The 72,089-nt window shown below is 45.8% G+C and overlaps 1 protein-coding gene across 1 annotated transcript; it reads left to right on the forward strand.

Annotated features, from left to right (window-relative positions):
• The first annotated feature begins 825 nt into the window (after positions 1 to 825).
• On the forward strand, positions 826 to 35,766 carry SLC4A3 (solute carrier family 4 member 3). Its single transcript, XM_075318798.1, has 18 exons — positions 826 to 1,027; positions 2,749 to 2,885; positions 3,045 to 3,225; positions 4,439 to 4,574; positions 6,432 to 6,567; positions 8,377 to 8,470; positions 8,689 to 8,873; positions 20,522 to 20,750; positions 20,835 to 21,065; positions 21,180 to 21,328; positions 24,582 to 24,776; positions 25,011 to 25,193; positions 25,286 to 25,375; positions 27,849 to 28,015; positions 28,752 to 29,002; positions 33,313 to 33,482; positions 33,597 to 33,770; positions 35,316 to 35,766. Exons 1-18 carry the CDS (start codon positions 826 to 828, stop codon positions 35,391 to 35,393), a joined length of 2,988 nt encoding a protein of 995 aa, XP_075174913.1. The 3' UTR covers positions 35,394 to 35,766.
• Positions 35,767 to 72,089: the final 36,323 nt, after the last annotated feature.

The raw sequence follows: 72,089 nt of genomic DNA on the forward strand, positions 1-72,089 counted from the left end.
AATCGATAATTACTCCAAGGGAAAGTATTGATTTGTTGTATTTCAGCAACAGTTATGTCTGTTCAATGCTAAAAATATACAGCGTGTGCAGAAAAGATTAATGGTTCTATGAGTCCCGCTGGACCTTGGATATATAGAAAAAATACCGGAATAAATGATGAACCTATCTGGATGTTGGTTGTCCATTGACCTCTACCCAACGTCCTAGAGAAAGAAGGGAACCATCTCATGTGTCACCCTACATTCTAAAAAAAGAACGTGGGGCCGAGACTGTCGTCACTCAGCGTCATGAAAATCCATGAAGATGTCCCGAGGACATGGAGAACTCAATAGAACTGGTGGGTAGCGGCACACACAGAAGATACACCAGATGGACAGGCTGTAGACAAGAACATTGAGAGAAGGTTGAGTTAGGGGGAAATGTATTGGATGGTCTTCAGAAGAAGCAGGTAGACCATAAATAGGCTAGAGCAGGAATGTATTGACCAAAGTTCGTTAAACCCCAAGCAACCATTCCAGTTCCAACAGGTAGGAATAGAGAAGGAATTGGGTAATTTTATTACAAAGGCAATTTTTGGATCCCATAGTCTACTGAACGCAAGAGCTATGTCTTGCACCATCATCTGCCTACAGGTCAGGTGAGGAAGTCCACCAGTGATATGCAGACATTGAGAGAAGGATCCAACCGCTGTCTTGGTATTCACACATTTCCTTTGAGTAGCTGACCCTTTACCAAAAAATCGCACATTATAGAGGACCTGGGCACAGACAATAAGAAGAGTAAGGCTAAGGGACATTATTTCGAGGAAGTAGTCAAGAAGAAGGATGAGGACCATTCAAGAAGGAGACGAGAATGAAGTGAAGGGGGAAACCTCCAATGAACTGGTTAGGAAAGAAAGCTCCTCCCGAAATATGAGGGACTCGGTAGGACGTGAAGACTTTGAAGAGTTTGTTCTGAACTTTGAGGATTATGACCTTTGGGAATCCATCAAAATCCATCTGTCCAATCCAGAAGGAGACAATGTCCGTGAGTAGCAATCACATTCCTCCTGTTTTTATGGCATTTGTTTAATTTAATTGTTCAGACACCCTGTAACATAAACTGGGAAGGGTTTCTTGGATGGAGATGTTTCCATTGCTGGTTGACAATTCTCAAAGGGGTTGTCTAATGTCACATAATGGTGAATTCCTTTAAGAACCTGAGTATCTTTTTAGAACAGTACTCATCCAAGCCTTAGAACAAAGATTCATTAATGAAGGTTAAGTCATAATAGTCCTCTACACAGTGTATGGAAGTTGTAAGTAGTTGTCTGAACCGGCTGACCATCTGATCTGTAGAGGGGCTTACTGACTTTCCCTCAATAGATGATGTCAGGGGAAAGAAGGATCAACCTTTGGAATTTCAATGGTCGATTATTTTGTTTGCCGAGGAGATAAGCAGGCACTAATTGCCTGGCAGTGGCTTAAATAAGTGCTCATGTGGATGTGGAATCTGGAGACATACCTGCTTGATGAATAATCTTTTGGTCAATAGCTCTCTGAGTATGTCACAATGTTACTTTGGGATAGCCAGAGACAGGGGGCTCCTATGCTGTTCCTTATGCCTGGGGACATCGCCTCCGGATTACTCCTAATAGTGTTGATGCTGGAGTTCCATGTCTTTCTATACTCCTAAGAAATACTACTCTAATACCCTTCTCCCCCAGGGAGGGATGGGTCAGGAGTGAGATGATTAACAGATAAGGACAGACAAGGGAAAACCAAAACTGTTTTACAAACACACACACACTAGAAAAACAAGAGCAGGAGGGCAGCAACAAAAAGGCAACAAGGGTAAACTTCATGGCTACACACAGCAACAGGTATCACGCCAGATAGTCTGGATCACCACTCCTCCCCAGACCAATTAAGATAAACTATAGCTGGCACTAATGGAAGTGTCCAGCCAGCATATATAGGAGAAGAGCATATGTGATTGGCTCCCCCATAACATGTGATCAAAGATGACTCACAAGCAGACCAGCAGAGATTAACTCTTGCTAGTCTGCCTATAAACTACCAATCTGGTTGATGCCCAAGTCAGCTTGCTCTGATCACATACCCCAGAAAAGTTATCATGTGGAGTGTTAGAATCAGCAATCTGAACAGAACCCAACGGCAGCATGACAGTCTGCGAAGTTGGTGACAATCTCCGTGTGACAGAGGCTATGGTCAGCTTACGAGAATGTTAACACTCTGGCATGACAAATGCTCCAGAATGTGCAACAAAGGATCATAATCACTTTTCAATGTTGCATTTTTGGAGCAAGTGATGAGAAAACAATTTTTTTTTGTTTTTACAACTTTCCTGGGGTGACCATATTGGAGACAAACGTTTCCCAGGTATTGTATATGAACAGCGCAGCAGGAGACGCTTTATGGCAATGGTAACGAGTAGGAGTCAATTGACAGAGAAATGTCAACAGACCATTACAGTCTCCAGGAAGTGATGGCGTACAACCCCTCTGCAGAAACCACGTAGCGAGACCAACAGAGCGGTATATACAATGCAGATAGCATAAAGAGTAGAAACCCGAATCAAAAATCTGGGAACATATCACCATGACCACGTGGATGTTTTCTGATGGTTCTGACTACACAGCATTGTTATACCCATTGGTCTTGATAATTGGGACTGTTCCCCACCATAACCTTCCACTATTCCTCCACATAGTCCTTAGCTGATGCTTGGTTATCCCATCTGTGTAGTTCTGAATCTTGAGGATCCTCCAGTGGTGCGCAGGCAGATCATAACGAAGAACCGCGCAAGCCGTAGGGAAGCCACTGTCTTCCAACCACAGATGAACTGTGCCAAGAAAAAGCCAGAGAAGAAGGCACCCCACGAGGTATGACCAAAGAGCCCGATGTTTGGAGAATAGCAGTGCTTGGTTACGTCATCACTTTTCTGTTTCCATTATGGTGGGGAGACTGCCATTTCTACACTTGCCAATGGTTCAAGATGCCGCTTGGTCCATTTATATTGATGATTTGTTTGATATCTCCAGGTGTTTGTGGAGCTGAATGAGCTTGTGTGTGAAGGAGCCCATGAAATGCAATGGAAGGAGACCGCCCGATGGATAAAATTTGAGGAGGATGTGGAGCAGGACACATCACGATGGGGGAAACCTCATGTGGCTTCACTGTCCTTTCGTAGCCTGCTGGAGCTCAGGAAGACCATCACTCATGGTGGGTTTTGTGGATCTATCTGCTCTCTGATTTGGGTAGTAAAGTTTTTGGTCCTTGTGGCTGAAATAAAAAAGGCAATGAGGAGGGACTCAGTCTATATTTGATGTTGCCCCCAAACATTGGATACAGGACGACATTGGTGTTCTGTTGGTTATGACCTGTCCCGACCACTGAGGGTCTCCTGGAAGATTCCTCGTCTTCCACATTTTTGGTGCTGGGTTTTTGTAACTGGCACCTTTGGACACCCATGGCTATCAGTGGTATGGGGACATCTGTGTTTGATAAATTTGCTGGTGCACCATTGTGGCAGCATATGTGGCTGGGCATGATAATAGGGTAAATGTCAATATAATGAGATGTCTGTGGATGGCACCTTTTGATGGCTAATAAACTGGTAGGTCTCAGTGGTTTACTCTCTTATGTAGGCAGTTTGGAGCCATTTATAAAAGAACGATGCAATGCCAATAAATGTTTTTAATTCCACATATGAAAAAAAAGACATTTCCAACTCTTCATTGTCCCGGTGGCCTTTACAGCTGCAGACTGACGCTGCACAGATGGGCCGCACAGTAAATGTAACATGGCATCTTTCAGTCCAGAGTAAAAAGTGATATTCAGGGTGTTAAGGCTGCTTTACATGGTACGACCGATTGTGCGATTTCACAATCGATCGTACCCGCCCCCGTCCTTTCTGCGTCACAGGCAAATCGCTGCCCGTGTCGCACAAAGTCAGTAACCCCCGTCACACATACTTACCTCTCGTGCGACCTCGCTGTGGGCGGCGAACGTCCACTTCCTGAAGTGGGAGGGACGTTCGGCGTCACAGCGACGTCACACGGCCGCCGGCCAATAGAAGCGGAGGGGCGGAGATGAGCAGGATGTAAACATCCCGCCCACCTCCTTCCTTCCACATAGAGCCGGCAGCGGCCGCGGGAGGCAGGTGAGCTGCTCATCGTTCCCGGAGCGGCGTGTGCTACCACGGAAACGATGATCAACTAAAATAAACGATATTATGGAACCTAGCGACCAGTACACGACTCACGATTTGTGAGCGATACTGTGTCGCTAGGAGGTGTCACACAGGCCGGCATCGCCAGCGATGCCAGATGTGCGTCACAAAAACCGTGACCCCGACGATCTATCGCACGATAGATTGTCTGGTGTAAAGCAGCCTTAAGTCTTGTCCTGTTTCATGACTGTTTTCGTTTTTCAGGGGCTGTACTCCTGGATTTGGACCAGACCACTTTGCCCGGAATTGCCCAGATGATCGTAGAGACCATGGTTGTTTCTGACCAGATAAGATCTGTCGATCGTGCTAATGTTCTGCAGTCTCTTTTGTTGAAGCACAGGTAACCAAAGTCACTGTAGATATATCATTCTGGACTGTAATAGCTATGTAGATATATATACATATATACGACCAACAGGTCTAATTGGACTGTAGGTTCAGGACAGGGTCTTTGTCACACTAGGTATGGGGAAATATCAACCAAACAGTGAAAAGGGAGGAGAGGGAAGAGGGAAACCATGAGTTTAGGAGAGTGGGAGATGGTGACACCTGAAACAACTTTCCGCTGGCCCCTGGCTCCCATGACGTCCCCAGATAGGTTCCACACCTATGCGCCGAGCTGGATACCCATAAGGATGCCCTTATTGACCCTGAAATGGGACCTAGGTAATGAATGAGAGGGATGAGCTAGTCAACCCCACTAAGTCCTAAAGAACACACAAGGAAAACAAACAGGGTAAAGCAAGCAAACAACTTATCTCAAAGATGACTTAAGGGCACGTCTCACTAAGCGACATCGCCAGCGACATCAATGCTGAGTCACGTTTTTTGTGATGCAACAGCGATCTTGCTAGCGATGTTGCTGTGTGTGTCATCCAGCAACGACCTGGCCCCTGCTGTGAGGTCGTCAGTCGTTGCTGAATGTCCTGGATCATTTTTTGGTTGTTGCTCTCCCGCTGTGAAGCACACATCGCTGTGTTTGACAGTGAGAGAGTAACGATCTGAATGTGCAGGGAGCAGGGAGCCGGCTTCGGCGGATGCTGGTAACCAAGGTACACATCGGGTAACCAAGCAAAGCACTTTGCTTGGTTATCCGATATTTACCTTGGTTACCAGTGTCCGCAGCTTCTAGAAGCCGGCTCCCTGCTCCCTGCTCCCTGCACACGTAGCCAAGGTACACATCGGGTAACTATAAGCAAAGCGCTTTGCTTAGTAACCCGATGTGTACTATGGTTACCAAGCACAGCATCGTTACACGGGTCGCTGGTGGCTGATCTCTGATCGCTATGGAGATCTGCCTGATTGACAGCTCACCAGCGACCATGTAGCGACGCTCCAGCGATCCCTGCCAGGTCAGATCGCTGGTGGGATCGCTGGAGCGTCGCTAAGTGTGACGGTACCTTTAGGGAGAGGAGCAGCAACATACAACAACATTTCTCCGGTTGCCGACTGCCTGCAATCAGCTCCGTATAGAAACTTAGCTCTATCACCAGCAACATACCAAGGGGAAATGCAGGTATATAAAGACTTAGAGGGTGAAAGGTAATGATTAGCAGCTGAAAGCAAAAAATAGATCTCTGCGGGGTCCTAAAGGGGAAAGAGTAAACTCTAAGAGAGAAGACACAAAACTCCATTCACACTACATAAGAAAGGATGGAATATCAAGGAGCAGGTATTGCAGCTAAATGCAGCGACCTTCTGCAGCCGGGCACCACAGGCCTGTCTGTCAACCGTGACACACACGTGACAGTATCTCATTTGATTATTGTCATATATCAAATGGACTTTAAAGCAATGACCCTTCAGAACTTGTCTACAGAATGGTCTAATGGGTATTGTATAAATATTTGTCATGGTAAAAGCTCTATACACGAGACCTTTTATTTCTCCTGATTTGTCTATTCTAGAATATACTTGTATTACACATGAAATAACAATTCTGAGTCAGATTTGTATAGGTCACTGCCTTGTGCTGTCTGTCTGTTATTGCGTCAAGAAATTCATGTCCAAATTGACAACTGGGTGTTACCACTTGGGCATGTGCTCATCACAATCAGTGCTGATTGGACGATGTCAGTGTGTGAGAGGGCACACCCCCATCAGGTACCACCTAGGTTGTCAATATATTCATTTCAATAAGAGTAAGAGAGGAAAGATAACCTGGTCTATTAATATTATAGCATCTTCTCTCTTGTAGACACCCTAATGACGGGAGAGATTCTCACCACACTCGCAGCACATCCACCTCCGGTGCAAGCAACCACGTCACGCCCAACAGCCCGCCCAAAGAAACGACCACCAGTAATTCCCATAATGACCAAGACAACAAGCAGGTGAGCGACCGTGAAGGGCTTGTCTGATACTTTAAGATTCATAGCCAATCCTTAGGGTAGATCAGCAATACCAGATTGGTGGGGGTGCAACACCCGAAATCTCACCGATCAGCTGTTCCCAGTCCTGGCGGAGGCTGGATATGAACGGTTGCGGTGATGCATGACTCCATCAACTGTATAGTGGCCACAGTTGGGTACTGCAGATCCACCCCTATGGGCATAGATGCAGTACCTGGCCACAGCCATTATTCAGTTGACAGAGCTGTGTTTTGGATAGGTAATGCACACAGCGATGTCACATTACAGTTATAAGACACATAGTGATGTCACAGTAGAGACATAATGCACACAGTGATGCCACAGAACACATATAATGAACACAGTGAGATGATAGCACAGAGATAATGCACACAGTGAGATCATGGCAAAGATATGATGCACATAGTGAGATAACAGAGAGAATGCACACAGTGCGATGATAGCACAGAGATAATGCACACAGTGAGATGATAGCACAGAGATAATGCACACAGTGAGATGAAAGCACAGAGATAATGCACATAGTGAGATGATAGCACAGAGATAATGCACACAGTGAGATGATAGCACAGAGATAATGCACACAGTGAGATGATAGCACAGAGATAATGCACACAGTGAGATCATAGCACAGAGATAATGCACACAGTGAGATGATAGCACAGAGATAATGCACACAGTGAGATTATAGCACAGAGATAATGCACACAGTGAGATGATAGCACAGAGATGATGCACACAGTGAGATCATAGCACAGAGATAATGCACACAGTGAGATGATAGCACAGAGATGATGCACACAGTGAGATGATAGCACAGAGATAATGCACACAGTGAGATGATAGCACAGAGATGATGCACACAGTGAGATCATAGCACAGAGATAATGCACACAGTGAGATGATAGCACAGAGATGATGCACACAGTGAGATGATAGCACAGAGATAATGCACACAGTGAGATGATAGCACAGAGATAATGCACACAGTGAGATGATATCACAGAGATAATGCACACAGTGAGATAATAGCACAGAGATGATGCACACAGTGAGATGATAGCACAGAGATAATGCACACAGTGAGATCATAGCACAGAGATAATGCACACAGTGAGATCGTACACAGAGATAATGCACACAGTGAGATAATATCACAGAGATAATGCACACAGTGAGATGATAGCACAGAGATAATGCACACAGTGAGATGATAGCACAGAGATAATGCACACAGTGAGATGATAGCACAGAGAAAATGCACACAGTGAGATGATAGCACAGAGATGATGCACACAGTGAGATGATAGCACAGAGATAATGCACACAGTGAGATGATAGCACAGAGATGATGCACACAGTGAGATGATAGCACAGAGATGATGCACACAGTGAGATCATAGCACAGAGATAATGCACACAGTGAGATGATAGCACAGAGATAATGCACACAGTGAGATGATAGCACAGAGATAATGCACACAGTGAGATGAAAGCACAGAGATAATGCACACAGTGAGATGATAGCACAGAGATAATGCACACAGTGAGATAATAGCACAGAGATAATGCACACAGTGAGATGATAGCACAGAGATAATGCACACAGTGAGATGATAGCACAGAGATAATGCACACAGTGAGATGATAGCACAGAGATAATGCACACAGTGAGATGATAGCACAGAGATAATGCACACAGTGAGATCCCAGCTCCCGTCTCCCTCCAGTGACACTTGCTGCCATTTCTTTTCTGATTCTGTGATGTAGAAAACGCTGAATGGACCTGATGGTCACCGGCTAAAGCACTGGAAGCTCATGGAGAAGATCCCGGAAAATGCAGAGGCCACCGTGGTTCTCGTGGGTCAGTAAATGTCCCCTTTGCCCAGATCATTCATTGTCTCGTAGCTGTCGTACATGTAAAACCTCATACTTTTTTTAAGTCTTTTAGACACTTTTTTCCCTTATTGGACAAGTGGGTGTGGTTTGCTGAAGAATAAGACAACATGCTATAAAGAATTGTTCTCCCAAGAGTTGTACCTCCAGTGTGACACTGACCGCACGTTCTGGCGTTATCCGCAGGTTGCGTGGAGTTCCTAGTCAATCCCGCCATGGCGTTTGTGCGTCTCAGCGAGGCGGTCCTGCTAGAGTCTGTTCTGGAGGTGCCAATTCCGGTCCGGTTCCTGTTTGTTTTGCTCGGTCCCTCTCAGTCTAATATGGATTACCACGAGATTGGCCGCTCGATCTCCACTCTCATGTCAGACAAAGTAAGTACACCCTCACCTCACACTGTGCACGGGTCGGTCACTGCCTTATAGAAAGCTTCAATACAAGAGCTCTGCTTGCTATCAATGAAGAGAGCTCCCCCTAGTGGTGGCTGCAGACAGGATCTTATCATGTATCTCTGTATACAGGGAGCTCCCCCTAGTGGTGGCTGCAGACAGGATCTTATCATGTATCTCTGTATACAGGGAGCTCCCCCTAGTGGTGGCTGCAGACAGGATCTTATCATGTATCTCTGTATACAGGGAGCTCCCCCTAGTGGTGGCTGCAGACAGGATCTTATCATGTATCTCTGTATACAGGGAGCTCCCTCTAGTGGTGGCTGCAGACAGAATCTTATCATGTATCTCTGTATACAGGGAGCTCCCCCTAGTGGTGACTGCAGACAGGATCTTATCATGTATCTCTGTATACAGGGAGCTCCCTCTAGTGGTGGCTGCAGACAGAATCTTATCATGTATCTCTGTATACAGGGAGCTCCCCCTAGTGGTGGCTGCAGACAGGATCTTATCATGTATCTCTGTATACAGGGAGCTCCCCCTAGTGGTGACTGCAGACAGGATCTTATCATGTATCTCTGCATACAGGGAGCTCCCCCTAGCGGTGACTGCAGACAGGATCTTATCCTGTATCTCTGTATACAGGGAGCTCCCCCTAGCGGTGACTGCAGACAGGATCTTATCATGTACCTCTGTATACAGGGAGCTCCCCCTAGTGGTGGCTGCAGACAGGATCTTATCATGTATCTCTGTATACAGGGAGCTCCCCCTAGTGGTGGCTGCAGACAGGATCTTATCATGTACCTCTGTATACAGGGAGCTCCCCCTAGTGGTGGCTGCAGACAGGATCTTATCATGTATCTCTGTATATAGGGAGCTCCCCCTAGTGGTAGCTGCAGACAGAATCTTATCATGTATCTCTGTATACAGGGAGCTCCCCCTAGTGGTGGCTGCAGACAGGATCTTATCATGTATCCCTGTATACAGGGAGCTCCCCCTAGTGGTAGCTGCAGACAGAATCTTATCATGTATCTCTGTATACAGGGAGCTCCCCCTAGTGGTAGCTGCAGACAGAATCTTATCACGTATCTCTGTATATAGGGAGCTCCCCCTAGTGGTGACTGCAGACAGGATCTTATCATGTATCTCTGTATACAGGGAGTTCCCCCTAGTGGTGACTGCAGACAGGATCTTATCATGTATCTCTGTATACAGGGAGCTCCCCCTAGTGGTAGCTGCAGACACAATCTTATCATGTATCTCTGTATACAGGGAGCTCCGCCTAGTTGTGGCTGCAGACAGGATCTTATCATGTATCTGTATACAGGGAGCTCCCCCTAGTGGTGACTGCAGACTGGATCTTATCATGTATCTCTGTATATAGGGAGCTCCCCCTAGTGGTGGCTGTAGACAGGATCTTATCATGTATCTCTGTATACAGGGAGCTCCCCCTAGTGGTGACTGCAGACTGGATCTTATCATGTATCTCTGTATACAGGGAGCTCCCCCTAGTGGTGACTGCAGACAGGATCTTATCATGTATCTCTGTATACAGGGAGCTCCCCCTAGTGGTGGCTGCAGACTGGATCTTATCATGTATCTCTGTATACAGGGAGCTCCCCCTAGTGGTGACTGCAGACAGGATCTTATCATGTATCTCTGTATACAGGGAGCTCCCCCTAGTGGTGGCTGCAGACTGGATCTTATCATGTATCTCTGTATACAGGGAGCTCCCCCTAGTGGTGGCTGCAGACAGGATCTTATCATGTATCTCTGCATACAGGGTGCTCCCCCTAGCGGTGACTGCAGACAGGATCTTATCCTGTATCTCTGTATACAGGGAGCTCTCCCTAGTGGTGGCTGCAAATAGGATCCTATCATGTATCTCTGTATACAGGGAGCTCCCCCTAGCGGTGACTGCAGACAGGATCTTATCATGTACCTCTGTATACAGGGAGCTCCCCCTAGTGGTGGCTGCAGACAGGATCTTATCATGTATCTCTGTATACAGGGAGCTCCCCCTAGTGGTGGCTGCAGACTGGATCTTATCATGTATCTCTGTATACAGGGAGCTCCCCCTAGTGGTGACTGCAGACAGGATCTTATCATGTATCTCTGTATACAGGGAGCTCCCCCTAGTGGTGGCTGCAGACTGGATCTTATCATGTATCTCTGTATACAGGGAGCTCCCCCTAGTGGTGGCTGCAGACAGGATCTTATCATGTATCTCTGCATACAGGGAGCTCCCCCTAGCGGTGACTGCAGACAGGATCTTATCCTGTATCTCTGTATACAGGGAGCTCTCCCTAGTGGTGGCTGCAGATAGGATCCTATCATGTATCTCTGTATACAGGGAGCTCCCCCTAGTGGTGGATGCAGACAGGATCTTATCATGTATCTCTGTATACAGGGAGCTCCCCCTAGCGGTGACTGCAGACAGGATCTTATCATGTACCTCTGTATACAGGGAGCTCCCCCTAGTGGTGGCTGCAGACAGGATCTTATCATGTATCTCTGTATACAGGGAGCTCCCCCTAGTGGTGGCTGCAGACAGGATCTTATCATGTATCTCTGTATACAGGGAGCTCCCCCTAGTGGTGGCTGCAGACAGGATCTTATCATGTATCTCTGTATACAGGGAGCTCCCCCTAGTGGTGGCTGCAGACAGGATCTTATCATGTACCTCTGTATACAGGGAGCTCCCCCTAGTGGTGGCTGCAGACAGGATCTTATCATGTATCTCTGTATACAGGGAGCTCCCCCTAGTGGTAGCTGCAGACAGAATCTTATCATGTATCTCTGTATACAGGGAGCTCCCCCTAGTGGTGGCTGCAGACAGGATCTTATCATGTATCTCTGTATACAGGGAGCTCCCCCTAGTGGTGGCTGCAGACAGGATCTTATCATGTATCTCTGTATACAGGGAGCTCGCCCTAGTGGTAGCTGCAGACAGAATCTTATCATGTATCCCTGTATACAGGGAGCTCCCCCTAGTGGTAGCTGCAGACAGAATCTTATCATGTATCTCTGTATACAGGGAGCTCCCCCTAGTGGTAGCTGCAGACAGAATCTTATCATGTATCTCTGTATACAGGGAACTCCCCCTAGTGGTGACTGCAGACAGGATCTTATCATGTATCTCTGTATACAGGGAGCTCCCCCTAGTGGTAGCTGCAGACACAATCTTATCATGTATCTCTGTATACAGGGAGCTCCCCCTAGTGGTGACTGCAGACAGGATCTTATCATGTATCTCTGTATACAGGGAGCTCCCCCTAGTGGTAGCTGCAGACACAATCTTATCATGTATCTCTGTATACAGGGAGCTCCGCCTAGTGGTGGCTGCAGACAGGATCTTATCATGTATCTCTGTATACAGGGAGCTCCCCCTAGTGGTGGCTGCAGACTGGATCTTATCATGTATCTCTGTATACAGGGAGCTCCCCCTAGTGGTGACTGCAGACAGGATCTTATCATGTATCTCTGTATACAGGGAGCTCCCCCTAGTGGTGGCTGCAGACAGGATCTTATCATGTATCTCTGCATACAGGGAGCTCCCCCTAGTGGTGGCTGCAGACAGGATCTTATCATGTATCTCTGTATACAGGGAGCTCCCCCTAGTGGTGACTGCAGACAGGATCTTATCATGTATCTCTGCATACAGGGAGCTCCCCCTAGCGGTGACTGCAGACAGGATCTTATCCTGTATCTCTGTATACAGGGAGCTCTCCCTAGTGGTGGCTGCAGATAGGATCCTATCATGTATCTCTGTATACAGGGAGCTCCCCCTAGCGGTGACTGCAGACAGGATCTTATCATGTACCTCTGTATACAGGGAGCTCCCCCTAGTGGTGGCTGCAGACAGGATCTTATCATGTATCTCTGTATACAGGGAGCTCCCCCTAGTGGTGGCTGCAGACAGGATCTTATCATGTATCTCTGTATACAGGGAGCTCCCCCTAGTGGTGGCTGCAGACAGGATCTTATCATGTATCTCTGTATACAGGGAGCTCCCCCTAGTGGTGGCTGCAGACAGGATCTTATCATGTATCTCTGTATACAGGGAGCTCCCCCTAGTGATGGCTGCAGACAGGATCTTATCATGTATCTCTGTATACAGGGAGCTCCCCCTAGTGGTGGCTGCAGACAGGATCTTATCATGTATCTCTGTATACAGGGAGCTTCCCCTAGTGGTGGCTGTAGACAGGATCTTATCATGTATCTCTGTATACAGGGAGCTCCCCCTAGTGGTGACTGCAGACAGGCTCTTATCATGTATCTCTGTATACAGGGAGCTTCCCCTAGTGGTGGCTGCAGACAGGATCTTATCATGTATCTCTGTATACAGGGAGCTCCCCCTAGTGGTGGCTGCAGACAGGATCTTATCATGTATCTCTGTATACAGGGAGCTCCCCCTAGTGGTGGCTGTAGACAGGATCTTATCATGTATCTCTGTATACAGGGAGCTCCCCCTAGTGGTGACTGCAGACAGGCTCTTATCATGTATCTCTGTATACAGGGAGCTTCCCCTAGTGGTGGCTGCAGACAGGATCTTATCATGTATCTCTGTATACAGGGAGCTCCCCCTAGTGGTGGCTGCAGACAGGATCTTATCATGTATCTCTGTATACAGGGAGCTCCCCCTAGTGGTGGCTGTAGACAGGATCTTATCATGTATCTCTGTATACAGGGAGCGCCCCCTAGTGATGGCTGCAGACAGGATCTTATCATGTATTTCTGTATACAGGGAGCGCCCCCTAGTGGTGACTGCAGACAGGATCTTATCATGTATCTCTGTATACAGGGAGCTCCCCCTAGTGGTGACTGCAGACAAGATCTTATCATGTATCTCTGTATACAGGGAGCGCCCCCTAGTGATGGCTGCAGACAGGATCTTATCATGTATCTCTGTATACAGGGAGCGCCCCCTAGTGGTGACTGCAGACAGGATCTTATCATGTATCTCTGTATACAGGGAGCTTCCCCTAGTGGTGGCTGCAGACAGGATCTTATCATGTATCTCTGTATACAGGGAGCTCCCCCTAGTGGTGACTGCAGACAGGCTCTTATCATGTATCTCTGTATACAGGGAGCTTTCCCTAGTGGTGGCTGCAGACAGGATCTTATCATGTATCTCTGTATACAGGGAGCTCCCTCTAGTGGTGGCTGCAGACAGGATCTTATCATGTATCTCTGTATACAGGGAGCTCCCCCTAGTGGTGGCTGTAGACAGGATCTTATCATGTATCTCTGTATACAGGGATCTCCCCCTAGTGGTGACTGCAGACAGGCTCTTATCATGTATCTCTGTATACAGGGAGCTCCCCCTAGTGGTGGCTGTAGACAGGATCTTATCATGTATCTCTGTATACGGGGATCTCCCCCTAGTGGTGACTGCAGACAGGCTCTTATCATGTATCTCTGTATACAGGGAGCTCCCCCTAGTGATGGCTGCAGACACAATCTTATCATGTATCTCTGTATACAGGGAGCTCCCCCTAGTGGTGGCTGCAGACAGGATTTTATCATGTATCTCTGTATACAGGGAGCTTCCCCTAGTGGTGGTTGTAGACAGGATGTTATCATATATCTCTGTATACAGGGAGCTCCCCCTAGTGGTGGCTGCAGATCGGATCTTATCATGTATCTCTGTATACAGGGAGCTTCCCCTAGTGGTGGCTGCAGACAGGATCTTATCATGTATCTCTGTATACAGGGAGCTTCCCCTAGTGGTGACTGCAGACAGGATGTTATCATGTATCTCTGTATACAGGGAGCTTCCCCTAGTGGTGACTGCAGACTGGATCTTATCATGTATCTCTGTATACAGGGAGCTCCCCCTAGTGGTGGCTACAGACAGGCTCTTATCATGTATCTCTATATACAGGGAGCTCCCCCTAGTGGTGGCTGCAGACAGGATCTTATCATGTATCTCTGTATACAGGGAGCTCCCTCTAGTGGTGGCTGTAGACAGGATCTTATCATGTATCTCTGTATACAGGGAGCTCCCTCTAGTGGTGGCTGTAGACAGGATGTTATCATGCATCTCTGTATACAGGGAGCTCCCCCTAGTGGTGGCTGCAGACAGGATCTTATCATGTATCTCTGTATACAGGGAGCTCCCCCTAGTGGTGGCTGCAGACAGGATCTTATCATGTATTTCTGTATACAGGGAGCTCCCCCTAGTGGTGGGTGCAGACAGGATCTTATCATGTATCTCTGTATACAGGGAGCTTCCCCTAGTGGTGGCTGTAGACAGGATGTTATCATATATCTCTGTATACAGGGAGCTCCCCCTAGTGGTGGCTGCAGATCGGATCTTATCATGTATCTCTGTATACAGGGAGCTCCCCCTAGTGGTGACTGCAGACAGGATCTTATCATGTATCTCTGTATACAGGGAGCTCCCCCTAGTGGTGGCTGCAGACAGGATCTTATCATGTATCTCTGTATACAGGGAGCTTCCCCTAGTGGTGGCTGCAGACAGGATCTTATCATGTATCTCTGTATACAGGGAGCTTCCCCTAGTGGTGGCTGCAGACAGGATCTTATCATGTATCTCTGTATACAGGGAGCTCCCCCTAGTGGTGGCTGCAGACAGGATCTTATCATGTATCTCTGTATACAGGGAGCTTCCCCTAGTGGTGACTGCAGACTGGATCTTATCATGTATCTCTGTATACAGGGAGCTCCCCCTAGTGGTGGCTACAGACAGGCTCTTATCATGTATCGCTATATACAGGGAGCTCCCCCTAGTGGTGACTGCAGACAGGATCTTATCATGTATCTCTGTATACAGGGAGCTCCCCCTAGTGGTGGCTGCAGACAGGATCTTATCATGTATCTCTGTATACAGGGAGCTCCCCCTAGTGGTGGCTGTAGACAGGATCTTATCATGTATCTCTGTATACAGGGAGCTCCCCCTAGTGGTGGCTGCAGACAGGATCTTATCATGTATCTCTGTATACAGGGAGCTCCCTCTAGTGGTGGCTGTAGACAGGATGTTATCATGTATCTCTGTATACAGGGAGCTCCCCCTAGTGGTGGCTGCAGACAGGATCTTATCATGTATCTCTGTATACAGGGAGCTCCCCCTAGTGGTGGCTGCAGACAGGATCTTATCATGTATCTCTGGATACAGGGAGCTCCTCCTAGTGGTGGCTGCAGACAGGATCTTATCATGTATCTCTGTATACAGGGAGCTCCCCCTAGTGGTGACTGCAGACAGGCTATAGTGGGATAGGTGCAAGCAGCCATAATGATATACTATCTATACAGAATATGGAGCTGCAGTGCATACACTTGATCAGAAGTAGAGGCAGGTTCACTTTAATACTGATGTAATCCTGTGCACAGAATTTATTCACTGCACTTAATACAATACCTGTCCCTGAAGAATCAGACATTTGACTTTTGCTTTATTTCTGTAGCCGCAAAATTACAGTTAAGACCCCCCCCTCCTGATATTACCGCGCACACGACCTGCAAATATGTGAGATCTATCATCATGGAGCCGACGAGGGCGACATTAATTAGATCTTATTAATTATCGGATTGAACAGGAAATTCGTGATCGCGTCCATCTCCTGGCGCGTGGTAAAAGCGTAAATTCCAGAGGCCGTAAAGAAAGTCCTGACACCCTGTGATTATTACTTCCCGCTGGGATTTTTTTTGCTCCATTCAATTGGTTTAATTACAGTGATTTTACAAGTGCGGGATATATATGAGCAGCGGCAATTATAAGGCGATTATTAGGCTCTGCAGACGGACGGAATAATGATGGGCTGTGCATGTGCGGAGCCGGGCTGCAATTTGCTGGTGATATAGAGCCAGGCTCTGTTCTCCGTTCTGTCGGGGTTATTATAATGCATAATTTAATGGCTACACTGTGCCGGCTGCTCATTTTACTAATATTGAGCATTAATAATGCATACATAGCAGGATCTACAATTGCGGAAATTGCTTTACGACATATATTGTGCTAGATTTAGCGGTGATTATATTTGATATATGTAGGGCTAGACTTAAAGGGAATCTGCCAGTAGCATCCACCCTCCTAAGCTGTCTATATGAGCATGTAGGTCATTGAAAGTTGAATAAAATGTTACCCTGATATCTGTGATCCGATGTCTTATCCCAGAGTAATCCATGTTTTTCTTAATATGTAAATGAGCTGTTAAGATCTATGGGCAGGACATAAGATCTCCCTGAGAATCTGCCCTCACAGACTATTATAAATGAATGGGGGCGTAATAATTATAATAATATTGTCACGTCACCACCAGAGTACGCTCCTGCGACTTCTGCTTCGATCACCAGGCGACGCCATATTCCCGCCATGGACGGTGCTGGTGATGGGAGAGGAGTTGGTGCCAGGGGCTCCGGTGGGCGCAGGCTCCACTCATCCACTAAGCTGGGATCTGCAGCACCACTGGCTGACTGTAGGTGGCGTGTGTCTTCCAGCTGATGTTACCTCCATTCAGCTACAGCCAATGGGAAGACACCACACTCTTCTAATTGTCCCTTCTGTCTCATAATCCTTGCCAGAGATGGTTTTGTATTCCTGGTTCCCGCTCTGTTCTGAATAGTGATCCCTGTGTTTTGACCTCTGCTGTTCTCTGACTACCCTCCTGCCTGCTGTTTTTGTACCTCGTTGCCAGAACCGGATTTGACCTTTGCCTCGTTTCCTGACTACGTCCTTGTCTGCCCATTTTGTCACTGTTCTGCATCTCCTGGTTTGACTTTGCCGGACTACTACGCTCGTCTGGGCTGCTGCCTTCCACACGTAGTGATCCCCAGTGCCCTGTGTAATTCCAAATTCCTGTATAGGGGTTAAAGGGTTTCTGGGTTCTCGGGGTCCTGCTTTGTGAGTGGCTTCCCTCTAGTCTGTCCTTTACAGCCCGTCTGAGTCTGTGGTTCCAGCCAGGCATTACAAATATCAAGAGAGCAGACTGTCAGTCATTACATGTCTCACACTGGTAATAAGCTGTAAAGACAGATTCTCAGGGAGATCTTATGTCACACGCATAAACCTTAACAGCTTATCTACATATTAAGAAAAACATGGATTACACTGGAATAAAACATAAGATCGCAGATATCAAGGTATCATTTTATTCAACCTTCTATAACCTGCATGCTCTTCTTGAAGCACTTTCGCTCTTGCTTTTGCTGAGGATTTTGTGGCACCTCAGCTGCCGGTGGCTTTTTTTCTAAAAGTACCTTCACCTATGAAAACCTTGGTAGGTCCACTGGTGTCTTAAATAAGGATGAGTGATCCCGAACTGTAACTTTTCGGGTCTGTACCGGTACTGAATCCTGAACACAGACTTTTTAGTGTATGTCCGGTTCCTGTTCGGGTTCGGCCACCCGGATAAAAAATAACAAATAAACAGTAATCAAAATACAGATTAAAGCAGGAGAATTATACTTACTGAGTCTCCCGCACGGCTGTCACACTGCTTCCGGGTCCACTCATTAACCCTCATGCATATTCACTGCTTCCCCCTCCCACCCTCTGTGACAGCGTCTATGATTGCCAGCGTTTATGATTGGTTGTGGAGTGTAAAAAGAAATAGCTAATTGAAAAAAATGACGTAGGGTCCCCTGTTTATTGATACCCAGAGCAGATAAAGCAGACAGATAAAGCATGCTGCAGCCCCAGCTGTGCGAGTTATCTTGGCTGTGTATCAAAATACGAGGAACCCCATACAACTTTTTAAAATTATTTAAATAAATGATTTTAAAAAATGGCATACAGCCCCCCCCCCAATATTGATACCCAACCAAGTTAGAGCGGACAGCTGAGAGATGGAATTCTCAGGATTGGGAGGTCCATGGTTATTGGCCCCTCCAGCTAAAAAATAGCAGCCTGCAGCCGCCCCAGAATTGTCAGAGGATAAATTGTTTAGAGGGCACCAAACACATAGGAGGGATCAACCAAAAAAACACACCAAAGAGAAGAAATATTCCAGAAAACAAAAGAAAAGTGGTGTGCAAACAAGAACTTTTGGGATCATCAAAATATCAATTGAAATGATTTTTATTCAAAAACTGCATAACACAGAGACATACAAACAGCTGATACATGGATATAAAGACACAAAAAACAAGGGAGAAATTAGATGCAACGATCCACCATTTTACCCGGCTCATTCTGATTTCCATGGTGGGTTCACAATCAGGATAATAGAACAGGTTAATGACAGCTGTGATTTCGCAAAAAATCACAGCTGTCATCAAGCCCGAGGTTAGTAATGTGGAGGGGTCTGTAAGACCCCCCTATTATTAGCCCTCTAAGTCGAACGAAATAAACACAAAGCACAAAGAAAAATCCTTTATTTAATAAAAAACAAAAAAAAACCCCTCTTTCTTGAATTTATTAACCCCCAAAATACCCTGGAGGTCAGATGTATCAAAATTGGGGGGACCGCATGCGTTTTTTTTTAAATTTATTTATTTAAATAATTAATTAAAAAAGCCGCATGGGGTCCTTTGTATTTTGACAAACAGCCAAGATAACGCACTCAGCAGGGCATGCAGCCTGTAGCTGTCTGCTTTTATATGCACTGGGTATCAATATACTGGGGACCCCGCGCCATTTTTTTCCAATTATTTCTTTATTTTATACTCCACAACCAATCACAGAAGCCAGCAGTCTGAGTGCAACCAATCACAGAGGGTGGATGGGGGAAGCAGTGAATATGCATAAAAGCTAATGAGCGGACCCGGAAGTAATGTGATAGCTACGAAGGAGACTTGGTAGGTGTTCTTCTCCTGCTTTGCATCCCCCTAGCCATTACTAGCACCATTTTACAGCACACATGTTCAGGTCCCCATAGACTTATATGGAGTTTGTTGTTCAGGGTCAAGTTTGGCAGCCGAACCTGAATTTTTTTGGGGGTGTCCGTGATGGTCCAGAGAACCCTAATATCCACAAGTTCGCTCATCACTAGTCTTAAGGACATTGTGTGCATATACTCTTATGCCGGCGTCACATGGTACGATATATCGGGCGATATGTTGGCGGTGTCACGTCGTTAGTGACGCACATCCGGCATCGTTAGATATATCGTAGCGTGTGACAGCTACGAGCGACTGTGAACGAGCAAAAATACTCACCTTATCGTTGCTCGTTGACACGTCGTTCATTTTCAAAAACTCGTTCCTCCTTCTGCGTGCCGGTTGTTCATCGTTCCCGAGGCAGCACATGTCGCAGACACCTCGGGAACGAAAACTGCTGCTTACCTGCGTCCCGCCGGCAATGCGGAAGGAAGAAGGTGGGCGGGATGTTCCGGCCGCTCATCTCCGCCCCTCCGCTTCTATTGGCCGGCCGCTGTGTGACGTCGCTGTGACGCCGAACGTCCCTCCCCCTTCAGGAAGAGGATGTTCGCCGTCCACAACGAGGTTTTCCGGGAGGTAAGTATGTGTGACGGGGGTTAATGACTTTGTGCGCCACGGGCAACTAATTGCCTGCGACGCACAAACGACGGGGGCGAGTACGATTGCTCGTGCACGATAGATCGTCTCGTGTGAAGCCCGCATTAGTGCCTGGTTATCAGACAATAAAATACCAAATTCCAGATTAATGGAATTTCACTGTAAATTTGTTTTTTTTGTATTGTTTTTTCCAGGTCTTTCATGAAGCTGCGTACATGGCTGCAGATAGACATGACCTCCTGAACGCCATCAATGATTTTCTGGATTGCAGTATGGTTCTTCCACCATGTGAGATGCAAGGGAAGGATCTTCTCCGCTCCATTGCTACTTTCCAGAAGGATCTACTGAGGAAGAGGAGGGAGAGGGAACAGCGGCGATCAGCCAAGGAGCATGCCGATCCTAAAGTGCCGGGACTATCAGAAGGTAAGACAGTCAAGGACCTTTTGAGGTATTTTTGGGGGGTGAGGGGCATTAAACCTCTGATTTCATGTCCTCTCTCCTACACAGATACCAGTGAGATGAAGCCGGAGGATAACGATGATGATAATGACGATGGCGAGCTAGATCCCCTGGAACGTTCAGGATTTCTTTTTGGGGGTCTGATTCGGGACATACGTCGGCGGTATGTGAAGTACTGGAGCGACATCAAGGATGGGCTCAACAGTCAGTGTTTCGCTGCCGCCTTGTTCATCTACTTTGCCGCTCTGTCTCCAGCTATTACCTTTGGAGGTCTCTTAGGTAAGTTCTGGTCCATTTTTAGTTACTTCTACCTACATTACATACTCCATCCACATCCAAAGCTGCAAGAAAAAAACCAATATTGTTGACTACAAACTTTCTTTCCTTTTTCAGGGGAGAAGACACAAGGACTGATGGGTGTATCAGAGCTCATAGTATCAACCTCGGTGCTCGGGGTACTGTTCTCCTTACTCGCTGCGCAGCCCTTGCTCATCATTGGCTTTTCTGGTCCACTTCTTGTTTTTGAAGAAGCCTTTTTCAAGGTATAAAGAAAACAAATATTTAAAATATATTTAATATATACAGTCATATGAAAAAGTTTGGGCACCCCATTAATGTTAACCTTTTCTCTTGATAACAATTTGGGTTTTTGCTATTTCAGTTTCATATATCTAATAACTGATGGACTGAATAATATTTCTGGATTGAAATGAGGTTTATTGTACTAACAGAAAATGTGCAATCCGCATTTAAACTAAATTTGACCGGTGCAAAAGTATGGGCACCCTTATCAATTTCTTGATTTGAACACTCCTAACTACTTTTTACTGACTTACTAAAGCACTAAATTGGTTTTGTAACCTCATTGAGCTTTGCACTTCATAGACAGGTGTATCCTATCATGAGAAAAGGTATTTAAGGTGGCCACTTGCAAGTTGTTCTCCTATTTGAATCTCCTATGAAGAGTGGCATCATGGGCTCCTCAAAACAACTCTCAAATGATCTGAAAACAAAGATTATTCAACATAGTTGTTCAGGGGAAGGAGACAAAAAGTTGTCTCAGAGATTTAAACTGTCGGTTTCCACTGTGAGGAACATAGTAAGGAAATGGAAGAACACAGGTACAGTTCTTGTTAAGCCCTGAAGTGGCAGGCCAAGAAAAATATCAGAAAGGCAGAGAAGAAGAATGGTGAGAACAGTCAAGGACAATCCACAGACCACCTCCAAAGACCTGCAGCATCATCTTGCTGCAGATGGTGTCAATGTGCATCGGTCAACAATACAGCGCATGTTGCACAAGGAGAAGCTGTATGGGAGAGTGATGGGAAAGAAGCCATTTCTGCAAGCACGCCACAAACAGAGTCGCCTGAGGTATGCAAAAGCACATTTGGAGAAGCCAGTTACATTTTGGAAGAAGGTCCTGTGGACTGATGAAACAAAGATTGAGTTGTTTGGTCATACATAAAGGCGTTATGCATGGAGGCAAGAAAACACGGCATTCCAAGAAAAGCACTTGCTACCCACAGTAAAATTTGGAGGAGGTTCCATCATGCTTTGGGGCTGTGTGGCCAATGGCGGCACCGGGAATCTAGTTAAAGTTGAGGGTCGCATGCATTCAACTCAGTATCAGCAGATTCTTGACAATAATGTGCAAGAATCAGTGACGTAGTTGAAGTTACGCAGGGGATGGATATTTCAGCAAGACAATGATCCAAAACACCGCTCCAAATCTACTCAGGCATTCATGCAGAGGAACAATTACAATGTTCTGGAATGGCCATCCCAGTCCCCAGACCTGAATATCATTGAAAATCTGTGGGATGATGTGAAGCGGCTGTCCATGCTCGGCGGCCATCAAACTTAACTGAACTGGAATTGTTTTGTAAACAGGAATGGTCAAATCTACCTTCATCCAGGATCCAGGAACTCATTAAAAGCTACAGGAGGCGACTAGAGGCTGTGATTTCTGCAAAAGGAGGATCTACAAAATATTAATGTCACTTTTATGTTGAGGTGCCCATACTTTTGCATCGGTCAAATTTTGTTTAAATGCGGATTGCACATTTTCTGTTAGTACAATAAACTTCATTTCAATCCAGAAATATTACTCAGTCCATCAGTTATTAGATATATGAAACTGAAATAGCAAAAACCCAAATTGTTATAAAGAAAAAAGGTTACATTAATAGGGGTGCCCAAACTTTTTCATATGACTGTAAAAGTTTTCAACATCTCTGCTTGCTTAAAATCAATAGTAACATTCACTGTTTCACTTTATATGGATTAAAATCTAACCTGGTCATGTGTGTGAATGGCCATATACGTAGGTGTTATTAGGGGCTTCGAATAAAATGACAGCAACCAGAGTTGTCGAAAACTATGAATAATGGAAACAGAAGACGTATTGAAAAATTATATACGTTTTTCCTACAGAAGGAATAAGCTTTGTTAGCTTAAAGGCATAAATTACGAAACTCCTCACTAACCATAGGATACATGATGAGTTTATGATCACTTGTAGTTTGACTGCTCTTATCCCCACCAATCCCGAGAACAAAGGTCCCAAAGTCATGTGTGTGAATAGATCTGTTCCTTAGATAAGAAATAATTTAAAAAAAAAAAAAAAACAGGCAGCAGTGATGACCCCATGGCGGTACCACTTTCTCCCTGTCTTGTAGACCTTTTTATTAAAATCATATTTCTGAAAAGAATCTAGTGCTTTTCCACATGAAAAAATAAGGTTAATCTAATATATAAACCTGAGTGTGTGTGTGTGTGTGTGTGTGTGTGCGTGTGTGTGTGCGTGTGTGTGTGTGCGTGCGTGTGTGTGTGCGTGTGTGTGCATGTGTGTGCGTGTGTGTGTCCCCGCTAAAGGAATTCACACCGTCGCTTATACAATCATGAAATTTTTTACAGTCGCTTTATTTGATTCAGGCAACATCATAGACAATGATTTGAGGGGAAAATTTAACAACGTGCTTTACAGTTATTCGCCAAAAAACCTGCTTACTTTTAAGGCAATGGAGCTGAGAGCTACAGGTCAGTAATAGGAGCTGTGATTGGTTGCTATAGGTAAAGAAGGACAATCTTAGTATAAGACGCTTATGTGTGAGGTAATATGATATCGGTGGAGAGAGGCAGACGGGGAGAGAGAGAGAGAGAGATGGATAGAGACAGTTACAGAGATGGAGGCAGACAGGGAGATAGACAGAGAGAGAAGGATAGAGAGAGACAGAGAAACAGAGAGACAGATTGAAAGAGACAGAGAGACACTTGATTACTATCCTGGGCAATGCCGGGTACTACAGCTAGATACAAATATGGGTGGATGTTTTATAAAGGTGTGGATTAAAAAAATAAAACTTAGAATGTTTTAAAAAGAAGAAAAACCTCAATCCTCTAAAGTTCCCAATTTATTTATTTTTTTTTATTTAAATTTTTTTAAATCTATTTAGGTCTATAACTCAGTGCTTACTAATGGGGTAATGTATCATTATATAGTTTAGAGCTTTGTTTTTCTTATACAGAGCGTCAAACACCTTCATACATATAGAGAACTATATGATACAATTTTGACTACCTGAAGACACCACTAGGGGGAGCACAGATGCTTACTGTGTACTGTTTATAAAAATGTCAAAAAATGTATGCAATTGGCTCCCTCTGGTGGCTGAAAGTAGATAAAAAAAATTTCTATAAATAATTTAAAGGGGAGTAGCCAATCACTGACTGTATCAAACAAAGCATTATTAAAAACATTAACATTTCTAACATGTTGCCTATTTTTTATTGCAGTTTTGCCAGGTGCAGGACATAGAGTACCTGACCGGCCGGGTGTGGATTGGTTTTTGGTTGATCCTGTTTGTCCTGGTGATGGTGGCAGCTGAAGGGAGTTTTCTGGTCCGTTACATCTCTCCATTCACCCAAGAAATCTTTGCATTTCTTATTTCCCTCATCTTCATCAATGAAACCTTCTACAAGTTATATAAGGTGGGACTTCATATGATCATTTCCTTGATGTAATGTCTTAGGTCAGCTCTTTACGTAATTTTTGAAGGGGTTGTCAAGTTACCAAAAAAAGGATTTTTTGAAAATTGAGGATCTTTTTAGTAAAGGAGCATTTAAAAAAGGGGAACAACCCAAATAGTATATTGGTGAAAATAATAAAAAAAATGTACAAAAATTTTAAATATCCAAAATACTAATATTTATCTCCGTTCCTAGGTCTTTACAGATCACCCCCTTCTCAGAACATACCCATCCGGAGGGTCGGGAGGTCGCACGGCCACGCTGGGTCCTCGCATGCAGCCCAACACGGCCTTACTGTCTCTTATCCTAATGTCAGGAACTTTCCTCATCGCTTTCTTCCTACGGAAGTTCAAGAATAGTCGGTTCTTGGGAGGAAAGGTGGGGAGCAGACGGCACATGATATAGGGCTCAGGGGTTATCTGCCTGTCTCTGTGTTATTGCTATATATCTAATTGTGTCTTTTTTTTCAGGCAAGGAGGGTTATTGGTGATTTCGGGATTCCCATATCTATTCTAGTAATGGTCTTTATTGATTACACCATAACTGATACATACACACAGGTATATTTTCTACGTACAAGAATATAACTACTATAATACTGCCCCTATGTATAAGAATATAACTACTATAATACTGCCCCTATGTATAAGAATATAACTACTATAATACTGCCCCCTATGTACAAGAATATAATTACTATAATACTGCCCCCTATATACAAAAATATAACTGCTATAATACTGCCCCTATGTACAAGAATATAACTACTATAATACTTCCCCCTATAGAAAAGAATATAGCTACTACAATACTGCTCCCTATGTACAAGAATATAACTACTATAATACTGCCCCTATGTACAAGAATATAACTACTATAATACTGCCCCTATGTATAAGAATATAACTACTATAATACTGCCCCCTATGTACAAGAATATAACTACTATAATACTGCCCCTATGTACAAGAATATAACTACTATAATACTGCTCCCTATGTACAAGAATATAACTACTATAATACTGCTGCTATGTACAAGAATATAACTACTATAATACTGCTGCTATGTACAAGAATATAACTACTATAATACTGCTCCTATGTACAAGAATATAACTACTATAATACTGCCCCCTATGTATAAGAATATAACTACTATAATACTGCCCCCTATATACAAGAATATAATTACTATAATACTGCCCCTATGTACAAGAATATAACTACTATAATACTGCCCCTATGTACAAGAATATAACTACTATAATACTGCCCCCTATGTATAAGAATATAACTACTATAATACTGCCCCCTATGTACAAGAATATAATTACTATAATACTGCTCCTATGTACAAGAATATAACTACTATAATACTGCTCCTATATACAAGAATATAACTACTATAATACTGCCCCCTATATACAAAAATATAACTGCTATAATACTGCCCCTATGTACAAGAATATAACTACTATAATACTGCCCCCTATGTATAAGAATATAACTACTATAATACTGCCCCCTATGTACAAGAATATAATTACTATAATACTGCTCCTATGTACAAGAATATAACTACTATAATACTGCTCCTATATACAAGAATATAACTACTATAATACTGCCCCTATATACAAAAATATAACTGCTATAATACTGCCCCTATGTACAAGAATATAACTACTATAATACTGCCCCCTATAGACAAGAATATAGCTACTAAAATACTGCTCTCTATGTACAAGAATATAACTACTATAATACTGCCCCCTATGTACAAGAATATAATTACTATAATACTGCCCCTATGTACAAGAATATAACTACTATAATACTGCCCCGATGTACAAGAATATAACTACTATAATACTGCCCCTATATACAAGAATATAACTACTATAATACTGCCCCCTATGTACAAGAATATAACTACTATAATACTGCCCCTATGTACAAGAATATAACTACTATAATACTGCCCCTATGTACAAGAATAGAACTACTATAATACTGCACCTATGTACAAGAATATAACTACTATAATACTGTTCCTATGTACAAGAATATAACTACTATAATACTGCCCCTATGTACAAGAATATAACTACTATAATACTGCCCCTATGTACAAGAATATAACTACTATAATACTGCCCCTATGTACAAGAATATAACTACTATAATACTGCCCCTATGTACAAGAATATAACTACTATAATACTGCTCCTATGTACAAGAATATAACTACTATAATACTGTTCCTATGTACAAGAATATAACTACTATAATACTGCCCCTATGTACAAGAATATAACTACTATAATACTGCCCCTATGTACAAGAATAGAACTACTATAATACTGCACCTATGTACAAGAATATAACTACTATAATACTGTTCCTATGTACAAGAATATAACTACTATAATACTGCCCCTATGTACAAGAATATAACTACTATAATACTGCCCCTATGTACAAGAATATAACTACTATAATACTGCCCCTATGTACAAGAATATAACTACTATAATACTGCCCCTATGTACAAGAATATAACTACTATAATACTGCCCCTATGTACAAGAATATAACTACTATAATACTGCTCCTATGTACAAGAATATAACTACTATAATACTGCCCCTATGTACAAGAATATATCTACTATAATACTGCCCCCTATGTAAAAGAATAGAACTACCATAATACTGCTCCTATGTACAAGAATATAACTACTATAATACTGCCCCTATGTACAAGAATATAAATACTATAATACTACCCCCTATGTACAAGAATAGAACTACTATAATACTGCTCCTATGTATATGTAGAGCTATTATAATCCTGCTTTAATGTAATTTATTTACTGTATGTAAAATTAAGAGTAGCTTTGTTAGGATTTGGCTGCTGATATTAGAACAATAATAGATCACAGCTAGATCCTCCATACTAAGTAAAATGATGGTACAGACGTGTGGATGTAGCGGAGGACGTCACTTTTCCAATCCCACCTTTTGTCTAGAAACTGAATGTTCCATCCGGACTGTCGGTCACTTCTCCCGGTAAGCGCGGTTGGTTTATCCACCCCATGGGGACATCCAGCCCGTTCCCCCTCTGGATGATGTTCGCCTCGGCTATCCCAGCACTGTTGGTTTTCATCCTTATCTTTATGGAGACTCAGATCACAACGTGAGTATGGCTGATACAATAAGTTTCTTAAGATCTGAACTTGCCAGCATTCTTCTCATTACCTTTTCAGGTTCTTCCAATTTGGGACCACTCCCAGTCCCTATATATATCCTCTACTCCCAGTAGAGGGCGCCGGTTTTACTGAATCCTCAGTCTGAGATTTGGTCTGGAGGTGGAAGGTGTTGTTGGAACCGATTCTGTCTGTTGTGATGCCTGACTGCAGCCAAGAAGTTGGAGTTTATCCTTTGTTGATTCCCCTGTTTGTCTTCCTTCCTTCCCTGTGTGTTGTTTCAGTGCAGCGGTGGGACTAGCCTCCGTCACCTGCCCACTCACTAGCCAGGACTATTGTAGGGTCATCTCAGGGATTCAGGTTTCTGCTTGGCGACAGGTGAGGAACCTGTATAGGGACTGGCTAGGCATGCGGGGTACGGTTGCAGATAAATGGAGGAGGTGTCCATCTTCCCTCTCATTACACTAGGGCCCACTGTTGTTAAAGTGTCCCCAATGTACCCCTTGTTTTTCAAGTTGAAACCCCTGTTTGTCGTGTGTTTTGCCGGCACCTTGGACCATCTCCAACTCCGTGCGTGACACTCATTGATTTCAGTATATGCCATGTAATACCTTTTCTTCCCTGTGGGGGCACTGTGGGCACTTGCTACTTGATATCTGATGTTTTTATTATTTTATTGGTGTTGTTTTAATAGTTTTTTTTTCTTTGTTTTTGGTGTCTTCGCAGTCTTATAGTCAGCAGAAAGGAGAGATGTCTACAGAAGGGCAGTGGGTTCCACCTGGACCTCCTGCTCATTGGCACGCTGGGTGGTGTTTGTGCTCTCTTTGGGCTTCCGTGGCTGACAGCGACCACGGTGCGCACCGTCACTCATGTCAATGCATTAACTCTGATGAGCAAAACGGCGCCAGGAGAGCGGCCGCGGATCGCGGAGGTTAAAGAGCAGAGAATAACGGGCATCCTGATCGCTGCACTCGTAGGTAAAGACCATAGAGCAACGTGTCTGCCTGACTGTCCATATACAGCAAAGATCTATATATCAATCCCCTCTGTCTATATATCTCATATACTGTGTCACAGTACAGGGGTAATACACACAGTGATGACACAGTACAGAGATAATACACACAGTGATGTCACAGTACAGGGGTAATACACACAGCGATGTCACAGTACAGGGATAATGCACACAGTGATGTCACAGTACAGGGATAATACACACAGCGATGTCACAGTACAGGGATAATACACACAGTGATGTCACAGTACAGGGATAATGCACACAGCGATGTCACAGTACAGGGATAATATACACAGGGATGTCACAGTACAGGGATAATGCACACAGTGATGTCACAGTACAGGGATAATACACAAAGTGATGTCACAGTACAGGGATAATGCACACAGTGATGTCACAGTACAGGGATAATACACACAGTGATGTCACAGTACAGGGATAATACACACAGTGATGTCACAGTACAGGGATAATACACACAGTGATGTCACAGTACAGGGATAATGCACACAGCGATGTCACAGTACAGGGATAATACACACAGTGATGTCACAGTACAGGGATAATACACACAGCGATGTCACAGTACAGGGATAATGCACACAGCGATGTCACAGTACAGGGATAATGCACACAGTGATGTCACAGTACAGGGATAATACACACAGTGATGTCACAGTACAGGGATAATACACACAGCGATGTCACAGTACAGAGATAATACACACAGTGATGTCACAGTACAGGGGTAATACACACAGTGATGTCACAGTACAGGGATAATACACACAATGATGTCACAGTATAGGGATAATACACACAGCGATGTCACAGTATAGGGATAATACACACAGTGATGTTACAGTACAGGGGTAATACACACAGCGATGTCACAGTACAGGGGTAATACACACAGTGATGACACAGTACAGAGATAATACACACAGTGATGTCACAGTACAGTTATAATACACACAGTGATGTCACAGTACAGGGATAATGCACACAGTGATGTCACAGTACAGGGATAATACACAGTGATGTCACAGTACAGGGATAATACACCCAGTGATGTCACAGTACAGGGAAAATACACACAGTGATGTCAGAGTACAGGGGTAATACACACAGTGATGTCACAGTACAGGGGTAATACAAAGAGTGATGTCACAGTACAGGGATAATACACACAGTGATGTCACAGTACAGGGGTAATGCACACAGTGATGTCACAGTACAGGGATAATACACACAGTGATGTCACAGTACAGGGGTAATACAAAGAGTGATGTCACAGTACAGGGATAATACACACAGTGATGTCACAGTACAGGGATAATACACACAATGATGTCACAGTACAGGGATAATACACACAGTGATGTCACAGTACAGGGATAATACACACAGTGATGTCACAGTACAGGGATAATACACACAGTGATGTCACAGTACAGGGATAATACACACAGTGATGTCACAGTACAGGGATAATACACACAGTGATGTCACAGTACAGGGATAATACACACAGTGATGTCACAGTACAGGGATAATACACACAATGATGTCACAGTACAGGGATAATACACACAGTGATGTCACAGTACAGGGATAATACACACAGTGATGTCACAGTACAGGGATAATACACACAGTGATGTCAAACTACAGGGATAATACACACAGTGATGTCACAGTACAGGGATAATACACACAGTGATGTCACAGTACAGGGATAATACACACAGGGATGTCACAGTACAGGGATAATACACACAGTGATGTCACAGTACAGGGATAATGCACACAGTGATGTCACAGTACAGAGATAATACACACAGTGATGTCACAGTACAGGGATAATGCACACAGTGATGTCACAGTACATGGGGTAATACACACAGTGATGTCACAGTACAGGGGATAATACACACAGTGATGTCACAGTACAGGGGTAATGCACACAGTGATGTCACAGTACAGGGATAATACACACAGTGATGTCACAGTACAGGGATAATGCACACTGTGATGTCACAGTACAGGGAAAATACACACAGAGATGTCACAGTACAGGGATAATGCACACAGTGATGTCACAGTACATGGGGTAATACACACAGTGATGTCACAGTACAGGGGTAATGCACACAGTGATGTCACAGTACAGGGATAATACACACAGTGATGTCACAGTACAGGGATAATACACAAAGTGATGTCACCGTACAGAGATAATGCACACAGTGATGTCACAGTACATGGGGTAATACACACAGTGATGTCACAGTACAGGGATAATACACACAGTGATGTCACAGTACAGGGATAATGCACACAGTGATGTCACAGTACAGGGATAATACACACAGCAATGTCACAGTACAGGGATAATACACACAGTGATGTCACAGTACAGGGGTAATACACACAGGGATGTCACAGTACAGGGATAATACACACAGCGATGTCACAGGACAGGGATAATACACACAGTGATGTCACAGTACAGGGATAATACACACAGTGATGTCACAGTACAGGGGTAATACACACAGTGATGTCACAGTACAGGGATAATACACACAGTGATGTCACAGTACAGGGATAATACACACAGGGATGTCACAGTACAGGGATAATACACACAGTGATGTCACAGTACAGGGATAATACACACAGTGATGTCACAGTACAGGGATAATACACACAGTGATGTCACAGTACAGGGATAATACACACAGTGATGTCACAGTACAGGGATAATAGACACAGTGATGTCACAGTACAGGGATAATACACACAGTGATGTCACAGTACAGGGGTAATACACACAGTGATGTCACAGTACAGGGATAATACACACAGTGATGTCACAGTACAGGGATAATACACACAGTGATGTCACAGTACAGGGATAATGCACACAGTGATGTCACAGTACAGGGATAATGCACACAGTGATGTCACAGTACAGGGATAATACACACAGGGATGTCACAGTACAGGGATAATACACACAGTGATGTCACAGTACAGGGATAATACATACAGCGATGTCACAGTACAGGGATAATGCACACAGTGATGTCACAGTACAGGGGTAATGCACACAGTGATGTCACAGTACAGGGATAATACACACAGTGATGTCACAGCACAGGGATCATACACACAGTGATGTCACAGTACAGGGATAATACACACAGTGATGTCACAGTACAGGGATAATACACACAGTGATGTCACAGTACAGGGATAATACACACAGTGATGTCACAGCACAGGGATCATACACACAGTGATGTCACAGTACAGGGATAATACACACAGTGATGTCACAGCACAGGGATAATACACACAGTGATGTCACAGTACAGGGATAATACACACAGGGATATCACAGTACAGGGATAATACACACAGTGATGTCACAGTACAGGGATAATACACACAGTGATGTCACAGTACAGGGATAATACACACAGTGATGTCACAGTACAGGGATAATACACACAGTGATGTCACAGTACAGGGGTAATACACACAGTGATGTCACAGTACAGGGATAATACACACAGCGATGTCACAGTACAGGGATAATACACACAGTAATGTCACAGTACAGGGATAATACACACAGTGATGTCACAGTACAGGGATAATACACACAGTGATGTTACAGTACAGGGATAATACACACAGCGATGTCACAGTACAGGGATAATACACACAGCGATGTCACAGTACAGGGATAATACACACAGTGATGTCACACTACAGGGGTAATACACACAGTGATGTCACAGTACAGGGATAATACACACAGTAATATCAAAATACATGAATAATTGTCTTATAGCACAGAGATATTTCACACATGGATATGTTAGGGATAATGCACATGGTGATGTCACAGTAAAGAGATAATTAACAGACTGATAAACCTGAAACTTGCTGCACACAGTGATGCATTGCAGCAGGATCCTCCGCCTCGCTATGCCTCTGCCCTGTATTCTTATGCTTGCTCTCTTGCAGTACTCTATATGACCTCTAGTTGTCACTGTTGTATTGTCTGTATAATGTAACTTGGATTATTGCAGAATTTCAGGAGGGGACGTCCCCATTCTCTGTCAGTGCATTTTGCTTTTTGTACAATTTCTGTGGTTTAATGTATCCGGCCCCAGCCTGTGTCTTTACTCTATCAATGTTACATTCATCTGTACTATGAACTAACTTGTTTTTTTATTTGTATGTCTAATAAAGGCCTGTCCATAGTAATGGGGGAGATGTTACGTCAGATCCCGCTCGCTGTTCTCTTTGGGATTTTCTTGTATATGGGAGTGACATCTCTCACTGGAATACAGCTTTTTGAGAGACTTCTTCTTATCCTCATGCATCCGAAACATCATCCAGAGCACACCTACGTGGTGAAGGTGAGCCGCTCCAGCCAGTGCCGTGAATGCATCTGACGGAACATTCTATGATAAATGGGGGGGAGTTTTCTACATTAGCTTGATTTCTTTAGAATTTACTATATATTTCCTTAGGTGTGCACATGGAGGATGCACCTGTTCACCTGTGTACAGCTCTCCTGCATTGTGCTGCTGTGGGTAGTGAAGTCTTCTCCAGCGTCACTCGCCTTCCCATTCCTCCTCATACTCACTGTCCCACTGAGGCGCTTTGTGCTGCCACGCTTTTTCCATGAGAGAGAATTAAAAGTTGTAAGTAACCGATATGTACAAGAATATAACTGCTATAATACCTCACTGCCCCACCACCGTGCGGAGCTGCCGCCCCACCACCGTGCGGAGCTGCCGCCCCACCACCGTGCGGAGCTGCCGCCCCACCACCGTGCGGAGCTGCCGCCCCACCACCGTGCGGAGCTGCCGCCCCACCTACACCCCACCTACTGTCTCCTCCCCATAATCCTATAGAATGTAAGCCCGCAAGGGCAGGGCCCTCTTCCCTCTGTACTAGTCTGTCTACTGTAACTTGTACATGTATTTTGTATGTAACCCCCTTCTCATGTACAGCACCATGGAATCAATGGTGCTCTATAAATAAATAATAATAATAATAATAATAATATAATACTGCCCCTATGTACAAGAATATAACTGCTATAATACTGCCCCTATGTACAAGAATATAACTGCTATAATACTGCCCCTATGTACAAGAATATAACTGCTATAATACTGCTCCTATGTACAAGAATATAGCTACTATAATACTGCCCCCTATGTACAAGAATATAACTACTATAATACTGCCCCTATGTGCAAGAATATAACTACTATAATACTGCCCCCTATGTACAAGAATATAACTACTATAATACTGCCCCCTATGTACAAGAATATAACTACTATAATACTGCCCCTATGTACAAGAATATAACTACTATAATACTGCTCCTATATACAAGAATATAACTACTATAATACTGCCCCTATGTGCAAGAATATAACTACTATAATACTGCTCCTATATACAAGAATATAACTACTATAATACTGCTCCTATGTACAGGAATATAACTACTATAATACTGCTCCCTATGTACAAGAATACAACTACTATAATACTGCCCCCTATGTACAAGAATATAACTACTACTGTATAATACTGCCCCCTATGTACAAGAATATAGCTACTATAATACTGCCCCCTATGTACAGGAATATAACTACTATAATACTGCTCCTATGTACAAGAATATAACTACTATAATACTGCCCTTATGTACAAGAATATAACTACTATAATACTGCCCCTATGTACAGGAATATAACTACTATAATACTGCCCCCTATGTACAAGAATATAACTACTATAATACTGCCCCTATGTACAAGAATATAACTCCTATAATACCGCTATGTACAAGAATATAACTACTATAATACTGCTCCTATGTACAAGAATATAACTACTATAATACTGCCCCTATGTACAGGAATATAACTACTATAATACTGCCCCCTATGTACAAGAATATAACTACTATAATACTGCCCCTATGTACAAGAATATAACTACTGTTATACTGCCCCTATGTACAAGAATATAACTACTATTATTCTGCCCCTATATACAAGAATATAACTACTATAATACTGCCCCTATGTACAAGAATATAACTACTGTTATACTGCCCCTATGTACAAGAATATAACTACTATTATTCTGCTGTTATGGATAAATTGATCATAGAAATTTGCAGAGTCTGATTATTTCTTATACTTTCCTTGTTTCTTCTTTAGTTGGATTCTGAAGATGTTGCACCAAACTTTGATGAAGACGGGCAGGATGAATACAACGAGCTTCACATGCCTGTCTGAGACTTTCCTTCATGATTTGTTCTTTCTGGTGCCAATTTGCCCTTCATCTCCATTTTGATGATCGCCATTTGTGATCATTTTTGGTTCCCATCCTTTGGTAAAACCCTTTAGAAGTAAGTGACAGGAGCTGGACTTTGCCAAATAAAACTTTTGTGACCGACAGCCTGCCCCAGTCCAGTCCTCGCCTTCTTATAAAAGCTTCTGCTGCAAACGATCAATGGAAACAATTGCCTTAAATTGTTTGATGGCTTCAATAGACTTAAGACGGTTGTCTGTAATGAAGATTTTTTTTCATCCTTTCTCAGGAGCTGACACAGGAACAGCTCCCCCAGTGGCCGGTTGGATAAATGCATTCTTAGATTTCCCGTTGCCTTTTCCAGGATAATATTTTTGCTTAGTAAAAATGTTTAAATAAATATTTTCTTTTGTATTAGTATTTCTTACTTTTATTGTGTGAGTAGTAATTCTAGACTTTTTTAGTAAATCAGCAGTTAGACTTTTGGTCTATTAGAGCCTTCCTGGAGGTTTATTACTATTTGTTTTCTCAATATTACTGGATAGTTTTACAATTCATGGGTAGTAATAAATTAATGGGGTATTCTGTTTACAAGGAGTTATCACTTATTCATAGGGTTGGCGAACATTTCTGGATTGGTGGTGGTCCGACCACTGAGACCCCCAGCAATCGCATATGCATAGCGTGGCAGATCCCATCTCGACCCTTTGTGGCTGTCAGTGAAAGCTGAGCACAGATGTCCCACAGTGTTTGGCTCTAAACTCGCTCAGTGTCATGGCGGCATCTGACGCTGTTCACACTGTAGAGTCTAACACCCCTCACTATGCCTCCTTTGGTGCTTCTAAGTTGCACAGAGAAGCTCAGGCGTTAACCAGTTGTGTGCTCATTAGTGATCGGGATTGCAGTAGTTAATTTCTGCTAGCCTGCTGGTTACCTTTTGAATCACATGGTGTAAGAGACCTATGACAGTCACTCCCCGCCTTTTTAAGATAGAGGAGCCTGTCTTCCTATGCTGACTATAGCATTAGCTACACCGTATGATGTGCTGTTGTATCCCTGTCCTGCTGGTAATTGTAATAATTTGTGTGTGGAGTTGTTGCGGAGTTCGCTCGTCATCTCATTGTTTCCTCCCTCCTCTTATTTTCCTCCTAATCATTTGCTGTCTAATACTTCTGTGTGAGTGTGCTATGTGATCGAGTTTTGGTTTCCCCTGTCTTTCCTTATCTGTGGGTTCTATTACTTCTGTCCCGGCCTTCTCCTGGGGTGAAGGAGAGCGGGTGTTAGATTAAGGCTATGTGCGCACGTTGCGTAAAAACATGCAGTTACGCTGCGCTTTGTAGCGCAGCGTAACTGCATGCGTCCTGCGGCCCCTGCACAGTCTATGGAGATTGTGCAGGGGCCGTGCGCACGTGGCGTCTAAGAGCGCAGCGCTTCGGCTACTGCCGAAGCGCTGCGCAAAAAGAAGTGACATGTCACTTCTTTCCTGCGCTTTGCCGGCAGCTCCTGCTCTGTCTATGGCAGGAGCTGCAGGCAGAGCGCATGGAATCGGCGCTCACTACGGACATTTCTGCAGTGATCTAAAGCGCACATGTGCTCTTCAGATCGCTGCAGAAATTTCTGCAGGGCTTGTACGCAACGTGCGCACATAGCCTAAGGCTATCCATGAGTAGGGCAAGGAAGGCGACCCAGACATCGTCACCATTAGATGTATCTCTGGGATCAGTGACATCAAGGGCCCCGTAGACTGTGGGCCAGTTTAGGAGCCCTGGTCCCCTGTTATCCTGTGATACCAGCACTCCACTATCTCTGGTATTCCCATAAGAAATGATTACCACTTTAAAATACATAGTTATTCCAATACATTATTAAAAAAAATGTATAAACTAGTAAAGGCCCCGATTCATCATTTTTATTTTTGTTTTTTTAACTTAATTTAATTTTCTTAACTTGTGGTTTTTGTTGACTTTTTTTGTGCCAAAGTCAGAAAAATGGCGCATGCAATTCATGACTTTTGCGCAAATCCTCCAAATTGTCTTTTTCTGCATTTAAGTGTTTTTTGCAACTTTTTTTGCAACAAATTATGTAAAAATAAATAAATAAAAAATTACTTTTAATACCGCGGAGGATTGAGGTAGAGTTGCGGCAAATTTTGATACTTAAAAAAAAAATAAAAATAAAATATACTGTGTATATGTATATGTGTTTGTGTGTATATATATATATATATATATATACACACATACTTAAAAATAATAATAAAAAAAAAAAATATATATATATATATATATATATATAAAAATTGCTTTTCATAAGTTGTTTAAATGACCTGAAAACGAAGATGTAGAAAAAAAAACCCAGAAATATAAACCATAAAAGGCAACTTTAAAAAAGGCAAATGGTTTGTTGAATTTGTTGCAAATGAAAAGTCGCTAATTAACAGTTATTAGTGAAAAAAAAACCTGTCAGAAATGCAATAATGAATCAACCCAAAGTCTCATTGCCAACAAAACGTGATACAAAAATAATAAAAGAATACATAACTGTTTTTTATTAAATATAAATATCATAAAACAGAAAAAGTAGATACATTAATAGTTATAACTCATAGTTAACATTCAAAAAGCAAGATATTTAGAGAATCTGTATTAAATGTTATTTTTATTGTAAAATTTATTTAAAAAAAAATGTATCCTCTTGGGGATTATTTTTTTGTCATCTTTTTCTATAAATATAATATTTTAATGATTTAATTTTTTTTTACAAACTTTACCTTTTAACCAGGATCAAAAATTGATTTGATTTTTTTTTGTGAAGTATACAAGATTCTGAAGCGAATGTGATCAGTCTCAGGAGACTCCTCAAGATACGACTGAGAAGCCCTTGACTTGTCTGTTTGTAGACGTGTAACTGTCATCGTCTGTATTTAGTTTTGGTTCAGAGGTGATCACGGATTCTAGCAATGACTTAATTGAAAAAAAACGAAAAACCTTTATTGGTCACCCCGTGTATGTCCCACATGGTGTGTGTATGGTGCTGTGTACATGATGTATATACAGTAAGATTCCACTTGTCTGACATTCAAAAACCCAGAATTTTAAACAATGTGTCATTCTTTCCACCGTAGGTTCATTGGCACAAGTAGACCCTTTGGATTAGTATTCATTTAAATCTGACTTGTCCCTTGCCATAAATACATTTTTTTTTACATAGTGTTAATGCCGCTGTTCTTCTGAATCCGGTGATATTTTTCTTTTGTCCCTGCTCCTCTCTGTTCCTGAGATACGGCCTCCTCTTCCCAAATATATATATCTAATCTTATTAGCCAAGTGGGCGTTGCCTTAAAACCCTTCTCTGTGGGCGTCTCGTTTAGGATCACACCTAGTTGTCTGAAAATACTAGATTTAAACACAGGTAAGAGGAGGCCCTTTCTTAAGGGTGCTTTACACACTGCGACATCGCTAGCGATTGCTAGCGATGCCGAGCGCGATAGCACCCGCCCCCGTCATTGGTGCGATATGTGGTGATCACACGCATTTACCTGTTCAGCGACGTCGCTGTGCCCGCCGAACAATCCCTCCTTCAAGGGGGAGGTGCGTTCAGCGTCACACAGCAGCCGTCCACTAGCAGAGGAGGGGCAGAGATGAGCGGCTGGAACATCCCGCTCACCTCCTTCCTTCCTCATTGCCGGTGGACGCAGGTAAGGAGATGTTCGTCGCTCCTGCGGTGTCACACATAGCGACAACCAGCGGAATGCCCCACCAACGACATTTTGAAAAGGAGCGACGTGTCAACGATCAACGATTTTTGCCATTTTTGCAATCGTTGATCGGCGCTCCTTGGTGTCACACGCTGCGATGTCGCTACCGGCGCCGGATGTGCGTCACTAACGACGTAACCCGACGATATATCGTTAGCGATGTCGCAGCGTGTAAAGCACCCATTAGGATGGAAGAGGTGCAGGAACAAAAGGGAAAACAATACTGGATTCAGGAGAACAGCAGCACTTACACCAGGTAAAAAAAATACAGCGAGTGAAATAAATATTGAACACGTCACTAATTTTCTAAGTAAATATATTTCTAAAGTTTCTATTGACATGAATTTCTCACCAGATGTCGGTAGCAACCCATCCAATACACACAGGCAAAGAAATTAAGCCATAGATGTCCATAAATTTAGTGATATGTAATAATGACAAATGACACAGCAAGATAGTATTGAACACATGAAGAAATAGAGGTGCAAAGAGTCATGGAAAGTCATGACATCAGCTGAAATCTATCAGTAATTAGAAAGCAATCCTACGACTTAGTGAAAAATAATATCAGCTGGTTCAACTGATGGCCTATAAAAAGGTGTCTCATTATCAAAGTTCCACACAAGAAACATCTCATGATGGGTAAAACCAGTGAGCTGTCTCAAGACCTTAGCACCCTTATTGTTGCAAAATATACTGATGGTTACAGAAGCATTTATAAACTACTGAAGGTTCTGGTGAGCTCTATTGGGGCCATAATCCGGAAGTGGAAAAAACATTATTTTACTATAAATTAGCCACGACTAGGTGCTCCCTGCAAGATTCCATACAGAGGAGTCAAAAGAATTATCAGAAGAGTTGGTCAAGAGCCAAGTACCACTTGGGGAGGACTACAGAAAGACCTGGATTTAATAGGTGCAATTGTTTCACAGAAAACAATAAGTAATGTGCTCCACCTCCGGGTCTGTATGCACGGTCCTGTATGCACGCTCCTGTACGCACGCTCCTGTACGCACGTTCCTATACGCACGCTCCTGTACACACACTCCTTTATGCACACTCCTGTATGCACGCTCACTATGCAAAATGATTCTTCTGAACAAAAAGGAGGTTCCAGTGTGTGTACAGTTTAATCAACAACATTTAGACAGGTCTGTGACATATTGAGGAATATAGTCTGGTCAGATGAGATCAAACTGAACTCTTTGGAGGCCATAATATACATGATGTTTGGAGGCCAAACGGCAAATCCACCCCAAAACACCAACAGTGAAGTGTGGAGGTGGGAACATCATGGTGTGAGGCTGATTTTCAGCACTAGCAAACTTCAAATAATTGAAGGAAGGATGAATGGACAAATGTACGGAGAAATTCCTGAGAGAAATCTGCTGCCATCTACCAGGATAATGAAGATGAAACGAGGGCGGACATATAAGCAGATGATGATCCCAAACACACGGCCAAGGAGAAAGAAAATAAATCTGCTAGAATGGCCGAGACGATCACTGGAGCTGAATCCAATAGAAAATGTCTGGCAGGAACTAAAGCTCAAAGTCATAGAAGGAGCCGGGATGTGAGGAGTGTGTGTGGAAGAATGGGCCAAAATCCACCTGAGCAATGCAGGTGACTAGTGTCTCCATACAGGATGTGAGGAGTGTGTGCGGAAGAATGGGCCAAAATCCACCTGAGCAATGCAGACGACTAGTGTCTCCATACAGGATGTGAGTAGTGTGTGCGGAAGAATGGTCCAAAATCCACCTGAGCAATGCAGGCGACTAGTGTCTCCATACAGGATGTGAGGAGTGTGTGCGGAAGAATGGTCCAAAATCCACCTGAGCAATGCAGGCGACTAGTGTCTCCATACAGGATGTGAGGAGTGTGTGCGGAAGAATGGGCCAAATCCACCTGAGCAATGCAGGCGACTAGTGTCTCCATACAGGATGTGAGGAGTGTGTGCGGAAGAATGGGCCAAAATCCACCTGAGCAATGCAGGCGACTAGTGTCTCCATACAGGATGTGAGGAGTGTGTGCGGAAGAATGGACCAAAATCCACCTGAGCAATGCAGGCGACTAGTGTCTCCATACAGGATGTGAGGAGTGTGTGCAGAAGAATGGACCAAAATCCACCTGAGCAATGCAGGCGACTACTGTCTCCATACAGGATGTGAGGAGTGTATGTGGAAGAATGGGCCAAAATCCACCTGAGCAATGCAGGCGACTAGTTTCTCCATACAGGATGTGAGGAGTGTGTGCAGAAGAATGGGCCAAAATCCACCTGAGCAATGCAGGGACTAGTGTCTCCATACAGGATGTGAGGAGTGTGTGCGGAAGAATGGACCAAAATCCACCTGAGCAATGCAGACGACTAGTGTCTCCATACAGGATGTGAGGAGTGTGCGGAAGAATGGGCCGAAATCCACCTGAGCAATGCAGGCGACTACTGTCTCCATACAGGATGTGAGGAGTGTATGTGGAAGAATGGGCCAAAATCCACCTGAGCAATGCAGATGACTAGTGTCTCCATACAGGATGTGAGGAGTGTGTGCGGAAGAATGGTCCAAAATCCACCTGAGCAATGCAGGCGATTAGTGTCTCCATACAGGATGTGAGGAGTGTGTGCGGAAGAATGGCCCAAAATCCACCTGAGCAATGCAGATGACTAGTGTCTCCATACAGGATGTGAGGAGTGTATGTGGAAGAATGACCCAAAATCCACCTGAGCAATGCAGGCGACTAGTGTCTCCTTACAGGATGTGAGGAGTGTATGTGGAAGAATGACCCAAAATCCACCTGAGCAATGCAGGAGACTAGTGTCTCCATACAGGAGGTGAGGAGTGTGCGCGGAAGAATGGGCCAAAATCCACCTGAGCAATGCAGGCGACTAGTGTCTCCATACAGGATGTGAGGAGTGTGTGCGGAAGAATGGGCCAAAATCCACCTGAGCAATGCAGGCGACTAGTGTCTCCATACAGGATGTGAGGAGTGTGTGCGGAAGAATGGGCCAAAATCCACCTGAGCAATGCAGGCGACTAGTGTCTCCATACAGGATGTGAGGAGTGTGTGCGGAAGAATGGGCCAAAATCCACCTGGGCAATGCAGGCGACTAGTGTCTCCATACAGGATGTGAGGAGTGTGTGCGGAAGAATGGGCCAAAATCCACCTGAGCAATGCAGGTGACTAGTGTCTCCATACAGGATGTGAGGAGTGTGTGCGGAAGAATGGGCCAAAATCCACCTGAGCAATGCAGGGACTAGTGTCTCCATACAGGATGTGAGGAGTGTGTGCGGAAGAATGGACCAAAATCCACCTGAGCAATGCAGACGACTAGTGTCTCCATACAGGATGTGAGGAGTGTGCGGAAGAATGGGCCGAAATCCACCTGAGCAATGCAGGCGACTACTGTCTCCATACAGGATGTGAGGAGTGTATGTGGAAGAATGGGCCAAAATCCACCTGAGCAATGCAGATGACTAGTGTCTCCATACAGGATGTGAGGAGTGTGTGCGGAAGAATGGTCCAAAATCCACCTGAGCAATGCAGGCGATTAGTGTCTCCATACAGGATGTGAGTAGTGTGTGCGGAAGAATGGCCCAAAATCCACCTGAGCAATGCAGATGACTAGTGTCTCCATACAGGATGTGAGGAGTGTATGTGGAAGAATGACCCAAAATCCACCTGAGCAATGCAGGCGACTAGTGTCTCCTTACAGGATGTGAGGAGTGTATGTGGAAGAATGACCCAAAATCCACCTGAGCAATGCAGGAGACTAGTGTCTCCATACAGGAGGTGAGGAGTGTGCGCGGAAGAATGGGCCAAAATCCACCTGAGCAATGCAGGCGACTAGTGTCTCCATACAGGATGTGAGGAGTGTGTGCGGAAGAATGGGCCAAAATCCACCTGAGCAATGCAGGCGACTAGTGTCTCCATACAGGATGTGAGGAGTGTGTGCTGAAGAATGGGCCAAAATCCACCTGAGCAATGCAGGCGACTAGTGTCTCCATACAGGATGTGAGGAGTGTGTGCGGAAGAATGGGCCAAAATCCACCTGGGCAATGCAGGCGACTAGTGTCTCCATACAGGATGTGAGGAGTGTGTGCGGAAGAATGGGCCAAAATCCACCTGAGCAATGCAGGTGACTAGTGTCTCCATACAGGATGTGAGGAGTGTGTGCGGAAGAATGGGCCAAAATCCACCTGAGCAATGCAGGGACTAGTGTCTCCATACAGGATGTGAGGAGTGTGTGCGGAAGAATGGACCAAAATCCACCTGAGCAATGCAGACGACTAGTGTCTCCATACAGGATGTGAGGAGTGTGCGGAAGAATGGGCCGAAATCCACCTGAGCAATGCAGGCGACTACTGTCTCCATACAGGATGTGAGGAGTGTATGTGGAAGAATGGGCCAAAATCCACCTGAGCAATGCAGATGACTAGTGTCTCCATACAGGATGTGAGGAGTGTGTGCGGAAGAATGGTCCAAAATCCACCTGAGCAATGCAGGCGATTAGTGTCTCCATACAGGATGTGAGTAGTGTGTGCGGAAGAATGGCCCAAAATCCACCTGAGCAATGCAGATGACTAGTGTCTCCATACAGGATGTGAGGAGTGTATGTGGAAGAATGACCCAAAATCCACCTGAGCAATGCAGGCGACTAGTGTCTCCTTACAGGATGTGAGGAGTGTATGTGGAAGAATGACCCAAAATCCACCTGAGCAATGCAGGTGACTAGTGTCTCCATACAGGAGGTGAGGAGTGTGCGCGGAAGAATGGGCCAAAATCCACCTGAGCAATGCAGGCGACTAGTGTCTCCATACAGGATGTGAGGAGTGTGTGCGGAAGAATGGGCCAAAATCCACCTGAGCAATGCAGGCGACTAGTGTCTCCATACAGGATGTGAGGAGTGTGTGCGGAAGAATGGGCCAAAATCCACCTGAGCAATGCAGGCGACTAGTGTCTCCATACAGGATGTGAGGAGTGTGTGCGGAAGAATGGGCCAAAATCCACCTGAGCAATGCAGGCGACTACTGTCTCCATACAGGATGTGAGGAGTGTGTGCGGAAGAATGGGCCAAAATCCACCTGAGCAATGCAGGTGACTAGTGTCTCCATACAGGATGTGAGGAGTGTGCGGAAGAATGGGCCAAAATCCACCTGAGCAATGCAGGTGACTAGTGTCTCCATACAGGATGTGAGGAGTGTGCGGAAGAATGGGCCAAAATCCACCTGAGCAATGCAGGTGACTAGTGTCTCCATACAGGATGTGAGGAGTGTGTGCGGAAGAATGGGCCAAAATCCACCTGAGCAATGCAGGTGACTAGTGTCTCCATACAGGATGTGAGGAGTGTGTGTGGAAGAATGGGCCAAAATCCACCTGAGCAATGCAGGGACTAGTGTCTCCATACAGGATGTGAGGAGTGTGTACAGAAGAATGGACCAAAATCCACCTGAGCAATGCAGATGACCAGTGTCTCCATGCAGGATGTGAGGAGTGTGCGGAAGAATGGGCCAAAATCCACCTGAGCAATGCAGGTGACTAGTGTCTCCATACAGGATGTGAGGAGTGTGTACAGAAGAATGGACCAAAATCCACCTGAGCAATGCAGGCGACTAGTGTCTCCATACAGGAGGTGTCTGGAAACTTCATCACCAACAAACGCTTTTCTACTAAGTATTAAATAAATTTAAGTAACGTGTCCAATACTATTTCCCTTTGTTTTCTTGTCATTATTGCACAGAATTTCTGGATTTCTGGACATCTATGGTTTGATTTCTTTACCTGTGTGGATTGGATGGGTTGTTACTGACATCTGGTGAGAAATTCAATAGCACCTGTAGAAATATATTTACATAGAAAATGAATGATGTGTTCAATACTTATTTCACCTGCTGTATTTACGTATAAAAAGTACATTAGTAAGTTCAATTGTTTTAGAGTTTTTTTCTTGGCGGACAACCCCTTTAGGCATTGCATGACGGTATTATTGCATGATGGCGCTATATCAGTCATATAATAAGTGTTTGTCTCACAGTGGAAAAAAAATGCACCTTAGGCTAAGTTCACACTTTCGTTGTTTTCCATCTGTCAAGTCCGTCAGCAACGGATCAGTTGTTTTTTAGATGTCAACTGATGCAACTGATGTGTTTTTCACAGGAATCCTGTGAAAAAACGGATCAGTTGCGTCCGTTACATCCGCTGTGCGTCCATTTTTTGACGGATCAGTCATGATCCGTTTGTGTTTGGGACAGCCCAGTGGGTGTGCCAAACATGCTGGGCATGCTCAGTAGAGCATGGCGGAATCCAGCGCTGGATTCCGTCGTAAGACGGATTATGACGGAATCTAGCACCATAGACATACATTGCAAGTGTGACGGATGGCGACGGATTCCTGCGTGGTGCGTTGTTTTCGACGGCCCGAAAAACGTTACATTCTGCGTTGCTCCCCGCCCGGCGGTCAGTCAAAAAACGACGGACCGTGACGTAGCGGACGTAACGCAGGGTCATCAGTCGCAATCCGCCACTAATGCAAGTCTATGGGACACAACGGAATCCGCTAAACGGATTCTGTTGTTTACCATAGTGGCGGATTTCGACTGATACATTTTAGCGGAAATGTGAACTTAGCCTTAGAGTGTGAGATTTTGTGTATTTTTTCTTCCAAAATAATGTTCTGTAGACTTATGTAATGACGTTTCCGGCCAAGTTCACTTATGAGGAATCGTCCGGCTTCTGTTCTGCCCGAGGATTAAAATATCCGCGATTGTTGAGCTCATCCTCGGAGCGTTGGCCGCGCGCCAGGACGGGATCGCAGCTCACACGTAACCGGACTGAGAATGAATCTGCTCTAATTGTACTTAATGAGCCGAGAATATTTCTGCAAATCCAACGTAAAGACGGCAGATCAAAGGCAAGGAGAAAGCAAGATGCCGCATTAGTGCTCCTGGAGTCTTCAAAGTCCGCTTCTTTCTTCCAGTAAAACACAAGAATAAGAGGAAATATCGACTTTTTCTTGTCCAGGGGCAAATGTCAAGTGATAATGCTAAAATGTAACGTCCGGATGACACAGATCTGCTGCATTAAGACCAGACTGGTGTATGATGGCGGTGGCTCACGTCCCTCAGTGCCGCCATAGATATGTTAGCACCAGACTGGTGTATGATGGCGGTGGCTCATGTTCCTCAGTGACGCCATAGATATGTTAGCACCAGACTGGTATATGATGGCGGTGGCTCACGTCCCTCAGTGACGCCATAGATATGTTAGCACCAGACTGGTGTATGATGGCGGTGGCTCACGTCCCTCAGTGCCGCCATAGATATGTTAGCACCAGACTGGTGTATGATAGCGGTAGGTCACATCCCTCAGTGCCGCCATAGATATGTATGGACCAGACTGGTGTATGATAGCGGTGGCTCATGTCCCTCAGTGACGCCATAGATATGTTAGCACCAGACTGGTGTATGATAGCGGTGGCTCATGTCCCTCAGTGCTGCCATAGATATGTTAGGACCAGACTGGTGTATGATGGCGGTAGGTCACGTCCCTCAGTGCTGCCATAGATATGTTAGGACCAGACTGGTGTATGATGGCGGTAGGTCACGTCCCTCAGTGCCGCCATAGATATGTTAGGACCAGACTGGTGTATGATGGCGGTAGGTCACGTCCCTCAGTGCTGCCATAGATATGTTAGGACCAGACTGGTATATGATGGCGGTAGGTCACGTCCCTCAGTGCCGCCATAGATATGTTAGCACCAGACTGGTGTATGATGGCGGTGGCTCACGTCCCTCAGTGCCGCCATAGATATGTTAGCACCAGACTGGTGTATGATGGCGGTGGCTCATGTTCCTCAGAGACGCCATAGATATGTTAGCACCAGACTGGTGTATGATGGCGGTGGCTCACATCCCTCAGTGCCGCCATAGATATGTATGGACCAGACTGGTGTATGATGGCGGTGGCTCACGTCCCTCAGTGCCGCCATAGATATGTTAGGACCAGACTGGTGTATGATGGCGGTGGCTCACGTCCCTCAGTGCCGCCATAGATATGTTAGCACCAGACTGGTGTATGATGGCGGTGGCTCACGTCCCTCAGTGCCGCCATAGATATGTTAGGACCAGACTGGTGTATGATGGCGGTGGCTCATGTTCCTCAGTGACGCCATAGATATGTTAGCACCAGACTGGTGTATGATGGCGGTGGCTCACGTCCCTCAGTGCCGCCATAGATATGTTAGGACCAGACTGGTGTATGATGGCGGTGGCTCACGTCCCTCAGTGCCGCCATAGATATGTTAGCACCAGACTGGTGTATGATGGCGGTAGGTCACGTCCCTCAGTGCCGCCATAGATATGTTAGCACCAGACTGGTGTATGATGGCGGTAGGTCACGTCCCTCAGTGCCGCCATAGATATGTTAGCACCAGACTGGTGTATGATGGCGGTGGCTCATGTTCCTCAGAGACGCCATAGATATGTTAGAACCAGACTGGTGTATGATGGCGGTAGGTCACGTCCCTCAGTGCCGCCATGGATATGTTAGCACCAGACTGGTGTATGATGGCGGTGGCTCACGTCCCTCAGTGCCGCCATAGATATGTTAGCACCAGACTGGTGTATGATGGCGGCGGCTCACATCCCTCAGTGCCGCCATAGATGTTAGAACCAGACTGGTGTATGATGGCGGTGGCTCACATCCCTCAGTGCCGCCATAGATGTTAGCACCAGACTGGTGTATGATGGCGGTGGCTCATGTTCCTCAGTGCCGCCATAGATATGTTAGGACCAGACTGGTGTATGATGGCGGTGGCTCATGTTCCTCAGAGACGCTACAGATATGTTAGCACCAGACAGGTGTATGATGGCGGTGGCTCATGTTCCTCAGAGACGCCATAGATATGTTAGGACCAGACTGGTGTATGATGGCGGTGGCTCACGTCCCTCAGTGCTGCCATAGATATGTTAGCACCAGACTGGTGTATGATGGCGGTGGCTCACGTCCCTCAGTGCTGCCATAGATATGTTAGGACCAGACTGGTGTATGATGGCGGTGGCTCACATCCCTCAGTGCCGCCATAGATGTTAGCACCAGACTGGTGTATGATGGCGGTGGCTCATGTTCCTCAGAGACGCTATAGATATGTTAGAACCAGACTGGTGTATGATGGCGGTAGGTCACGTCCCTCAGTGCCGCCATAGATATGTTAGCATCAGACTGGTGTATGATGGCGGTGGCTCATGTTCCTCAGAGACGCCATAGATATGTTAGGACCAGACTGGTGTATGATCGCGGTAGGTCACGTCCCTCAGTGCCGCCATAGATATGTTAGGACCAGACTGGTGTATGATGGCGGTGACTCACGTCCCTCAGTGCCGCCATAGATATGTTAGGACCAGACTGGTGTATGATGGCGGTGACTCACGTCCCTCAGTGCCGCCATAGATATGTTAGCACCAGACTGGTGTATGATGGCGGTGGCTCATGTTCCTCAGTGACACCATAGATATGTTAGGACCAGACTGGTGTATGATCGCGGTAGGTCACGTCCCTCAGTGCCGCCATAGATATGTTAGCACCAGACTGGTGTATGATGGCGGTGACTCACGTCCCTCAGTGACGCCATAGATATGTTAGCACCAGACTGGTGTATGATGGCGGTGGCTCATGTTCCTCAGTGCCGCCATAGATATGTTAGGACCAGACTGGTGTATGATGGCGGTGGCTCATGTTCCTCAGTGCTGCCATAGATATGTTAGCACCAGACTGGTGTATGATGGCGGTGACTCACGTCCCTCAGTGACACCATAGATATGTTAGGACCAGACTGGTGTATGATGGCGGTGGCTCATGTTCCTCAGTGCTGCCATAGATATGTTAGGACCAGACTGGTGTATGATGGCGGTGGCTCATGTTCCTCAGTGCTGCCATAGATATGTTAGGACCAGACTGGTGTATGATCGCGGTGGCTCATGTTCCTCAGTGCCGCCATAGATATGTTAGGACCAGACTGGTGTATGATGGCGGTGGCTCATGTCCCTCAGTGCCGCCATAGATATGTTAGGACCAGACTGGTGTATGATGGCGGTAGGTCACGTCCCTCGGTGTGACGAGTGAACATCGGAGGAGTATTCGGAGCCGTGAGAGAAGACTGAGCTCAAGTTTTCCCATTCGCTGTCGCTGACCGCCCCGACAGATCCCTCGTGCCGCTCTTTTTCCAGGTTCATTGAGGCTTCCAGGTCTGTACATCGTTCCTGGACCTGGAAATTTATAAGAAAACAGTCAACAAACCATGTTCTGCAGGAAGACCTTCCCTTTATTTAAAAACTAGCTGTACTCCCCGGCTTCGCCCGGGTTAATAACTGCTGTTAACAAAATAGAATGTATTAACAAAAATGTCTTCTGCACACAAACACCACAAAACAAATAGATAGAAATGTAATTATTAAATTGTTGCCTATATTAACCAATCAGAGCTCAGATTAATTAACTGTAGCAAAATAGAAGCTAAGCTGTGATTGGTTGCTATTGGCAGCCTGATAAATCTCCAGGCAACAGAAAGCCCTCCCCCTGACAGTATATATTAGCTCACACATACACATATAGACAGGTCATGTGACTGACAGCTGCCGTATTTCCTATGTGGTACATTTGTTGTTCTTGTAGTTTGGCTGCTTATTAATCAGCTTTTTATTTGTGAAGGATAATCCCAGACTTGTGTGTGTTTAGGGCGATTATGTGGTGAGGTTGGTGAATGTGTGGTGAGATGTGTGCTGAGGGTGGTATATGTGTTCAGCACGTGGTAGTGTGTGGCGCATTGTGTGTGTGTTCATATCCCCGAGTGTGGTATCACATGTCGGGGCCCCACCTTAGTAACTGTACGGTATATACTCTTTGGTGCCATCACTTTCATTCTTTAAGTCCCCCTTGTTCACATCTGGCAGCTGTCAATTTGCCCCCAACACTTTTCGTTTCACTTTTTCCCCATTATGTAGATAGGGGCAAAATTGATTGGTAAATTGGAACGCGCAGGGTTAAAATTTCGCCTCACAACATAGCACCCGGTGCTGCCCAGGATAGTAACTGTCTCTCTGTTTCTCTCCCATTCTCTGTCTGTCTCCCCCTCTGTATATATCTCTCTGTCTCTCTCTCTATCTCTTTGTCTGTCTGTCTCTTTCCCTGGCTGCCTATCTATCTCTTTCCCTGTCTATCTATCTCTGTCACTTTCCCTGTCTGTCACTTTCCCTTTCTGTCACTTTCCCTGTCAGTCTGTATCTTTGTCTGTGTCTGTCTCTTTGTGTCTGTCTCTTACCTTGTCTATGTCTGTTTCTTACCCTGTCTGTGTCTGCCTCTTTCCCTGTCTGTGTCTGTCTCTTTCCCTGGCTGCATTGTGACACGCCAACATTCCATATAAGGGCATGGCTGCGCATTCTTCTGAAGTTCTGGCTGCACTGTGGCTCCGAGCTCCATTCGCTTTAATGGAGGCAGGTTTTTTGGCGAATAACTATAAAGAGCGGGGTTAAAATTTCCCCTCAAAACATAGCCTATGACGCTCTCGGGGTCCAGAAGTGTGAGTGTGCAAAATTTTGTGGCTGTAGCTGCGACGGTGCAGATGCCAATCCCGGACACACACACACACACACACACACACACACACACACACACACCACACACACACACACACACACACACACATTCAGCTATATATATTAGATGAGGGAATACCTCAGACATAATGGTTGAAGGGGTAGAAATATGTGTTCTCTGCCCTTCACACTGTATGGCGGCATTATGTGGGCTTGCATGGTGGTGCCATTATAGATGATATATTTTAACCTTAAGGGGTACTTTGCACAATACGACATCGCAAGCCGGTGGTAGCGATGCCGTGCGCGATAGTCCCCGCCCCCGTCGCAGCAGCGATATCTTGTGATTGCTGCCGTAGCAAACATTATCGCTACGGCAGCTTCACACGCACTCACCTGCCCTGCGACGTCGCTCTGGCCGGCGACCTGCCTCCTTCCTAAGGGGGCATCTCGTGCGGCGTCACAGCGATGTCACACGGCAGGCGGCCAATAGAAGTGGAGGGGCGGAGATGAGCGGGACGTAAACATCCCGCCCACCTCCTTCCTTCCTCATTGCAGCCGGGACGCAGGTAGGAGATGTTCCTCGCTCCTGCGGTTTCACACACAGCGATGTCACACGGCAGGCGGCCAATAGAATAGGAGGGGCGGAGATGAGCGGGACGTAAACATCCCGCCCACCTCCTTCCTTCCGCATAGCCGGTGGAGGCAGGTAAGGAGATGCTCCTCGCTCCTGCGGCTTCTCACACAGCGATGTGCGCTGCCGCAGGAACGAGGAACAACATCGTAACATCGGTTCTTCCGAAATTATGGAAATGACGACGCTACACAGATCATACGATTTCGACGCTTTTGCGCTCATTAATCATAGTAAAAAGGATTCACATACTCCGATGTCGACAGCGACGCCGGATGTGCGTTACTTTCGATTTGACTCCACCGACATCGCAGCTGCAATGTCGTAGTGTGCAAAGTACCCCTAACACCCACTTCACCAATTCCTCATCTTATTTCCATTGATGACTATGATCGATAATTCAGTTCTTTTGAATTCCAGTAGGTTTTGTTTTTGCATCACACTACAACTGCCTAAATAATGTCGCCATACAAAGTGTCTACATAATACTGCCATATATAGTGTCAAAGCAACCTGACACATTGTTATCAGATCTCATAAAGGACATTCGATGCAAGCTGCATTCATCACTTATTTGCTAAGCAATTAGTCAGGTGTGAATGATCGCACCGGTCAGGGGTGCAGCCGGACAGAACGGCATTAGGCTGGAATCACACTTGTGCGTGTAAAATCGGTCCTATTCTCATGCTAGAAAGTCGGACGATTTTAGTTCACTTTGCATCAGTGTGCAATCAGTTTTTACCCTCAGCAGCTGCTACTCATGTACTGTTATGTACAGAAGCATTTACAGTGTTTTCTGAAACATGCGTGAAATCTATTGTGAAAAACGCATGTCACTAGGATGGTGTATGTGCCGTCCGTGTGACATCCTTTTTGTTTCACGCACCCATAGACTTGCATTGGACTGACTCGTACGAGAAACATTGGTCCAAGTGCAATGCCAGAATTTCTCGGATCGCACTCGTGCGAGTTAATCGCAAGTGTGAAGCCGGCCTTAAACTATGCAAATCTGCACAGAAAACCTGCACCAAATATGCAACGTGTGAACTGGTAAAGCAGTCGGACGGCTTTTCAATAAAAGCTGAGTTAAATCCTTAGTAAAGCTATGTTCACATGTACTTCTGCAGCATTTTTTTTTCTGCAGACAAATCCTGCTTTCTTGACAGTAAGAAGGCAGCTTACAAACAGCAGGTTTTGCTACATTTGTGCTCCCATTTTGACACCTTGTTGTTGTGGTTTTGTTATTTCTTTCATTTATCTACAGCACATTTTTAATAAACTGTTTTATTCACAAAAAACACATGGTTGTGGGGTTTTTTTTTTTGTTGCAAATTCTTATTGCTATTTAAGGGTGTAAAAATGCTGCATAAACGCTGAAAGAAATTACATAATGCAGATTTAAAACAAATGCTGCAGTAAAATCAAATAAAAAAAAGCTGCAGTAAAAACAAACCAACAAAAACCCCGCTGCAGTAAAAACAAACATAAAAAAGCTGCAGTAAAAACAAATAACAAAAAAAGCTGCAGTAAAAACAAACATAAAAAAACGCTGCAGTAAAAACAAATAACAAAAAAACGCTGCAGTAAAAACAAATAACAACAAAAAACGCTGCATTAAAAACAATCCAACAAAAAACGCTGCAGTAAAAACAAACATAAAAAAACGCTGTAGTAAAACAAACATCAAAAAGGCTGCAGTAAAAACAAACAACAACAAAAACCGCTGCAGTAAAAACAAATAACAACAAACGGCAAAAAAACGCTGCAGTAAAAACAAATAACAACAAAAAACGCTGCAGTAAAAACAAACAAAAAACGCTGCAGTAAAAACAAACATAAAAAAACGCTGCAGTAAAAACAAACAAACGCTGCAGTAAAAACAAACATAAAAAACCGCTGCAGTAAAAACAAATAACAACAAAAAATGCTGCAGTAAAAACAAACCTAAAAAAACGCTGCAGTAGAAACAAACATAAAAAAACGCTGCAGTAAAAACAAATAACAAATACACTGCAGTTTTCCAATTCAATCAGGAGAAAAGATTTCTGAAATCTCATCGCTTTTTCTACTATTGTAAAAAGCAGCTTTTAAATTTGCATAAAACAATTGCTGCACAAATGCCGCGTGTGAACAAAGCCTGATAGCGCAGCGAGCTTACCATATCTATCTGTCTGATGATCAGTGGTCGGACTTCCAGCTCCAGCTGCCAGTCACATCTTACTATCCGTTGACGGAAGTTTTCCAGGTCAAGCTGCCGCTGGACTTTCTCCAGACGCCTTTGGTTCTCCAGGTTGGTGTCTGAGTTTTCTTGGCCATCCCTCTGGATTAATTTCTGCAGCTCAGTAATGTCTTGTTGTAGACTCTGCACCTTCTGCTTGGTGTCCTTCACCTGCTGCTCCAAGGCCTCGGCTCGTCCTGCTCTCCATAGGAGAAACATCAGACGTTCTCGCTCGTCCTTCAGCTCGGCTTGGGTCTCTTCATCGGCTGGAGACTTAACAGCCCCTGATATTTTCTTCGGTTTTGTAACCTGAAGCTCATGATTTAATTGACTCATCTGTGGGACTGTACTCGAAGGATTCTTATTCCGAGCTTCATGGAGAAGGATCCAGTTCCGAGCCAAATTAGCCGTCACTAGACTTTCTTCAAATATATCTGGAATACAATGCAGTAATCCCGTTGACCAAGATGGTTTATGAGCATCGTGTCTACCGGAGCTGAGTAGAAGAGCCCAACTACGTCGATGGTGGAAGAGTTGCCGGGCAGTACTCATAATGTTCCCAGGGGATAGGAGTATAGTCGAGGGCACCGTTAGGGTCTCTGCCTCATCGTTGATATACAGGTTATCACACAATCGGAAAACCACATATTCATCAAACTCATCCTTCATGGTGCCAAGGTACCCAACATAGGACAACAACCAAGAAAAGTACCCTCGGAGTTGTATCCCTTGTTCTCCAGAAGTGGAGGTAGATTGGACATATTGCTCTAGCTTTTTCCAGCTGTCAATGTTTTCCTGGTGATCTTCAGAAAGCAAAGCCAAGGCTCTTTGCAAAGTTTGGAGGCCAAAGTTCACTCGACACTTCTGGACTTGCTCTTCGAAGACTTTGATCTCATCTCGCAATGATGAATACAATTTCTCCATGCTGGAAATTCTCTATTCCAAGACCATTGTCCAATCAAAAGTCCAAGTTGGGCAAAGGTTTTTCATGGTTTTCCAGATCTTTTTTCACGTCGTGGTGCGAGTCCTTATTTTTCAAGTTTTTTGACGGCTCAGGATTTGTAGGTCTTGTTGCTCCTTCGCCCGTCTCAGGTGTCTCTGCACCTTACCTGAGCTCCGAAAACTCTCTGGTTTCCTGGTAACTCCGGCAGGTTCAGACCTGCAGCTTCTACTTTTTGTTTAGTTTCTAGGTGACTACGACGAGTCCGCCCGGAGCCCATTGTGAGCGGAGACGGATGGATTTATGAGCGGTAGATCTCCGGCATTATTGCTGACATATTACCTTTGTGAGCTGGAGATGTGAGGCTACAGCCACAGATGGAAATGGGCCATGTGTAAGTTTTTGCAAACTCCAGGGGGGGGCAGAAATTTCTGCAACAAGTCTGTCACGTGTGAATACATCCTAACAATCCCTGTGACGCTGGGAGAACGGTGCTGTGAAATCTATGAGGTCAAATGCCATAAAATTGCTAAATACTGAAGTCTATTGATTGATCATTTGCATCGTGGAGGTATCCAGACGTTTATTGCTTGCAAAATAGATTAACATATCCCCCCACTCACTTATATATCCCCCCAAACATAAGTCATTTCAGTAACAAATAATGCATATCACCAGAATGGCCACAGACCCCCAGTATGATTGTAGCCCCCTGACCAGAGATGATAAACAAATATAGACCCCAAACCAGACCCCCTGAATACAGACCCCAGACCGGAGCCCTAAAAAAAAAAAGCAAAACAAACCCGGGCCCCCCTAAACAAACAAAGATCCCAGACTAGACCCTCTAAAGACAGACTCTACATCCAAATATAAACTTCAGACTAGACCCCCCAAACAAATATACACCTCAGGCCAAACCCTCTAAATACAGACCCTAGAGCACAACCTACAACAAATATAGACCACAGACCACAGTCGCTAAATATAGACCCCAGAAAAGACCCTCTAAATTCAGACCCCACACTCCTAAATTTAAACCCCAGACCAAACCCTCTAAATATAGACCACAGATCCCTACCTCTAAATACAGACCCCACACAATCCAGACCAGTCCCTCCAAATACTGACCCTACATTATCCAGACCAGTCCCTCTAAATAGAGACCCCACACTATCCAGACCAGTCCCTCCAAATACAGACCCACACTATCCAGACCAGTCCCTCTAAATACAGACCCTATACTATCCAGACCAGTCCCTCTAAATACAGACCCTATACTATCCAGACCAGTCCCTTTAAATAGAGACCCCACCTTATCCAGACCAGTCCCTCTAAATAGAGACCCCACATTATCCACACCAGTCCCTCTAAATACAGACCCACACTATCCAGACCAGTGCCTTTAAATACAGATCCCACATTATCCACACCAGTCCCTCTAAATACAGACCCACACTATCCAGACCAGTCCCTCTAAATACAGACCCCACATTATCCACACCAGTCCCTCTAAATACAGACCCACACTATCCAGACCAGTCCCTCTAAATAGAGACCCCACATTATCCAGACCAGTCCCTCTAAATACAGACCCCACATTATCCAGACCAGTCCCTCTAAATAGAGACCCCACACTATCCAGACCAGTCCCTCTAAATACAGACCCCACACTATCCAGACCAGTCCCTCTAAATACAGACCCCACACTATCCAGACCAGCCCCTCTAAATACAGACCCCACACTATCCAGACCAGTCCCTCTAAATACAGACCCCACATTATCCAGACCAGTCCCTCTAAATACAGACCCCACATTATCCAGACCAGTCCCTCTAAATACAGACCCCATACTATCCAGAAGAGTCCCTCTAAATACAGACCCACACTATCCAGACCAGTCCCTCTAAATAGAGACCCCACATTATCCAGACCAGTCCCTCTAAATAGAGACCCCATACTATCCAGACCAGTCCCTCTAAATACAGACCTACACTATCCAGACCAGTCCCTCTAAATAGAGACCCCACATTATCCAGACCAGTGCCTCTAAATACAGACCCCACACTATCCAGACCAGTCCCTCTAAATACAGACCCCACACTATCCAGACCAGTCCCTCTAAATACAGACCCCACACTATCCAGACCAGTCCCTCTAAATACAGACCCCACATTATCCAGACCAGTCCCTCTAAATACAGACCCCACATTATCCAGAAGAGTCCCTCTAAATACTGACCCCACATTATCCAGACCAGTCCCTCTAAATACCAACCCCACATTATCCAGACCAGTCCCTCTAAATACAGACCCCACACTATCCAGAAGAGTCCCTCTAAATACTGACCCCACATTATCCAGACCAGTCCCTCTAAATACCAACCCCACATTATCCAGACCAATCCCTCTAAATACAGACCACACACCTCTAAATAAAAACCTCAGATTAAACCCATAAACTAATAAAGACCCCTAAATACAGACTCCAGACCAGATCCACTAATTACAGAGTCAACACCCCTAAATAAAAAACAAAGTCTAATCCTAAACAATTACGGACTGCAGAGACAGCCCCCGAGATAAAGGCTCCAGACTGGACCTCGTAGAATATGACCCCCTGACTAGACTCACTAAACAGATGCTAGAAATTATCGCATTTTTTAAAATTTGTTAGGTTCAACAATTTGTTTCCAACAGAAAGTGTCTAATAAGCCCCAGCGGGCAGTATGAAAATTTTAACAAATATTGTAATATGGGAGGGTAAAAAAAAAATTGCCTAAAATTTTTGAGAAATACATTTTATGCAAAAACTTGATTTACGCAATAGGACATATTTGGATGATGCATTTCTTAAAGGGAATCTGTCACCAGGCTTTTGCCACCTAATCTAAGAGCAGCATAATGTAGGAGCAGAGACCCTAATTCCAGCGATGTGTCACTTACTGGGCTGTTTAATGTAGTTTTGATAAAATCACTGTTTTATCAGCGGGAGATTATCTCTAGAAGACTAGTAAACCTGCTGCCATGTAGTCCTCCATATTCATAAGATCTGTATCACCCACTTGCATCACTGATTAGCAGTTTTCTTCAGCGCTCTATTGGGAGACCCAGACGATTGGGGTATAGCTACTGCCCTCCGGAGGCCACACAAAGCACTACACCAAAAGTGCAAGGCCCCTCCCCTTCTGGCTATACCCCCCCGTGGTATCACGGGTACTCCAGTTTTAGCTTTGTGTGCGAAGGAGGTCAGACATTCCATGCATAGCTCCACAGATTTTAGTCAGCAGTAGCTGCTGACTATTTCGGATGGAAGAAAAGAGGGCCCATATAGGGCCCCCAGCATGCTCCCTTCTCACCCCTGGATGGTGTTGTAAGGTTGAGGTACCTATTGCTGGTACAGGGCTGGAGCCTCACATGCTGTTTTCCTTCCACATCCCCTTGGGGGCTCTGTGGAAGTGGGATCCTGCCGGCCTCAAAGCTCTGACGCCGGGCTCCATCCACAGACCCATAGCACCTGGTGGATGCCGAGCAGGAGTACCATCAGGGACCGGGCCCTGCATCATACAGGTACTCTGTGTCCCCGGCAGGCACAGACACACTCCGGGCTGGCTGGGTGTTGTAGTGCGCCGGGGACCGTACACTGAGCTAGTGTTCCTACAGTTATCTGGGGGACTTTGTGTTCTGGGAACGCAGCGCCGACCCCCACTGGACCGGGCGGCGCTGCTGTGACTTGTGGTGCGCCGGGGATACGCCGACCGCGCTTTTACGGCGGCGGCGTTTATAACTCTAGTCCCCGGCTTTTGGGCCTAGGACGCCGGCAGCTCCGATCGTTCCCGCCCCCACCCTGTCAATCAGGGTAGGGGAGAGACGCTGTTTCACGGCAGCGACGAGGGCTGGAGCCTGATTTACATGCTCCAGCCCTCTCACTAGGCACAGAGGGAAGCAGGCTTCCCGCTCTTGGTCAGGAACGCCCAGGGCCCGCCCCCCTTCCTCTCTCAGGACGCCGGCAGCCATTACATGCATGTCTGGCTGGAGGAAGGACGCAAGGCTCTGGGAGACCTAGACTGAGGGGCTTTGGGAGACCACACACCCGCTCTTAAGCGGGCGGTAAGCGGCTTTTCAGCTGGCCCCTCTAGTGCCTTACTGTGTATTAGTGTACTGTGTCACTGGACATAGATATTTATTGATTTCTTGCACTGTGAGGTCGCTTCCTGGCTGAATACCCCAGATCGCTCTGAGGAGGCAGCAACATGTCATCCACAAGACGCAAAGCTGCCAAGGCTAGGGCTGTGTGCACTGCGTGTGCTGCATGTGGGGCTGCTCTACCAGCAGGCTCCAAGGACCCCCATTGTGTGCAATGCTCAGATCCGGTGCTGCTTCGCCAGCCGGAGTCCGGAGAGGTAGTGACCCAGGCTGAGACGCTTGTAAGTCCTGCCCCGGTGTCAGGGACAGACTTTGCAGTTTTTGCGGTTAATATGTCTGTGACTATGGCAAAAATCCTGGAAACTTTGCAATCCATGCCTGGGGCTCAGTCTATGGACACGGCGAGGTCTATGTCCTCTAATCCTCCGCAGTTGGATTTAATCCAGACTGCAAGGGGGTCCCCGGCTTCTCAGGATGAGTATAATGACTCAGATGATTGCCCCAGCCACCCCAAGCGGGCTCGCTGGGAAAGACCCTCAACGTCATCACACTGCTCAGGGTCTCAGCGCAATCAGTCTCCCTGTGATGTGTCTGAAGAGAGTGACCAGGAGTCTAATCCTGGAACCCCTCTCAATCTGGATACCCCGGATGGGGACGCCATGGTAAACGATCTTATCTCAGCCATCAATAGGCTGTTAGATATTTCTCCCCCAGCCCCTTCTGCAGAGGAGGCAGCGGCAGAGCAGGAGAAGTTTCGTTTCCTCTATCCCAAGCGTAAATTAAGTGCTCTGTTGGATCACTCTGACTTCAGAGAATCAATCCAGAAACACGACGCTCATCCAGACAAGCGTTTCTCTAAACGTTCTAAGGATACACGTTATCCTTTCCCCCCTGATGTGGTCAAGCGCTGGACCCAGTGTCCAAAGGTGGATCCCCCGATTTCCAAGCTTGCAGCTAGATCCATAGTTGCAGTGGAGGATGGCGCTTCACTTAAGGATGCCAATGACAGACAGATGGACCTTTGGTTAAAATCTGTCTATGAAGCTATCGGCGCGTCGTTTGCTCCAGCATTCGCAGCCGTATGGGCACTCCAAGCTATTTCAGCTGGTTTAGCAAAAGTGGATGCTATCATCTCGTTGCGATCACATCGCTTCGGCGAGTGTCTGAGCTGGCAGCTCTGTCATCCAAGGCTCCCTTCTTGGTGTTCCACCAGGACAAGGTAGTGCTGCGCCCCATTCCGGAGTTTCTCCCTAAGGTCGTATCCTCGTTTCATCTTAATCAGGATATATCCTTGCCTTCCTTTTATCCTCATCCGGTTCACCGGTATGAAAAGGACTTGCGTTTGCTAGATCTGGTGAGAGCACTCAGGATCTACATTTCCCGCACGGCGCCCATGCGCCGTTCCGATGCACTTTTTGTCCTTGTCGCCGGTCCGCGCAAGGGGTTGCAGGCTTCTAAAGCCACCTTGGCTCGATGGATCAAAGAACCAATTATAGAGGCCTACCGTTCTGCTGGGCTTCCGGTTCCTTCAGGGCTAAAAGCCCACTCAACCAGAGCCGTGGGTGCGTCCTGGGCATTACGGCACCAGGCTTCGGCTCAACAGGTGTGTCAGGCAGCTACCTGGTCGAGTCTGCACACTTTCACCAAGCATTATCAGGTGCATACCTATGCTTCGGCGGATGCCAGCTTAGGTAGAAGAGTCCTGCAGGCGGCAGTGACATCCCCGTAGGGGGGGGCTGTTTTGCAGCTCTAACATGAGGTATTTCTTTACCCACCCAGGGACAGCTTTTGGACGTCCCAATCGTCTGGGTCTCCCAATAGAGCGCTGAAGAAGAAGGGAATTTTGTTACTTACCGTAAATTCCTTTTCTTCTAGCTCTTATTGGGAGACCCAGCACCCGCCCTGTTGTCCTTCGGGATTGTTTTTGCTGTTTGCGGGTACACATGTTGTTCATGTTGAACGGTTTTTCAGTTCTCCGATGTTACTCGGAGTTAATTTGTTTAAACCAGTTGTTGGCTTCCTCCTTCTTGCTTTGGCACTAAAACTGGAGTACCCGTGATACCACGGGGGGGTATAGCCAGAAGGGGAGGGGCCTTGCACTTTTGGTGTAGTGCTTTGTGTGGCCTCCGGAGGGCAGTAGCTATACCCCAATCGTCTGGGTCTCCCAATAAGAGCTAGAAGAAAAGGAATTTACGGTAAGTAACAAAATTCCCTTCTTCTGTCTATGCATAGTGTACACAGAAAGCTGACAGTCAGTGGTGGGAGTGGGGTTATATACAGAAAGCTGCCAATCAGTGGTGTGGGCAGATTTATATACAGAAAGCTGCCAATCAGTGGTGTGGGCAGGGTTATATACAGAAAAGTGCCAATCAGTGGTGTGGGCAGGGTTATATATAAAAAGCTGACAATCAGTAGTGTGGGCATATATATATATATATATATATATATATATATATATATATATATATATATATATATATATATATATTCAGAAAGCAGCCAATCAGTGGTGTGGGCAGGGTTATATACAGAAAGCTGCCAATCAGTGGTGTGGGCAGATTTATATACAGAAAGCTGCCAATCAGTGGGTGTGGGCAGGGTTTTATACAGAAATGTGCCAATCAGTGGTGTGGGCAGGGTTATATATAAAAAGCTGCCAATCAGTAGTGTGGGCAGATATATATATATATATATATATATATATACAGAAAGCTGCCAATCAGTGGCGTGGGCAAGGGTGTATACAGAAAGCTGCCAATCAGTGGTGTGGGCAGGGTTATATACAGAAAGCTGCCAATCAGTGGTGTGGGCAGATTTATATACAGAAAGCTGCTAATCAGTGGTATGGGAGGGGCTATACCAAGCTCAGCATTCAGATCTGCTGCAGATAAAACAGGGATGTCATCAAAATTGCAGCAAGCAGCCCAATAAGTGACAAATGCCTGGAATATTGTTCTCATACTGCTTTGACATGAGATAGCAAAATAATGGTGACAGATCTGGGAACGAACTCAGTACCCCCCTTGGGCCAGTAGAGGGCGGAGTAACATCCTCTGATGCAAGAATTATGAAGGGAATACAAATGTGTGATAATGTGAGAATGTCCCATAAATGATGAATAAAGTGTAACACAATGTCAGATATAGTCAGAGCATTGTGCAATCAGGTTACGATGTTAGGGAAAACCATCACATGATGACGAGTCCTGCGACCCCAGATGTGACCCATAGGGGGCGGCGCTGCGGCCCATTGAGGAGGACTGTTCTTTGCTCTCCAGGGGCGCGGAGTTTGTATATTCTGTTTCCTTTCTTACTGTAGGGTCAAATGGAGAAATTCTAATGGACCCCATAAGGGACTGAGTGATGAGAATCTCTGTACAACGTTGCAGCACATGTTAGTGCTATACCAGCAGGAAGAAAAAAAATCATCTATTGTCAAGTGTCTATTTTCTCTACAGCGCCCCCGCAGGGCACAAGGAGAATTACAGGTAAAATCAATACCTGCACACGCCTTATTCTTATCCTCTCTCTACATTGACTTATATGAGAACCCCCCCTCGCCAATTTGTGTTTCCTCCCCCGGACCACCCTGCAGGGATGAAGCCGTTCCGGTCACACACAGATAGATCCCAGAACGTTCCCTGGATGGAGTCGCGTCTTTCCGCCTGTAGATACATAGAGAATAAATCATCAGATTTGCCCTCCGCGCACGCTCGTCCCCGGGGCAATGCCGCAGCCGTGCTCAGGACGCCATAGACTTTGATTTTTCGCCATTACTCGCAGACGCTCACAGCAGGGACCCGGCCCCCGGGGCCTCATTCACGTCGGGGCCACAGGTTGGAGGCCGTGATTTAATCTGTGCGTTGACATGCCTGGGCATCCATTCCTGCCGGCAGCTGCCCCCGTATAGATTTCACCCACAAATAACCTCTTTTATGTCCTAAACTTTTGCCCTCGTGTCCCTATTTTTATTGTGCATCTGTTCTCGCTCTGAGCCCGGAGTTCGTATCTTCATTGTATACCTACAGTCTAAAACTATCGCCTTAAAGTCTATTTATCAGCTTTTCAAGATACCCAGCTTTTCCAGATCCCTGAACGGCATAGCCCAGATTATGGCCTTACATAAAGAGATGGATTAACCACTCAGGAGTCTGAGAAAGTTGGAAAGGAACCCATGTGTGAGATGTAACATTAGTCATATTAGTCATCACCCAGCTTTTCCAGATCCCTGAACGGCATAGCCCAGAATATGGCCCTATCTAAACAAGCAGATTCACCACTCAGGAGTCTGGGAAAGTTGGATAAGAACCCATGTGGGAGATGTAACATTAGTCATATTCGTCATCACCCAGCTTTCCTGGACACAGATGAGCCGATGCGTTGAAATAAAAGATTCGATGTCGGCAATATCCTCTGTACATTCGCAATAATGTCTGCGAGCGGCTACGGAATATGTTGGCGATATATTAGCAAGCAAAATAAATGACTAAGGGGATTGCTGGATCATTGCTCCTATTTCTAGATCAGTGGGGGTCTGACCACTAAGCCCCCCATTACAATTATGGTGAGGAAAAGACAGGAAAATGCACCTTATCTAAAAGGAGTCATGAAAAGTGAATGGAGCGGGGGATGCACGCACCACCACTTTATCATTGTGGGACGATTGTGGTCCGTTCTTGAGATAAGGGGGGGGGGGTCCTAGGATATTTATGGTATATCTCCTGGATATACTATATATGTGTCAAACTTCACCAAAGGTCATGGTGGTGGCGTTGGGTGCTGTTCACATTGCAGATTCTGACACTCCGCCTGATGTTTTTTCCTTATCTTAAAGGAGACATGAAAAGTGAATGGAGCGGGGGATGCACGCACCGCCACTTTATCATTGTGGGACGATTGTGGTCCGTTCTTGAGATAAGGAAGGGGTCCTAGGATATTTATGGTATATCTCCTGGATATACTATATATGTGTCAAACTTCACCAAAGGTCATGGTGGTGGCATTGGGCGCTGTTCACATTGCAGATTCTGACACTCCGCCTGATGGTTTTTCTTGTTTTGGGATCAACACAGGCAGACTCAGGCATCGACCTGCTGTGTGCTGATTCATAGCCAGGTTAGCAAGAGTTAATATCTGCTGGTCTGCTTGTTAGGCTCCTGGGATCACATGTGGTGAGGAAGCCAATCATATCTGCTCACCTCCTATTTATGCTGGATGAAACCTTCTACCCATGCCAGCTATAGGTCATCCTCTGTTGATCTGTGAGCTTTGGTGTCCCAAACATTCTGGTGAAAGTGTTGCTTTTGCTTTGTGCGGTTGTGAAGTTAACCCTTGTTACTTCCTCCCTGCTCTTGTTTTCCTCCTAATCTCTTATTTTCTTATACCTCTATGTGTGTGCTGAGTAACAGAGTTTTGGATTCCCCTGTCTGTCTGTTTCTGTGGTTTTCAACACACTCCTATCTTGTCCCTCCCTGGGGGAAGCAGAAGAGGGTGAGGAAAACAAGAGCAGGGAGGAAGTAACAAGAGTTAACTTCATAACCGCACAAAGCAAAAGCAACACTTTCACCAGAAAGTCTGGGACACCAAAGCTCACAGATCAACAGAGGATAACCTATAGCTGGCATGGGTAGAAGGTTTCATCCAGCATAAATAGGAGGTGAGCAGATGTGATTGGCTTCCTCACCACATGTGAGTCAGATCAGAACTGGTCAGGAGCAGGGCCAGGAAGGAGACTCAGGCCTCTCCACCATTAGGAGTATCCCTGTGGTTAGGGATAGAATAGGGCCCCCTAGCTTGAGAGTCAGCTTAGAAGCCCCTAGTCGTGACAATATGTTTGTGATCAGAATACCACTTTAGAGTTAATCAATCATGCATGGCACCACTAATCAGAGACCCACGGTCAGGATTACTGAGGATTCTACATTTTGGTCGGGGGAGGGTTTCATTACATGCAACTGCCTATTACAAAATGTTACTAGAAATGTTGCCATTGATGGATTTCCTAATATTTTGCACAACATTTTTAGAGTAAAGAAGACAAAAAAACGGAACTACACAAAACATGGACCCTGGCATCACGTGAGTGAGCGGTGCACTCAGCACGGGTGTGAACTGTCCGGGTTCAGAGCGGGGCTGTACGGCGCAGCACTTCCCTATTTTATGTCGCTTTTGCAGCTTTTGTGGTTTCAGGGTCGGGATTTTCACTTCTTCTCTCAGAAGTGTTTATTTAGACGTGATCGTGGGTGAGGTTTAGTTCCAAAATATTACACGTTTCACTTCAGCTCGTGATCACTTTGTGGCTGAGAAAGTATCTCATAGTGGCGCAGCCTCTGTCCTCTATAAAGGACGTACTAAAAAATACCGAAACCACGGGGACAGTGCACTGAGCTATAGAAGAGTTCAGATTACTTAGAGCAGTGGCCTTGACACGTACCTGCCACGTATATATGACATGAAATGTGTGAGCACAGTGGACCAGGGTCAGACACTATGAAGGGAACAAAGGGCACCGCCATGGGCACCTAAGAGGCCCCTTCGACCCACATCTTTGTTACCTGTCCTGGCTCCAGGGCCGGGTGTTGTTTCCTCCTGCGGTTGTCTCGCCGTTTGCTTGTCTGGTAGCCATTCCTCAGTACTTTGCATTGGACAAAGCATGCGGTGCTATGCTGCTGAATAACTCTGCGGTACCGCTGGATACTCTGCACTGGTGTCACGGTTCCGATATGCGGAGCATCTTGTGCTCTGTTATGTTCTGCCTGCAGAGCTGGTACTTGCCTGTTCCGTCGCACAGGGTGTTTTGCAGTGGTTGATGCTAGGCTGTTTGTCTTGAGCTCCTGTGGATGGGTTATTTCTCAGCACTGGGTCCTACGTTGGTGCTGGGAGGGGCTTTCCCAGATGCTTCACGTTCTGGGTGATTGCTCTGCTTTTTTAGGGAGAATGCTCCCTGGAACATCCTGGTTCTGCAGTAAGTGCTTTTGCTCCCATTTGTGAACAGTTATCTAATCTTGGCTTCTGACCCTGGACTGTAGTTGACTCTGCTCTGCCCATCCCCCTGATTTTGTTGTTACCTCCTGGCTTCTGACCTCGGACCTTCTCCTGACCACGTCTCCTCTTGCTCTCTGTATACTATACGTACTCTCCTAATTCTGACCCTCGGCCTGTATCTTGACCTCTTCTCTGCCTGCTCCTTGTCTCTTATCTCGTGTCCTCCTGGTTCCTGACCTCGGCTTGTTTGACTACCTCTCCGTTCACAATGCACACAAGTAGTATCTAGCGCCACCTAGTGACTAGCACCACACTACGCCACTTAGTGTCAAGCATCACAGCTGGACTCTGTGACGGCATCTGCTTTGCTATGTTGCCGGTTAGTTTTGACATACCGCTATGCCAGTTGTACATTGAACTCTGAGCCAAATCCAGCTCTGTTACGTTGAACCTCACGGCAAACACAACTCTGATTCTCAAGTTGCTATTATTCCACTTCCTCCTTTGCTTTCCAGCCTGTCCACTGAACTGCACCAGTGCCACCAGTCCGTGCTGTAGAGGGACAGCTCTTCTAGACAAAGGGCTTTGAGGGCTCACCACACCAGGTGGGACTGAACGCCATACGAGGAGGAGTCTAACTTCACTCTCGGACCTTTCCTGTATAATCCAATGTATTTCAGTTACTATTTACAATGACTTGCAAAAGTATTCATTGGGTGTGTATACTTTTTTAAGGCACTGTATATGAGTAATACAAAGACGGTTTAAACTTTGGAAACAGAACCAGTCATAAAAATGGAGGTGCCCTGACGGCTTCACTGAATGTAGGAGCTCGGCATCACTGATTGTAGGAGCTCGGAAACACCGAACGTAGGAGCTCGGCATCACCAAATGTAGGAGCTCGGCATCACCAAACGTAGGAGCTCGGCATCACCGAACGTAGGAGCTCGGCATCACCGAACGTAGGAGCTCGGCATCACCGAACGTAGGAGCTCGGCATCACCGAACGTAGGAGCTCGGCATCACCGAACGTAGGAGCTCGGCATCACCGAACGTAGGAGCTCGGCATCACCGAACGTAGGAGCTCGGCATCACCGAACGTAGGAGCTCGGCATCACCGAACGTAGGAGCTCGGCATCACCGAACGTAGGAGCTCGGCATCACCGAACGTAGGAGCTCGGCATCACCGAACGAAGGAGCTCGGCATCACCGAACGTAGGAGCTCGGCATCACCGAACGTAGGAGCTCGGCATCACCGAACGTAGGAGCTCGGCATCACCGAACGTAGGAGCTCGGCATCACCGAACGTAGGAGCTCGGCATCACCGAACGTAGGAGCTCGGCATCACCGAACGTAGGAGCTCGGCATCACCGAACGTAGGAGCTCGGCATCACCGAACGTAGGAGCTCGGCATCACCGAACGTAGGAGCTCGGCATCACCGAACGTAGGAGCTCGGCATCACCGAATGTAGGAGCTCGGCATCACCGAATGTAGGAGCTCGGCATCACTGAATGTAGGAGCTTGGCATCACTGAATGTAGGAGCTCGGAATCACTGAATGTAGGAGCTCGGCATCACTGAATGTAGGAGCTCGGTATCACTGAATGTAGGAGCTCGGCATCACTGAATGTAGGAGCTCGGCATCACTGAATGTAGGAGCTCGGAATCACTGAATGTAGGAGCTCAACATCACTGAATGTAGGAGCTCGGCATCACTGAATGTAGGAGCTCAGCATCACTGAATGTAGGAGCTCAGCATCACTGAATGTAGGAGCTCGGCATCACTGAATGTAGGAGCTCAGCATCACTGAATGTAGGAGCTCGGCATCACTGAATGTAGGAGCTCGGCATCACTGAATGTAGGAGCTCGGCATCACTGAATGTAGGAGCTCGGCATCACTGAATGTAGGAGCTCGGCATCACTGAATATAGGAGCTCGGCATCACTGAATGTAGGAGCTCGGCATCACTGAATGTAGGAGCTCGGCATCACTGAATGTAGGAGCTCGGCATCACTGAATGTAGGAGCTCGGCATCACTGAATGTAGGAGCTCAGCATCACTGAATGTAGGAGCTCGGCATCACTGAATGTAGGAGCTCAGCATCACTGAATGTAGGAGCTCGGCATCACTGAATGTAGGAGCTCGGCATCACTGAATGTAGGAGCTCAGCATCACTGAATGTAGGAGCTCGGCATAGCTTGCTGAATATAGGAGCTCAGCATCACTGAATGTAGGAGCTCAGCATCACTGAATATAGGAGCTCAGCATCACTGAATGTAGGAGCTCAGCATCACTGAATGTAGGAGCTCGGAATCACTGAATGTAGAAGCTCAGCATCACTGAATGTAGGAGCTCGGCATCACTGAATGTAGGAGCTCGGAATCACTGAATGTAGAAGCTCAGCATCACTGAATATAGGAGCTCGGCATCACTAAATGTAGGAGCTCGGCATCACTGAATGTAGGAGCTCAGCATCACTGAATATAGGAGCTCGGCATCACTGAATGTAGAAGCTCGGCATCACTGAATGTAGGAGCTCGGCATCACTGAATGTAGGAGCTCGGCATCACTGAATGTAGGAGCTCGGCATCACTGAATGTAGGAGCTCGGCATCACTGAATTTAGGAGCTCGGCATCACTGAATGTAGGAGCTCGGCATCACTGAATGTAGGAGCTCGGCATCACTGAATGTAGGAGCTCGGCATCACTGAATGTAGGAGCTCGGCATCACTGAATTTAGGAGCTCGGCATCACTGAATGTAGGAGCTCGGCATCCACTGAATGTAGGAGCTCGGCATCACTGAATTTAGGAGCTCGGCATCACTGAATGTAGGAGCTCGGCATCACTGAATTTAGGAGCTCGGCATCACTGAATGTAGGAGCTCGGCATCACTGAATGTAGGAGCTCAGCATCACAGAATGTAGGAGCTCGGCATCACTGAATGTAGGAGCTCGGCATCACTGAATATAGGAGCTCAGCATCACTGAATGTAGGAGCTCGGCATCACTGAATGTAGGAGCTCGCCATCACTGAATGTAGGAGCTCGGCATCACTGAATGTAGGAGCTCGGCATCACTGAATGTAGGAGCTCGGCATCACTGAATGTAGGAGCTCGGCATCACTGAATGTAGGAGCTCGGCATCACCGAATGTAGGAGCTCGGAATCACTGAATGTAGGAGCTCGGCATCACTGAATATAGGAGCTCGGCATCACTGAATGTAGGAGCTCGGCATCACTGAATGTAGGAGCTCGGCATCACTGAATGTAGGAGCTCGGCATCACTGAATGTAGGAGCTCGGAATCACTGAATGTAGGAGCTCGGCATCACTGAATGTAGGAGCTTGGCATCACCGAATGTAGGAGCTCGGCATCACTGAATGTAGGAGCTCGGCATCACTGAATGTAGGAGCTCGGCATCACTGAATGTAGGAGCTCGGAATCACTGAATGTAGGAGCTCGGCATCACTGAATGTAGGAGCTCGGAATCACTGAATGTAGGAGCTCGGCATCACTGAATTTAGGAGCTCGGCATCACTGAATGTAGGAGCTCGGCATCACTGAATGTAGGAGCTCGGAATCACTGAATGTAGGAGCTCGGCATCACTGAATGTAGGAGCTCGGCATCACCGAATGTAGGAGCTCGGCATCACTGAATGTAGGAGCTCGGCATCACTGAATGTAGGAGCTCGGAATCACTGAATGTAGGAGCTCGGAATCACTGAATGTAGGAGCTCGGCATCACTGAATGTAGGAGCTCGGAATCACTGAATGTAGGAGCTCGGAATCACTGAATGTAGGAGCTCGGCATCACTGAATGTAGGAGCTCGGCATCACTGAATGTAGGAGCTCGGCATCACTGAATGTAGGAGCTCGGCATCACTGAATGTAGGAGCTCGGCATCACTGAATTTAGGAGCTCGGCATCACTGAATGTAGGAGCTCGGCATCACTGAATTTAGGAGCTCGGCATCACTGAATGTAGGAGCTCGGCATCACTGAATGTAGGAGCTCGCCATCACTGAATGTAGGAGCTCGGCATCACTGAATGTAGGAGCTCGGCATCACTGAATGTAGGAGCTCGGCATCACTGAATGTAGGAGCTCAGCATCACTGAATGTAGGAGCTCGGCATCACTGAATGTAGGAGCTCGGCATCACTGAATGTAGGAGCTCAGCATCACTGAATATAGGAGCTCAGCATCACTGAATGTAGGAGCTCGGCATCACTGAATGTAGGAGCTCGGCATCACTGAATGTAGGAGCTCGGCATCACTGAATGTAGGAGCTCGGCATCACTGAATGTAGGAGCTCGGCATCACTGAATGTAGGAGCTCAGCATCACTGAATGTAGGAGCTCGGCATCACCGAATATAGGAGCTCGGCATCACCGAATGTAGGAGCTCGGCATCACTGAATGTAGGAGCTCGGCATCACCGAATGTAGGAGCTCGGCATCACTGAATGTAGGAGCTCGGCATCACTGAATGTAGGAGCTCGGCATCACTGAATGTAAGAGCTCAGCATCACTGAATGTAGGAGCTCGGCATCACTGAATGTAGGAGCTCGGCATCACTGAATGTAGGAGCTCAGCATCACCGAATGTAGGAGCTCGGCATCACTGAATGTAGGAGCTCGGCATCACTGAATGTAGGAGCTCGGCATCACTGAATGTAGGAGCTCGGCATCACTGAATGTAGGAGCTCGGCATCACTGAATGTAGGAGCTCGGCATCACCGAATGTAGGAGCTCGGCATCACTGAATGTAGGAGCTCGGCATCACTGAATGTAGGAGCTCGGCATCACTGAATGTAGGAGCTCGGCATCACTGAATGTAGGAGCTCGGCATCACTGAATGTAGGAGCTCGGCATCACTGAATGTAGGAGCTCGGCATCACTGAATGTAGGAGCTCGGCATCACTGAATGTAGGAGCTTGGCATCACTGAATGTAGGAGCTCGGCATCACTGAATGTAGTAGCTTGGCATCACTGAATGTAGGAGCTCGGCATCACTGAATGTAGGAGCTCGGCATCACTGAATGTAGGAGCTCGGCATCACTGAATGTAGGAGCTCGGCATCACTGAATGTAGGAGCTCGGCATCACTGAATGTAGGAGCTCGGCATCACTGAATGTAGGAGCTCGGCATCACTGAATGTAGGAGCTTGGCATCACTGAATGTAGGAGCTCGGCATCACTGAATGTAGGAGCTTGGCATCACTGAATGTAGGAGCTCGGCATCACTGAATGTAGGAGCTCGGCATCACTGAATGTAGGAGCTCGGCATCACTGAATGTAGGAGCTCGGCATCACTGAATGTAGGAGCTCGGCATCACTGAATGTAGGAGCTCGGCATCACTGAATGTAGGAGCTCGGCATCACTGAATGTAGGAGCTCGGCATCACTGAATGTAGGAGCTCGGCATCACTGGATGTAGGAGCTCGGCATCACTGAATGTAGGAGCTCGGCATCACTGAATGTAGGAGCTCGGCATCACTGAATGTAGGAGCTCAGCATCACTGAATGTAGGAGCTCGGCATCACTGAATGTAGGAGCTCGGCATCACTGAATATAGGAGCTCGGCATCACTGAATGTAGGAGCTCGGCATCACTGAATATAGGAGCTCGGCATCACTGCATGTAGGAGCTCGGCATCACTGAATGTAGGAGCTCGGCATCACTGAATGTAGGAGCTCGGCATCACTGGATGTAGGAGCTCGGCATCACTGAATGTAGGAGCTCGGCATCACTGAATGTAGGAGCTCGGCATCACTGAATGTAGGAGCTCAACATCACTGAATGTAGGAGCTCGGCATCACTGAATATAGGAGCTCGGCATCACTGAATGTAGGAGCTCAACATCACTGAATGTAGGAGCTCGGCATCACTGAATGTAGGAGCTCAACATCACTGAATGTAGGAGCTCGGCATCACTGAATGTAGGAGCTCAACATCACTGAATGTAGGAGCTCGGCATCACTGAATGTAGGAGCTCGGCATCACTGAATGTAGGAGCTCAACATCACTGAATGTAGGAGCTCGGCATCACTGAATGTAGGAGCTCAACATCACTGAATGTAGGAGCTCGGCATCACTGAATGTAGGAGCTCAACATCACTGAATGTAGGAGCTCGGCATCACTGAATGTAGGAGCTCGGCATCACTGAATGTAGGAGCTCGGCATCACTGGATGTAGGAGCTCGGCATCACTGAATGTAGGAGCTCGGCATCACTGAATGTAGGAGCTCGGCATCACTGAATGTAGGAGCTCAACATCACTGAATGTAGGAGCTCGGAATCACTGAATGTAGGAGCTCGGCATCACTGAATGTAGGAGCTCGGCATCACTGAATGTAGGAGCTCGGCATCACTGAATGTAGGAGCTCGGCATCACTGAATATAGGAGCTCGGCATCACTGAATGTA

The sequence above is a fragment of the Anomaloglossus baeobatrachus genome, chromosome 7, assembly GCF_048569485.1.
Source record: "Anomaloglossus baeobatrachus isolate aAnoBae1 chromosome 7, aAnoBae1.hap1, whole genome shotgun sequence".
Taxonomy (NCBI): Eukaryota; Metazoa; Chordata; class Amphibia; order Anura; family Aromobatidae; genus Anomaloglossus; species Anomaloglossus baeobatrachus.

Bases quoted from the DNA above. Each gene is read 5' to 3' on its own strand.
- SLC4A3 (XM_075318798.1), top strand. From the start codon at position 826: ATGAGGACCATTCAAGAAGGAGACGAGAATGAAGTGAAGGGGGAAACC. The intron at 4,575-6,431 runs GTAACCAAAGTC...TCTCTCTTGTAG, and splicing joins TCTCTTTTGTTGAAGCACAG to ACACCCTAATGACGGGAGAG. The intron at 6,568-8,376 runs GTGAGCGACCGT...TCTGTGATGTAG, and splicing joins ATGACCAAGACAACAAGCAG to AAAACGCTGAATGGACCTGA.